Genomic DNA, 72089 nt, shown 5'->3' with positions numbered 1-72089 from the left:
AGTAGCAAACCAAATCTTCACAGGGAAGTCAACAACAAGAACCACACTCAGTAACACCTGATCCTCCAATCATCTCCACTCTGCCCTTCTGATGACATAGACTGGTTCCTGACTAAGACCTACCATTAGATAAAAGGGGAGAAACCCTTCAAAAGGAGGAATATGATTGTGAACCAGTGATTGGTAGTGTAGAGAGTGGCACAGACCCTAAAACCCTGCAGAAACCACCACCTCTACCACAGTCAGAGAAAGACCAACACAACTACGTAGCTCCACCTCACAAGGTAAGCCAAGTGGACATGATGGAACTGGGGCCAGTTGGTGCATCTGAAAATTCAAAACACAATTATGTGGGAAGAGCAGCTCAAAAACATAGCTTTTGGGGATGAGAGGGAACAATAATTTCAATTGTTAGAAGGAGGTGGTGGTGAAGTACAAGAGGATGTTAGCGTCTTCCAAAGTAGCCCTATGGCTGTTACTCATAGCGTCCAGTCATCACCAACAGCAACCTCAGAATGACACTAGGGACTGAGGGATACAGTCACCGCAAAGAGCCTAAGCAGCCCACCTGCTCCACTTAGGTTACTAGTGGAAGTATCACAAAGAAAACAGCCACAACAATCAGCTTTCAAAGCTATGTTCACCAAGGAGTTACATTTGGAGAAGTTTGGCTCAATGGTTAGAGCGGCAGACCCTGATGCAGAGGTCTGGCCTGGGACCAGGGTTCAATTCCCCGCCTCGGCGGGTCTTGGGCTCAAAAAATCCCACGGACCTGACAATTCTCGCCTCTGTGCCTATTCCAATCATGGAGTCCCACTCTGCAACTCTGGGCAATAGCTTGCTTAATCTCCACAACGGCCCCCACAATGCTAAGGATGCCTGGTCTCCACCTTGGGGGTGCCCAGGAGTGGACACCTCACAGGGAAAGCCAGGATGGGTTCCACAGCGGTATTCGTACAAGCGCCTTGAGACCCTTGCGGGTGAGTAGTGTGCTATACAAGTATCAATTTACATTCACACTCCCACTGAACTCATGAGAAAGTACATTTATATAATGGAAAGCTAGACAAAATGTTAGGGCTTGATCTCACACTCTTTTTCGTTCATTGATGGTGAGAGGTATCCTGAACCTTTGAAGCCCTCTGCCCTAAAAGTTTAGTTCCAAGGTGGACCTAATTTTCCACTTTTGCTGTGCCAGTGCTACACCATGAAATGCTGCAATTATTTGGGGAAGCTATAAAGTAGAGCACTAGTCAGTCCATCTACCTCATGATGGACATGTGGACCAGTTGCCAAGCAACAGATTACATATCCACATTTCACACTGGATTTCCTTCAATGGAGTAAAGCATTGGTGGTGCTTTAAGGGCCTGACAGTTGTGAGGTCTGCCTTGAAGAAATTGCATACACCTGCCAACATCTTTGATTAATTTAATACCAAAGACTATTAATGGCTTGAACCTAGAGGTCTCAGCACTGGATTCATTTCCACTGATAATAGCTATAATATTGTTGATGCCATAGCTGATGAAGGACACATTAAAAGACCTGTGTTTAGCACATTGCAGAAACCTAATTGTGCAGGATTTCTTAAAACAAAAGTTGTTAACAACATACCGGTTACCTACTGAAGAATTTGAATTCTTTTTAGTAATATGCTCTAAGCCTAGAGACAGTTAAGAACCATTCAGTGTGCTAAAAGATTACCTGTAAGAGCCCTCATAAGGGAGGTACCAATGTGTTGGGACTCCACCAACTACATGCTTCAGTGTCTGTTTTAGCAGTTCAGGTATTGGGGTGCACAAATGGGGGCTAGTGTGTTGCCTCATAGAAATGCTACTCCCTTCTGAGATTATGACACAGTACGATAGCAAGGAAGAGAGTACAATGAGCCAAGCAATTCAGTTGCACCTGCTGCAGGAACATTTGCAAAACTTGGAACAAAAATTTAGCAATCTCAATGAAAAAGCTACAAAAGGACATTGTCTTCCCAAGAGTAGATATGTGCCACAATATTGGATCCAGAGTGCAAAAAAGAGCTGATCCCATTCATTCCCTTTTCATCATGAGATTTCTCAATTTACAAGGCTTGGACTGTCAGGAAAGTGTGTGATATAGAAAGAGTACAATTGCAAATTTGAGGCCGTGGAGAACATGAACTACAGCTGTTAACCTCCGTAGAGAGGGATAATGTTGGCTCTAAACCTTCCTGAGGCATGTCGTCACAACTGCAGCAGCATTACACAACACCATTACCGGATACTCAGCCAATTGCAACAACAGCTTCACTTTAATATCTGCAATTGGTTGGTTTCAAATGGCAGGACTTAAACCAAATGCACAGGGAAGGCAACCCAGGCACAGCAAGTGGCAGCACCAATGACAATTAAATAGATGTTCCCAGGCTTTCTGAATGATCCAACTGAGATCTAGCCAGAGCTTAATGTATCTAGCATGTATGATAGCCAGTGTGCTTTCAGAGAATGTGTTCCATGCAGCTGACAGCTGTCATGGTCAGAACGAATGGTCTCTCTCCTCGATACACAGAGAAACTAACAAATAAATAAACATTTTATCCCAACAAATTATCAAACTCCAGAAGACACATCCATGTAGGAAGGCAATTGGTCTGACATCACTAGTGTGGCGAGTGGTCATCCTCAAAATTACCCCCTGAGTATGAGGGCAAACTTATTTATTATGGTTGGTTTTAAGTTTGAGAACTTTAAAAAAAAAAATCTTTTTACTGCATTTTTCAAGAGATAATACAACCAAGCAGGAATTGAGAAGCAGGTGGCCCACAATCTGTCAGACCTGCTGTGTTATTATGACAAATATGAAAATTCTCTTTCATCCAACACAAAAAACAAATTACAGAGGAGCAGCATACACAAAAAGAAATCTAGTAATAATTACAGTACAGCAATATCCCTGTATTCAATCATAATATCATTACCGTTTCTCACTCTTGGACATTTCTCTTAGTGGGAGACATTCAGCCTGCACCTATTTCCCGGTCTTGTTGATAGTTATATACTATCTATGTGTATGTGTACCCATCTCATGCGCTGTCTATGGAGAGGGCCTGTAAATAAAGTTTGAGTGGTTGCCAAATATCGCAGGGGCGTGACACGATTGGTAAAAGTGTGGCATTTATGTCACTAATAGTATCACAGTAAGTGAGGTGCGGAGCCATGCCCGCACTGACGGTGTCTGCGTTCTTCCCCAGTGTAATGAAACCTGTCACTTAGCTATCAATAAGGCAATTGCAGAGAACATTCTAATGCTTCTCTTGAGTGGTCTAACATATCCCAAAAGGGCCATCAACAGTTTGGGTGGTATAGTTTGAGCCACCATGATGGACAGATGCCAAAAATTATCTTCCCAGTATGCGTTTACAGGTGTACAGTACCATGCAAGGTGTGTAAAATCTGCCTCAGGAGTACCACATCTCATACACGCGCTCGAGACTGTGGGGTTCAGTTTTTTATAACAGTTTAGGAGTCACATAAACTCTATGAAGATATTTAAAATGTAAGAATTTATGTCTATAGTTACTGGAGATGTAACACGTCTGTGTACAACAGTAACGTCATATGTCATCGGTAATAGTGATATCTAAATCCTGCTCACAGGATGAGTAGGCTTTAGTGCCCACAGGTGGGAGAAGGCAGAGCGACAAGTGATAAATACGTGGTACTAAACGAGTACTATCAGGCAAGTTTATAACAAGCGTGAGTGGGGGAACGTTTTTTAGTGAGCATTTTCATGGTAGGGGGTATCCATGGGTTATCCGCTAGTGCTAAATGTGGAGAGTATAGGAACTTGTATTGGAAATATCTCTGCAATTTAGTACATGCCATGGCCACTGTTTGAATTTCTGTAGGGCATCGTGGAAAACCTTAAGGCAATACGTCGATAATGAGTGGGGATATATCTGCGATCTGTCAGGTTTGAGCTATTGAAGTCGGGCATCTGGGTGAACCCAGTAATACAAGTAATACATAAAGTGGATTTGGGCTACCAGGTAATATAGATAGAAGTAAGGGACCCCAAAACCCCCTGTTCAAATGGCATAGTCAATCAATGTGGCGCAGTTAACTTGTGGTTGTTTACCCCCCCAGATGAGTCATATCAGAAGCGACTGGAGTGTATTAAAAAAATGTCACCCATAGAGGAATGTGGATATTTAAAAAAAGATATAAAAACCATGGTAATACCACCATTTTAATGATAGCAATCCTATATAGCGGACGCTTCGTCCATTTATTGATTTGTGTCTCGAGTCGGTCAATCACAGGACCAAAATTTAAACGGATGACCTCGGGGGCACTGCAATGTAAATAGATGCCCAGGTCCTTAGGAGGATGAGTGCACCATCACAAGGGAAATTCAAGGTCCCCCGGAATAGTGGCAGGGGTCAATGGAAATATTTCGGACTTGGTCCAGTTGCTGATCAAGCCCGAATGCACTCCAAAGCGAACCACCTCTCTCAAAAAAGGGGGCAGATTAGCAGCAAGTTTGCGTACGAACAGCATCATGTCATCGGCGTAAAAGGATGCGATGAGCGGGCCTGTATGCAACTGCAATCCACGGTGTAAATGCCATTCCTGAATGTGATGATCAAGTTGGTCTATAGCTATTATAAATAGCAGAGGGGAAAGAGGGCACCCCTGCCTGGTGCCCCTTGTTAAAACAAACTGAGGTGTAATCATACCATTTATTTTCAGTCGTGCGACTGGATTAGAATATAGTAAACGAACAAGATTTAAAAAACCAATGGGGATACCAAATTTATACAGAAAGGACCACTCTAGGGATTCAAAGGCCTTCTCGGCATCCAGCATCACTGCTGCCACTGGTAAAGTAGGTTTAATTTGATTTATCATCTAGAAGACTGCACGAAGATTAAGCATCATAGACCTTCCTGGAATAAATCCGGCCTGAAGGGGGCACAGTGTGGTGTTGACTAGTGATTCCAGCTGTATTTTAGAGAGCAAGTATTTTAGAGAGGATTTTCTAGTCATGATTAAGTAGTGATAATGCCCTGTAAGACTGACATTTATGGGGGGACTTGTCTGGTTTTAGTAATAGTGTGGCAATAGCTTTGCGCATTGTTGGTGAGAGTGGTCCACTCTGCAGTGCCTCATCATATACCTCCAAGAGGCGGGAGGCAAGTTCGTGTTGATAGGCTTTATAAAAATCACCAGAGAGCTCTTCAGACCCCGGGGCAAGGCTGCTAGCTAGATCTTTCATTGCCTGTTTGATTTTGTCTGCTTCTATCGGGGAGACTAAAAAATCCCGCTGTCCCTTTTCAAGCCAAACAATAGCTATCTCTTGTAAATAATCATTAAGGGCCTCTCCAGCAGGTGGGCATCTCGTCTGGTATATTTTTGGTATAATAATCAAGAAAAGCTGTAGAGATGTCTGTTCCCCTTGTTAGTGAGTTCCCCGCATAAGGGTCTAGTTGGGTCACAAATGCCGATTGATACTGTGGTCTAAGGAGGTGTGCAAGTGTTCTGCCTGGTGTTTCCCCCTCCCCGTATACTCTGGCACTGGCGTATTTTCCCATATACTTGACTTCTCGGGCAGCAGCATCAGAGATTTCAACCATAAGATTGGTACGATCCCGAACTACTGTCAATGACGGTGTACTTTGCATGGCAATGTCAATATCTTTTAGTTTCTGCTCTATTTTTTTAATTTCGGCCCGAATAGAACTCAAAACACCGACATGTTTCAAAATGCAGACACCCCGGATAAAAGCCTTAAAGGCATCCCAAAGCACAAGCTGTGAATCTATGGTGCCCTCATTCAATTCAAAGGATTCTGTAATAGCGTGCCCCACTTCACTGCGAAATACTGAATCTAGTAGAGCATTTGCATGAAACCTCCATAAAGGACGCTGCTTGGGGACCGAAGAGAAAACCATTCCCAGCAATGGATAGTACAAGGCAAATATTCAATCTTCTGTACATCTAGGAGAAGCTGTGGCAGGAGATACCAATGGTCAATTTGTGACCAGGTGCCATGTGGGGCAGAGTAAAAGGAGTAGTTACGGGACCCAGGATATTTAATGCACCAGGGGTCCGTCAACAATACTGCCTGCAGTAGAGTGAGAAGATCTTTTGTAGCATGTGGTTTTGTGACACGCCCAGGTCCGGTAGTATCAGTGGTAGGGTCCAGTGTGAGGTTGAAATCTACTCCCATTAATATGGTGTCCGAGTTTAATCGGTCAATGTGCATAGCTATTGTGGAGAAAAAATCGGATGTGTCAACATTTGGAGTCATCATGTCAGTTAGAAGCACTGGCATACGCCAAGAGATCCGTGCACTAAGAGAAATCTGCCTTCGGGGTCTGTCACCACTGATTTGGTTTGGAAGGGAAGAGAGTGGTGTACTAAGATGCACACCCCACGTGAGTAGGTAATGCACCAGGAAAAGAACAGATTTGGTCCCCACGACGATGCAAACCCATAGGTAGGAAGCGGCGCGTAGTGTGTCTCTTGTAGGAAAGCAATCTGAATGGAGTGTCTCGCTAGATGGGCCAACACCTGTCTACTCTTTTTTGGGCACAAGAGCCCTCTTACAGTCCAAGATAAGCATCTAAGGCGCAATCCAGTAGTGTTTAACTCTCTTGAACCCATTTAACCACTAATAATCTGGTGAATGCTCACTGGTAAGATTAGACCGCAACTTGTCATGCTGTACAGAATAATGTGCTCCAGAAAAATTAAACGACTGATAAAAAACAAATTAGAACAAACAACCCATTTCAACCCCCCACCCCCATCGGATACACAAATATGTGGCACACCGGTGAATCCCAAGTAGATAACAATGAACATAGGGAAAGGACGGGTGTAGGAAAAATTGCAGGACATTTTCCTGAGGGGAATAGCAACGCTCCAACAGAGCCATCACGTGTCCGGATAGTCACTGCTGGAGATATGTCCACTCAGCCCGGTTTCATGATTTGAGTCTAGGTCCGTGCTACTAAATAAAGAGGTGGAATGGCGATCTCAGTCTTGTCGCTTATAAGTCAACTGACAATCTCAGCACAATTAAGACAATCAGTACACTTTTGGTTTGTCAGTGTAGACAATGGGTGATATTCTCAAGAACGGGCGATAATTATCGCCAACCTTGGTTAATGCAATTTTACATAACGCCGTCTATCACGGGAAACTAACGCCGTGTTAATGGTGTATTCTCAACACGCCGGCAACAGCCGATAGTTCCCCGATAACACGTCAGATGTCCGCGTTAAATTTACCGGGACGCCGAGAAAAAAGGATACCTGAACCTGAAAAAAGTGGCGATAGGCCCAACAGCGATACAAATATCAGCGATAATCAGCACCAGGTTTGCTATTCCCATGTCAGGTGGGAAAAATCACCATAAAAGCTTTAAAAAAAACAACAACTGAAAAGCACCATGGAGGAAGCTGGAGCAACTACAGAGGCCAACCAGAACCCCACAAACTCTGTGTACACATGTGATCTGTACATGGAACATATGTCCAGGGGATACCTTGGTGTGTTCCACACAAGGTATTCCTGCTGGCTTCTTGGATGGTGTGCATCTCCCATGTTGCTGAGGTGTTCACTGTGCCCCCATCCCCCTTACGTCCATGTTGCTCATGTTGTGGGACTTCAGTCACAAGGTGCATCTCTGCATCAGGGTGGTTCATATTTGACCTCAAATGACACCCGCAATTTTATATTTGACCCCAAATGAATGTCATATTTGACCCCAAATGACACCCTGTTGTCTTTTGATGAACACCAATGACAGCCTTCATGTCATGTTTTTGTACACATGTGATACGCTGATGAGTGGGATTACATACTACATTTGACACCCTGAAATGGCATTTCGAATACGTGACACCCTAAACAGCCTCTCTGTACAGAGGTGACATACCCACCATCTATTTGCTATTTGTAAGATTGGTAGCACTTAATGTTGCACTTACACTTGTCAGAGTGATGGCTAATGTAGAGGACTGACATACACACTGGTAATGTGTGTTGCAATGAATTTACTTGCACATGCTGTTCGTGTGGTCATTTTCTACTGTTCCATGATTGCTTACGACAGTCCCAATGTGACATGCTCATGCGAAGAAATTGTTAATGATTGTGTTCCTTCGGGCTATTCCGGCTGCAGCTGCAGTGGGATGTGGTCTACCTGCCTCATCTTCCTCATCATCGTCTGGTGCATCTGGCACATGGATACATGGCCATTGGTGCATACACATATGTTGTGCAATACACAACATGCAATGATCATCTTGCAAACTATTTCTGGGTTGTACAGGAGTCTTCCACCTGTTTTGTCCAGGCACTTGAAACGCGACTTTAACATGCCAAATGTGAGCTCAATGATGCCCCTGGTGCATTTGTGGGCCATATTGTACTGCCTCTGGGCTGGGGTGTTAGGGGATCGGAGGGGTGTCATCATAGATGGGCAGAGTGCATATCCTTGATCACCTGTGAGAGGTAAGAGAGATTAGTCTAAATTGGTGGTTCTGCATGCTGTATTGGCAGACTTACAAGTTTTGTGGTGTGTGATTTGTGCGACTGTGGGATTCATGTTTGCCATTTATTGCTTCTGGAAAATGTGTGGGATCAATATGTATTACATAGCCTCACAGCTGCTCCTCCCTCCCCAGAGCCTATTTACTTTGTTTTGTCTTCTACCCAGACACTCAGCCTGCAAGGGCAGTGTGTGTGTGTTAGGGTACAGGGCTTCTAAGGGTGGCACAATGAGTGCTGCAGCCCTTAGAGGCCTTCCCTGGTCACAAGGCCCTGGGCTCTTTGTTTTGTCTTGTATTTGGCGTGTGACGTAGCCAGCTCGTCGCCGGTGTAGAGTTGTCCGTTGAAGGTTGTCAGCCACGTGTGTGTAGGCCTATGGTCAGGATATGGTGGACACAGAGACACACGCAGTAATTACTTTGGTGGCCATCCCGGAAGTGAACCCTGCCCAGAGCCCCGGGCTATTTATTCACATTCCTACGCTGGACTGACGTATGGCGGCCCAGTCCACTACGCTTACGCTTACAGAGGGGGCAACAAAGCTACAGGTCCACGGTCTTCCCCACTGCCTGAGGTTACATGGTTGCGTCCACTGTACACAACACTACAAACACCAGCAGTATATGTCCACATGGACATGTCTGTGCTCTGCATATTTAAGACTGTCCAGCACATCACCGCCACACTTGGCATTGTGTACATTCTTATTCATGGGTCACTTGCCTCCTTCGCACATTCTTGGTTCCCACCTGTCCCCACATTCTGCAATTGTGTCGCAGAGGGGCTATGCCTTTGTGGATGGTTTGTCTACATGGCTGGCCCCTGTTACCACAGTTACTAGTCTTGTCGTGTCTGGTAGGTGGGCATGTTGGTTGGCATGTTGTATGCGATTGTGTTACATGTGCATTCCCACAGTTGTGAGTTGTTTGATTGTGGAGTTGAGGTGTGTGGTGTGTTCCTTTGGTACTTACCAACAAGCAGTGCATTTCCATAGGTGCCATCCTGAAAGCACTGGTTGATGATGGACTGTCGGAAGATGTAGGAATCATGCACACTGCCTGGGAAGTTGTCGACGACATTAGTGAACAGTCCCCGGTGGTCCACTATTGCCTGCACATTGATGGAATGCTTGTGCTTTCTGTTGCGGTAATTGTGTGAGGTGTGGCAGGGGACACAAGTAGGACATGTGTGCAATCAATTGCCCCCAACACGTGTGGGAAGCCAGCTATGGCATAGAAGCCTTGCTTAGTCTCCAGCTGTTCCTGCGCAGTGTGGGGGGAGGTTAAGGTGCTGGAGTATCAAGCTGATGATGGCATCCAAGACAGATGTGAGGATCTTTGATAGGGCTGGCTGTGAGACTCCTCCGACTCTGGCAGTTGTTGGTTGGAAGGTACCAGAGGCCAACAAGTGCAGCACAGCCAGCAGCTTTGTCTGCAGATGGATGTTGGTTGTCCGCTGTGTTGGTACTGTTAGCCTGTGGGCAATGTGGGTCAGGATGCGGAGGATGGTTGTTCTTTTGAGCCTGTAGTGGGCTATGACATTCTCTGGCGTTAAGTTTCTGAGGCTGGTGCGTTTTTGGAAGGTCCGCTGTCTTGTTCTGTGCTGCCTCGGCAGCAGTACGGGGGGTGGTCCTGGGGCTGGGGGTGATCCGGGGGGTGGTGGCGGGGAATGTTGTGATCCTCTTGGGTCTTCAAGCTGCATAATTAGTAGCTCCATGGCATCTGTTGGTCTTCAGATGTGGCTCTGGGCTGGGCTCCCTTTCTACTGCAGGTTTTCATCCTACTTACGACCAGAAAAAGCAGGTCTTAAGTCCCTGCTGCTAACGTGCCTTATTGCTTGTTTTTGGACCGCATTGCCGATCTGGCTGGTCATTGAGAATATTGCGAAGTGGTGTTATCGTGAGTTTTTGGATGGGAACGCCTACTCTGCATATGATTAGCGTTAGTGGTCGCTGTCAGCCTTGGCGATGTTTTTAGCGGCAGCTAATGCAGGTAAACTGACGATTTCGGCTGTTAGCGCAGGCTTGAGAATAGGGCAATAAATCTATCACCACTTTCATGGTGGAAAAGTGCCGCTAAATCGGAGATGAGTCTTTGAGAATATGCCCCAATGAACCATCCATGTGGGACCTCGACGGATTCCGATGAACATCAAGCGTCAGGATTGAGTCGTCCATCTCTTTCTTGTTGCTGCATTGTCTGCCGATGGTTTTTCCAAAATGTTGCCGCTGCATCCGGCGTGTCAAAAATATGTGATTTATTCCCAACCTGCACAATTGCTTTCTGGAATGAGCGTTTCCCGTTGGTATACTTGCAGCGAGGTTCTTGTACTAAGGGCATACACTCAGGAAATAGTGAAATGTTTGAGCCCTGATAGGTGAGCGAACCATGCTCTCTGGACAGACAGAGCACAGCGTCACGGTCATTGTAATTGAGTAGTTTAGCGCTAATTATCCTAGGGGCAGAGGGGAACCCAGAGATCGATGTGGTCACTCAACAGCGAACGTGTCAGTGAAGGATTCCCTCCCAAACAAGTCCACTAGCACAGACTCAATAAATCTGGACATGGGGCCTGTGTTGGTCGATTCTGCAGTACCAGCTATGCGCAGGTTATTTCTGCGCGAGCGCGCTTCTAAATTTTCTGCTTTTGTTGCGAGTTGTTTAAGCAGGCCTTCTGTCATATCCTATCTTTTCTGGATAGAGGGGTGAATGTCCTCCAGCTCAGAGATCTGGTGTATTGCTTTGTCAATCCGGGTGTCCTGTGCCTCTAAGCGACCATTGATATCATCGAGGCGACTGGTGAGAGTGTCCAAGCGGGCGTCTATGGATTAAAAACCCGCTCTAAATTCGGCCATGATGGCCGCTGCAACCTCAATTTGCTTCTGTTCTGGTTCAGTGATGCCTTCAGTCTCCTCGCGTCTGGGGTTTTTCCCACCCTCAAATTTTGATTGCCGCTGCTTGGGGTCAGTGTGGCCCATTGTGTAGTCTCGGTTTGGGAGAGAGGCTCTTAGGGAATACTGTCTGCTTTAGGATCACCAATATACGCAATGTACAGCACCAAGCTTCAGGATGCAGTCTATAGGCCCAAACCACTACAGCACTGCAGGTAAGTACAGAGTGTATGCAGAGATCATGGCTACTCGTGGCAAATTTATTTAGCGCGATGTAGAGCATAAGTCAGCATTCAGAAAGCAGGCAGACACACAGTGAAACATCTGACCGCAATTGAAACCAGCATTAATGCGTGGTTATGTTTAAGGCAATTTCAGGTTCTGGGACATTTTTTATGAAAGTTAATATATGCAACACATGTGCTTACAAGGTACAGCCATCAGCAAACATCCGTGCTCTGCGGGGCGATTAATGACTGATCCGCCATGTTTCAGCACAACCCCCCATGTTGTGTCCCTTACCGCCATTGGTCTCAGTAGATAAATGCAGCCTCTGCTACCATGATACTGAATCACGTCCCCGCTATATACGGGGCTGTAGTGCCGATGTCCATAGCGAGGCAGCAAGAGTCATGCTGCAGCCAGTGCTGCCGTTGAAGGGGTCACCGTAAGCTTGGATCTGCCCAGCGCGTCAGTGCGCTCTGAGCCCCGCCCTCAGGCTCACCCGAGTCCCCTGTCGACTCAGGACCTCCGAGGGCCAGGTCAGGCTCGGATACCCCATGCCTTGATCTCCGCACCACGGGCACATCCAGAAGACGTTTTTGGGGCAATTGATCACTCACATCCCCAGCGCATCCTGAATTACGCGGATGACAGCCTCATTTCATATATACGCCGGGGGTGGAAATTTCTCTGTGACTACTCCAGAGTTTTCGAGTCAGGCGGCCATCTTAGTCGCCGGCTTGGCCACGCCCCCTAAAGTTTAAGAACTTTTTATGATCAACTTTTCAGTGATCAAATAAAAAGAATAATGTCTGATGAGGACTATTTGAATTTGGTAACTGAACTGTCATCTTTCTTCAACAACACATGAGATGAGATGATGGCAATAATGAATATTGTGTTTGTCTATCTCTCACTTTTCCCTAATTCCCCATGCCCATCCATTTAGGAAATCCCTAACCTTCTTCTCCCACACAGTTTGATCTGTTGTCCTGTTCATTTTCACTATCAATAGACCTCAGACTTTGAAGGGGAGATGTGGTTAAAGCTACACCAGTTGTTACATGAGGTTACCTAAAGTTGCAAATTGGCTCATGCCACCCCTCCTATGCGGCCGAAAAAGGGACATCACAATGAAGAGATTAAATTACAACAATGTTTGACAAATTAAGAAGGCCCTTTGTTTTCGCATTAAAGTAAGGGCCAACTGGGGGAGGGAGCAGACATCATGTTTTCTTCTTAGGTAAGAAAAGAAGTGATAATGACAGGAAGGAAGGAATGAAGTTTTGGCTTTGTGTTAATGTGAGAAAGTGCCATCTTTCTTGCATGGTATGCCCCCACTTTTAGCTGAATTGCTGAATGTACTTTGACTGAGTGTGCCCTGGACTCCTGCCAATCAGGTGCCAAGGGCCTATGTTCCTTCCCTAAAACCTAAAACCCAAATTGGCAAACCCTGGCCACATGTCAGCCCCTGGTAAATGGTACCCTAGGTAGGTAAACAAAGAGTCGACATGGCACACATCCCTGTGTGCCATGCCCACCACCTACACTGCCCTGGCATACATCAGCCACCCCTCTAGCTGAGTGCCCTATGCCAGTGGTGTGGGCACAGGAGCATGAGCCCTGTGCCCCTACAGTACCCAGGTCCATTCCTGGGCACTGTAAGTGCAGTGCTGCCATTTAAGAGTACATGGTGCTGAGATCTCGTCAAACACGAACTACACAGCACCATAATGGCAAAACTGAAGGCTGAGAAGTTTGGTATCAAACTTCTCAGCACATTAAACCTGCACTGATGCCAGTGTGGGATTCAATGTAACAAGCACCCCAGAGGGCATCTTAGAGATGCCCCCTGAAACCTAACCTACAATCCACGTCTGGTCTGGGAGGCTGCCTAGGCTGCCACACTGCAAACATGTTGCTGGACCCCTGGGAAGGAGAGCCCTGCTCTCCTGGGCCTGCAACAATGCACATCCTGGGCGAGTTGCTTGATCTCCTCCCCCAGGATGGGCAGGAGGAAGCTTCAAAGGCATGCTGCCTCTGGGAGCTTCCCCAGGCCACTGGCAGCCCCCACTCTGGTGGAAAGCCTGGCCGGAAACCCCAAATAAGGACAGGGGATGTGCCAGCCTGCCAACCCCACCCCTCAGGTGGGGGAGGCAAGGTGAATCACATCTCCGGGCTCTCGCCATCTTGAAGATGGGAAGCCCTGCCCAATCAGGATTAGGCTACTGCACCCCTCCCACAGGAGAGAGGCAGGATAGTGGGTGTACCCACTCCAGGACAGGGACCCACTGGTCCCTGCCCTTCACCTACGTGTAACGCCCCTAAATCTAGTATTTAGGGGCACCCTGAACCTTCCTTCCCCAGATTCCAGATTCCAAAAAACAAAGAAGAGCAAGAAAAAAGAAGACACCAACTGCTTTGATCCCAGCCCTACCGGCCTGTCGACCCTCGAACCAGCTCCTCCTCCAAACCGGCATCTCTTCTGGCCAGCAACCTCACAAACCCCGGAGAACCTGGCTACCTTTTGGCTCTAAGCACCTGGGACTCCCATGAGTAGAGGCTCTACTCAAAATCTGCTTCTAATCCCTGGCATCAGCCTGGAACCGCGAACCCTTCACACTCTGCACCCGCCAAGCCTGGCCTGTGACGGAGTGAACAAAGACCACGAGGACGACCCCCCGGCGACTGTAACCCTCGACACTCCTGACGACGCCTGCAGCCTCAGAACCAGGTGCCCCCCAACTGCGATCAACAGAGGGTAAGATTTCCGACACCAAAAGGTACCCCTGCACCCGGTGCCCTGCGGCCCCGTGTGCCCAACTCTGGGGTACCTACCTATCCTCCAACTACCCAACTTACCTCTCAAAGTGGTGGTCGCACCTGAAGAATCTTCGTCCCCGAGCTTGCAGTCTTTTTCTAAACCGGAGCTTTCCCATTGAAATCAATTGAGAGCCCGAAGGCTCAAGAGCACCCTGCACCCAGCTGCCCGAGTGGCCCTGGCAGTGTAACCTTTGCACCTATCTACTTCCCCTTTTGCCCTGAGCAAGTGACCAGGAGCCCAGCTCCCACAGCCGCGTGGCCTGCTAGTCAGCAGCCATCAACTAAGGCCCCCCTGTCTCCCGTAGGATAACATTGGGCCTGACTCACTCTGCACCCGGCTGCCCCTGTGCCGCGGAGGGTGTAACAACAGCACCTACCTGACACTGGGAGACCCCTGAGTCTGTGCCCAAAACCTTAACTTTGCCAGGCGAGTACTTACCTGAAAGCCGAGAACTGAATTTTCTCTATAGGGTAACATTGACTGGCTTTTCCTGAAATTTCTTTTGTGTGGACTTTTCAAAACTTAAAATAAAATCATCCGAGTAACGAAAATGAAAATACTCACCTGCTATTAGGTGAGCTCCCAGTGCTGGATCTTGGTGCCCAGCACTGACCCTGAAAAATATTCACAACCGTACTTACCAGTAACCCAATTTTCTTCCATCGGAAACCATTGACAGTTTTTCTGAGAAATTTCGTCTGTGTCGATTTCTGCAAACTTTAAATATTCTTTAAAAATCGTATAAATTGTGAAAACGTAATTACTTACCTGTTTTGGATAAAGGTCCCAGTACTGAGTCTAGGCACTCAGTACTGGATTACAAAATTAACGAGAACATACTATACCTGCAACTTGAATTTTCTTCCATAGGGAATCATTGACTGTTTTCTATGAAATATTTTCTGTCAACTTCTAAAATAGCAAAATATTGTCTGAAAACCACAACAGTAACTAAGTCAACTTTTATCACTTGTTTCTAAGTACTGACCCAGGACTGAATCTAGAATCCAGTCCTGGAATTCCCAAAGTAATCCTAAAAGTAATCTATTGCAAATAACTTGAAACTACCATTGAACTCAATGCATTATTGTGTTTAAAATTGTGTTGCCTATTGCAACCACTTGTAACTTTCTACAAAAGCCAATTGCATATTGCAAAAGTATTTTTATAAAGCATCACATTCTGAGAAAGTATATTTTAATACCTATTGTTGGTTCTAAAATAAAACAAGCATATATATTTTATATATAAACCATTGGCCTAGAGTTCAGTTATTGAGTGTGTGAGTGCTGACTGAGTGTGTGCAACAAATGCTTTACACTGTCCTCTGATACTGCCTTACTGCTCGACCAAGCTACCACTTTAGACAGTAAGGTTATATCTAACTTTAACCTCTGCCAAACCTCTGGGGACTGTGGACTCTGTGCACCCTGTACCTATTTGGGAACAATAGATACAGAGCCACTTTCTCACATTGGAGGATCAGTGGTGGGATACAAACTTGGACTACTTGGTTACCATCTGATCACACAACAACTCTTAAAATTGCCTTAAGAATTTTGATTGGTCTTTTCCAAAATACTAAAAGTCTTGCTAGGGCCTTGCTTAAGTCCTGTTAGAATTTTAGAAAAATAAAAGTCACTATAGTCAGGGTAGACGATTAGAACTGTCCGGATAGAATGACTCAAACAAACCCAGCTATTAGTGAAAATAATAACATGGACCTGGTGGAGGAGCTCGACCTCACACCTTACTTACACTTATCTTTCAAGGAATTGAGGTCCCTATGCAAACTTAAAAATATACCAATGGGCCTGCATCCAACCAAACTAGGGCTCCAGGAGTTCTTGGCTAAGTATGCTAAGGACCACGCATCTGAACATGGTGATGGCCAGTCAGATGAGGAAAGGGAAGAAGAGGAGGTGGATAATAACCCCCCCACACTTTTCCCTAGGGAGGAGAGGGCCCCCATACCCTTCAATACAAGAATTACAATCTGGGGACCTAGAGATCACACAGGTGACTCTGGTACCAGAGAGATCACTGGGGGACCCACCAGTGAAGAGGACAGCCTTTTAGAAAGGCTGGCCAAAAGATTAGAGCTAGAGTCCAGGCTCTTGGCTTTAGAAAAAGAAAGGAGAGAGATGGGTTTAGCACCCATCGATGGTGGCAGCAATAATAAAAACAAGGATAGGGAGGAAACTTCTGATCCTAAAATCCCCAAAGGGATTGTCCCTAAATTTGAGGAAGGTGATGACATCACCAAATGGTTCACAGCCTTTGAGAGGGCTTGTGAAATAAGAAGAGTAAAACAATCTCTCTGGGGGGCACTCCTGTGGGAACTGTTCTCTGGTAACTGCAGAGACAGGCTTATGACCCTCTCTGGGCCAGAGGCAGGATCCTATGACCTAATGAGGAAGACTCTGATTGAGGGATTTGGATTCACCACTGAGGAGTATAGAATTAGATTCAGGGGGGCTCACAAAACCCAGACCCAGTCCTGGATTTACTTTGCAGACTTCTCAGTAAAGACACTGAATGGTTGGTTAGCTGGACATGGTGTGCAGGATTTTACTGGATTGTACAATTTATTCATGAAGGAACATATATTGAGTAACTGCACAAATGAAAAGTTGCATCAACATTTGGTAGACCTAGGTCAAATTTCTCCCCAATAATTGGAAAAGAAGGCAGACCACTGGGTCAAGACTATGGTGACAAGGACAGCCACTGTGGGTGACCGAAAGAAAGTGGTCACAAAGCCTCCCCAGGGGAAAGGTGGTGAGAATCCCCAAGATAAAAAGTCTAAGTCTTCCAAAGGGCCCAAAATCCTGTTCAGGGGGATGGGACCCAAACTACTCCCTATGTGCCTCAACCCTATGGGGGAAAGAACTTTGATCCCTTAAAGGCCTGGTGTAATAACTATAAGAGGTCAGGACACCTAAATGTAGATAAGTCTTGCCCCCACAACAAAGCCCCTAAGGCACCCAGTACAGCTACTCCTGGGGCAGCAAGCGTACAAATGGGATCAGAAGTGTACCCTGAGCAAATCTGGGAACACACTGAAGCAAGTCTAGTCTCACTGGGGGAAGTGGAGTTTGCCACTGTAGCTGTGTGGCCACCCAACTTAAAGAAATATTTGCAGTACCCCTGGATGAATGGAACTAGGGTAGAAGCTCTAAGGGATACAGGTGCCAGTGTCACTATGGTGAGAGACACACTGGTTTCCCCATAGCAGTATTTGAATAGGAAGTCTTACCCAGTCACCAATGCTGATAGTGTCACCACTAGTCATCTCATGGCCATGGTGACATTAGGCTGAGGGGGGGGGGGGGGGTTACTGGCCTGAAACAGGCAGTGGTCTCTCCAAAGTTGCCAGCTGCCTGCCTGCTTGAGAATGACCTGAAAACCTCATCCTGGGCTGAGGTTGAGCTAAAGGCCCATGCAGCCATGCTTGACATCCCTGAATTGGTGTGTTTGCAAACCAGAGCACAGAGCAAGAGGAAGGGTGAAGAAGTAGGTTGGGAGCCTGACATAATGGCCCAACCAACCAAGAGAAAAGGTAAGAAGACTGGGGAACCAGCTTCTGTACAGCAAAACATTCAGGACCCCTCTCCACAGGGAGAGGATTTGGATACCCCTGAGGGAACTGAGCCCATGGAGCTTGACCATTACCAGGTTGAACTCTTGGGCCCAGGGGCACCCTCTAGGGAAGAGCTGTGCCAGGGTCAGCGAGACTGTCCCACTCTTGAAAGACTGAGGCAGCAAGCTGTTTCAGAAGCAAAGGGAGATGTCAGTGGTACCCTCAGAGCTTATTGGGAAGAGGGATTACTGTATGCTGAGGCAAGAAACCCAACTCCTGGAGCCACCAGGAGGGTGGTAGTGCCACAGAAGTACAGGGAGTTCCTCCTAACTTTTGCTAATGACATCCCCCTAGCTGGACATCTGGGGCAATCCAAAACTTGGGACAGGCTAGTGAGTCTAAAAATCACAACAGTAACTAAGTCGACTTTTATCATTTGTTTCTAAGTACTGACCCAGGACTGAATCTAGGATCCAGTCCTAGAATCCCAAAAGTAATCCTAAAAGTAATCTATTGCAAATAACTTTAAACTACCATTGAACTCAATACATTATTGTGTTTAAAATTGTGTTGCCAATTGCAACCACTTGTAACTTTCTACAAAAGCCAATTGCATATTGCAAAAGTATTTATATAAAGCATCTCATTCTGAGAAAGTATATTTTAATACCTATTGTTGGTTCTAAAATGAAACAAGCATATATTTTTTATATATAAACCATTTGCCTAGAGTTCACTTATTGAGTGTGTGAGACCATTTGCTGACTGAGTGTGTGCAACAAATGCTTTACCCTGTCCTCTGATACTGCCTTACTGCTCGACCAAGCTACCACTTTAGAGAGTAAGGTTATATCTAACTTAACCTCTGCCAAACCTCTGGGGACTGTGGACTCTGTACACCCTGTACCTATTTGGGAACAGTATATACAGAGCCACTTTCTCACATTTAATAAACACTATTTATGGTCAACAGTTACAGAGGGTTGGTCAAGGGTAGTAAACATGCAACTATTACTAACAGAAGGATAGGTGCTGGTGAGCCTGAACAAGACCTTAAATGTTTGGGGTTGGTCACTCTGCTTTCCTGATTAAATACATAACCCCACAGCAGATATTTATAAAAGTTATGTAAAATATTTGGTGTGCAGTAGTGTATCTTATGCCTTCTAATGTAAATAAATGTAACTGGACCAGTGTACATGTAACTGATTGACAATTCACAACACTTCTTTTGGCTAGGCATACTGAGGCATTTTGAAAAGAACAATAGTATCAATCAGCAATGGGAGACTTTATTTCATAAAAAGCACACGATAATCCCTTCCATCTCTATCCTTTGTTTCATTTCCATGCAGGACTTTCAGCAAACATTCAAAAGGCTGCACTACTTATATGTATTGTATATCACTATAATGGGAAAGAGAGATACAAGGATAAATAGACTCCACACTAGTAACAGGTACCTTGCTTCAATGAATAAAAAAGGATGAGGTTTAATGTGATGGCTGGGAGGGTCTCTGAAAAGGTAAACTGAATTTGATATGTAATCTTTGGGCGATTATACTGAATCAGGAATTGTTACTCTAATCGATTACCCTTTTGTTAAGTTAAATCTCTATGTGCTTCAGAGACCTCACAGTTGACCTAGAATCGATTAAGGCTCAAATTTGTTTAATTTTCCTGTTCTACAGGTTGATTTCTTTTCAGATAAAATAAACCTGCAAGTACCTTGGCTACAGTCAGAGGGACTAATGCCTATCTACTTGGATGGGAAACAAGAGGACTTAAAGAGGGTTTCTCCAGTGAACTAGAAAGAGGTGGATTGATCAGTAAATTACAGACTAGTGCTTCAAGAGGCAAACTCTAATTATGTGGTCTGGTTATGTCACATGATGGCACTACTAAATATTCAAATTGCTTGCGTGATCAGCCAGGTATATGCAGCCACTTGTCTGGTTGTATGGTATGCATACAATTTTGCTTCATAATCAATGGACTTTCTGATGCACTATGCTTAGCCGGACTCTTCAGTATTGTTTCTTTTTACATTTCAAAGCCTAAGGTGCTGCTTCTCTGTGTTTTAGTCCTGCAGATAAGACAGACAGTGCCGGAAGAATCCAGATGCACCTTTAATTTGTATCTTAGTAATAAGTACTATTTTTATTTGAATTTTGTGCATCTTCCCTAGTTTGCATTTTTCATGCCTAGGCAGTGGCTAGCTTGGGAGCCTGGTGTCAGGTGCCCCACAAGACTTACCTTTGCTTGTGAAGCAATTCCGCAGAGACGACAAGAGCGCCCGTCCGTGTACCAACCTGACCCCCCTTGGACAGGGAACTCAACAGGGATGAGATGGACACAAGGATGGGAGCCGATTAAGGACGTAGGGCGGTGGTAGTGGAATGGAGCGTGCAGGGTATCCCGGGGCAGCTGGAAAACAAACAATAACAGGATTGGTAAACTAACCCCAGGCTATTCCAGAATATCCCTAAAACACACACAACTGTTCTCCTGCCGGGACTCACCAGTGCTTCTGTCTCCAGAATCCAGCGAGACTCTCCTACTCAAAGTCATGAGAACAAACGGGCAGAAGGCAACACAGTGATTCAGCAGAAGCCCTAACTGCAACCAAATAATAGCGCTCCTGCGCGGCTCCCCCAAAATAAACAAGTAATGCGCTCCTGCGCGGTTTTCCCAAAATAAACAAGTCATGCGCTTCTGCGCGATTTCCCAAAACAAACAAGTAATGCGCTCCTGCGCGGTTTCCCAAAATAAACAAACAATGCGCTCCTGCGCGGTTTCTCAAAACAGACAAGTAATGCGCTCCTGCGCGGTTTCCCAAATAGCAAGTACTGCGCTCCTGCGCCACTCTCCAAATAAACAAGTCAAGAGCTCCTGCGCTGCTGACTAAAAAGAAATGCGAGTAAGGCGCACCTGCGCTGCTCACCCAAAGAACAAGTTCAACAACGCTGCTGCGCTGCTTCTTTACTGATCGAATGCAACAGCTGTAGCACTCCAGCAATGGTGCCAGAACGAGAGCGCTCCTGCGCGAGAACCCCCAACACCACAAGTACCTTCGTATTGGCAGCGGCCAGAAACGCTCCTCCGTCGCTGAAGCCTCGGAACAAGAATTCAAAGCACAGAGCCGGCGGGAAACGCGGTGATAAGGCGTTTCCCCCGGAAGTGCTTCCAGGACCCGCCTGTGGCAGGAGAAGAACTAGACTGGGGCTCAGCTTCCAGCCGGAAGTGAGGATCCCGGCAATGTTGTGCGTGCTTCGTGGGATGTCGGGAAACGGCAATCGCCGAGAACCCGACAGAACCCCCTCCCAAAAGAAATCCCCCCACCGAACCCCCCGGACCTCAGAAGGGGCAAGCAGGGCGAGGGCACAGGGGGTGACTGAGATGAAAAGCACGGACCAGAACGGGAGCATGGCGCACATGGGACAAGGGCTCCCAAGACCGCTCGTCCGGACCATAACCCTTCCAGTCCACCAGATAGAAAAGCTTACCTCGCACCCGGCGAGACCCCAAGATGGCCCTGACCTCATATTCAACATGGCCCGCCACCACCACAGGAGAATGAGGAGAGGGGATTGGGTTGTCAGAGCGGACCGCCCGCAGAAGGGAAACATGGAATACAGGGTGGATCCGCATGTGTGATGGGAGCGAGAGCCTCATGGCCACAGGGTTAACCACCTTTTCGATGGCAAAGGGACCCACAAAACGGGGCAACAGTTTCTTGGGACCATGCACATTGAGGTGCCGAATCGAAAGCCACACTCTGTCGCCCACTCTGTATTCAGGCTCCTTCTGTCTGTGAGCGTCCGCATGCGCCTTGTAGGCGTCCTTCGCCTTGGCCAACTCAAAGCGCGCCTGCTGCCATAGTCTATGTAGAGTCTCATGATAGGCGCGCACTGTAGGCAACTGGCTGTCCCGGGGGACTTCCCAAGCAGAGGTGCGAAGGTGACGGCCATGGAGACAAAAGAAGGGGGACATGCCAATGGCCGAATGCTTGCTGTTGTTGTACGCATATTCTGCTAACCATAGTACCGCAGACCATTCCTTCTCCACCATCAGCAACAGACATCGGAGATACTGCTCCATAGTGTGGTTCGTTCTCTCGGCCTGACCATCGGTCTGGGGATGGTACGCTGAGGATAAACGCACGTCCATCTCGAGGAGTCTGCATACTTCTTTCCAGAAACGGGATACGAATTGCGAACCTCTGTCCGTTATGACCACTGATGGAATGCCATGGAGGCGAACCACCTCGTGCATGAAAACCAGGGCCAGGTCCTTCGCCGTGGGTACTTTCAACAAGGGTACGAAGTGCGCCATTTTGGAGAGGTGGTCGACTATGGTGAGAACCGTGGTGTGTCCAGTCTTGGTGATGGGAAGGTCAACCACGAAGTCCATGGAGACGGTGTGCCAGGGAAACGGTGGCACCGGAATGGGACGCAGCAGACCAACCGACGGCTCAGAGCTGTTCTTGCCTAACAGACAGATGGTACAGTTCGTTACATGCGTTCTTGTGTCGGACACCAGTGTTGGCCACCAAAATTGTCTTTGTATTAGTTCGAGTGTCTTGTGATAGCCAGGATGACCGGAAAGGACATGATCATGGCACATACGGACTGCTTTTTGTTGACTTGGTACCCCAGGTAAGCACAACCGTTCCCCTTTGAACAGCAATCCGTCCACACAAGTCACCTCTTCGCTGTCTTTGGCCAGGCCTATCGGATCAGACCGCTTCACGTCTCTCTTTACTTGAGCTAGGAAGTCTGTAGATGCTATAACGCCCTGGAAATGTTTTTCGGATATGATGGGAACCGGCTCGGGGTTTTCGGCAGGCTCGTCATGGTCGTCCAGCCGTGAGAGGGCATCGGCCTTGGCGTTGTCCTTTCCAGGTCGGAACGTGATCACGAAGTTATATTCGTTAAAGAATAAGGTCCATCGCAACTGTCGGGCTGTGAGGGCACGGGCTGAACGCAGGAACTGGAGGTTCCGATGGTCGGTGTAGATGGTCACTATGTGTTTGGCGTCCTTCAAGAAATGGCGCCATTCCTCGAACGCCGTTTTGATGGCTAGCAGCTCCCGGTTAGACACAGTGTAGTTGCGTTCCGCTGGTTGTAATTTTTTGGAATAAAAAGCCACCGGATGTAGTTGTCCTGTGTCGGTGCTTCGTTGGGACAACACGCCCCCTATAGCGTCCTTCGAGGCGCCTGCTTCCTCGATGAAAGGTTGCTCAGTGTCAGGATGCACCAGCACGGGGGCTATGGTGAAACGTCTTTTTAGTTCTTGGAAGGCCCTCTCAGCGTTCTGCTCCCACCCGAATGGCACACCTTTTCGCAACAAGCGTGTTATGGGAGCCACCAGTGCGGAGAAGCCGGTGATGAACCTGCGGTAGTAGTTGGCAAAGCCTAGGAACCGCTGAACCCCTTTTACGGATTCCGGAGAAGGCCAAGACAAGATGGCTTCTACCTTTTTGTTGTCCATGTGGATACCTTCAGGTGTTATGATGTGCCCCAGGAACTCCACAGAGGTGACATGAAAGACGCTCTTCTCCAGTTTGACGTACAAACGATGTCTTCCTAGCTGTTGGAGGACAGAACGCACATGCTGCACGTGTTCAGCGATGTTACGGGAATAAATAAGGATATCGTCTATATAGACGATACAGAAGACATCTATAAAGTCCCTCAACACCTCGTCGATGAAGTACTGGAAAGCTGCGGGGGCGTTACAGAGTCCGAAAGGCATAACCTGGTATTCGAAGAGACCGAACTTCGTCCGGAAAGCGGTCTTCCATTCGTCCCCCTTCCGGACTCTGACTAGATGGTAGGCACCCCGCAGGTCGAGTTTGGTGTAAACTGAGGCGTCTTTTACTTGATCCAGTAGATTGGTGATCAACGGCAGGGGGTACCGGTTTTTCACCGTGATGGCGTTCATCGCCCGAAAGTCTATGCAGGTCCTCAGATCACCTTCCTTCTTCGACACGAAGAAAAGAGGAGAGGAAACCGGAGACCTTGAATGGCGAATAAACCCGTTATCCAGGTACTCATCCAAATAGGATCGAAGGTGGATGTTCTCCTTTTCTGTGAGAGAATAAATTCTGCTGCATGGCAACATGGAGCCAGGGATCAAATCTATGCGGCAGTCAAACGACCGGTGTGGTGGTAGGGTGTTGGCTCCTTTTTTATCGAACACCTCTGCCAGATCCTGATATTCCTCTGGTATGGTTGTGTGGGAAACCGACCCCATGCCATCAACGGGTAGTGATCTCGCCTGTACCGAGCGAGCCCCCAGACGATTGTCCCTCGTATAACAGGTTTCACAGCAGTATTCCGAATCCAGGTGGATTATTCTGGCCGCCCAATCGATTCGGGGATTGTGCTTCACCAACCACGGCAACCCCAATATAACCTTGAATTGCGGAGCGTCAATGACATCAAAACTGATGGACTCAGCATGGTGGTTGGCAAGAAGCATGGACATCTTTTCGGTTTGATGTCGGATTGGGCCAGAGGTCAAGTCCGTTCCATCAACAGCCTTGACTGCTTCGGGTTGTTCTTTTGCCACGGTTTGTATACCCAAGGCACTCGAATAACCGGTGTCAATGAAGCTGCCTGTCGCACCGGAATCCAGCATGGCGGTTACCAACCAGGTTCTGCCCGCCTGATTCTGTAAGGATACTTCGATGCCTACATGATGACTGCCATCGAATACTGCGGGGATCGCTGAAGTGTGATACGAAGAACCCAGAGGACGGATCCCCTTGTCTACTGGGTTGTCTCGTTTCCCATCTGATCGCCTTTTGTGATGGGCAACGCAAACGGCCGTCTGCCCCTTGATTTAGAGGGTTTCACTGGACACTCCCTGACGAAGTGTCCGCTTTTCCCACAATACAGACATTGGTTCTGCTTCCTTCTCTTTTCTCGCTCGTGAGCGGTCAACGGCCCTCGTATGCCCCCGATCTGCATGGGTTCCGACACTTCACCCTGGGGGGAAGCTTCGTCCTTTGTTTTCTCAACGCTTTTTTCTCCAAAGGATAAGAAACGGTTTTCACTGCCCTTCCCTTTCTCGGTCTTTCTTTCCTGTAGACGGAAATTCATCTTCACCACCAAGTCGATGAAAGGACCTATTTCCTCAGGCGGGTTGGGTAACTGTGCGATGAGATCCTTCAGGTCATCACGTAATCCTCGATAGAAGACTGACACCTTCTTGTCCTCTGGCCAATTAGCCTCGATGACCAGCCGGCTGAAACGGGTGATGTAATGCAGGAGATCTTGGCTGCCTTGTTTTAAGTTAAGCAACTCGTTATCTGCGGCCTGCACGAAGGTGTGGCGAGCGAACATCCGCCGCATGGCTTCTGTGAACGTCGGCAAGTGGTGGAGCATGGGATCGTCGTTTTCTACAAAAGAAATGGACCACTGAGCGGCGTCACCTCCCATGTATGATAATATGTAGGCGACCTTGGAGGCATCATCAGGAAAAGCCGTATTTCTGGCCATGAAATGTAGGTGACATTGATGGAGGAATATCCCATACTTAGTACTATCGCCGTAGAAGCGTTCCGGTGGTGCCAGTTGTACCTGATGAGGTGTTACGACTTGAATGGCAGAGCTCTGATTAGGAGCTGCGGGGGCCCCCCCAAAGGTGAAGGTAGGTGGCCTCAACAGCCCTTCTTGTATGACTCTGGAACTAGGGGTAGTACCCCAAGGACTGGTAACCCCGGATGCCATGTGACTCTGGATGGACGTTACATCATGGCGTAGACTGAGGTTCTCGGCTTGCATGGCAGCCAACATGACTGCTATGTCCTGCAAGGTGACTTCCGGGTCGCCCATGTCGTCTGGGTGGAATAGTAAACGTGGGCTTTGAATTCTGTCAGGTGCCCCACAAGACTTACCTTTGCTTGTGAAGCAATTCCGCAGAGACGACAAGAGCGCCCGTCCGTATACCAACCTGACCCCCCTTGGACAGGGAACTCAACAGGGATGAGATGGACACAAGGATGGGAGCCGATTAAGGACGTAGGGCGGTGGTAGTGTAATGGAGCGTGCAGGGTATCCCGGGGCAGCTGGAAAACAAACAATAACAGGATTGGTAAACTAACCCCAGGCTATTCCAGAATATCCCTAAAACACACACAACTGTTCTCCTGCCGGGACTCACCAGTGCTTCTGTCTCCAGAATCCAGCGAGACTCTCCTACTCAAAGTCATGAGAACAAACGGGCAGAAGGCAACACAGTGATTCAGCAGAAGCCCTAACTGCAACCAAATAATAGCGCTCCTGCGCGGCTCCCCCAAAATAAACAAGTAACGCGCTCCTGCGCGGTTTTTCCAAAATAAACAAGTCATGCGCTTCTGCGCGATTTCCCAAAACAAACAAGTAATGCGCTCCTGCGCGGTTTCCCAAAATAAACAAACAATGCGCTCCTGCGCGGTTTCTCAAAACAGACAAGTAATGCGCTCCTGCGCGGTTTCCCAAATAGCAAGTACTGCGCTCCTGCGCCACTCTCCAAATAAACAAGTCAAGAGCTCCTGCGCTGCTGACTAAAAAGAAATGCGAGTAAGGCGCACCTGCGCTGCTCACCCAAAGAATAAGTTCAACAACGCTGCTGCGCTGCTTCTTTACTGATCGAATGCAACAGCTGTAGCACTCCAGCAATGGTGCCAGAACGAGAGCGCTCCTGCGCGAGAACCCCCAACACCACAAGTACCTTCGTATTGGCAGCGGCCAGAAACGCTCCTCCGTCGCTGAAGCCTCGGAACAAGAATTCAAAGCACAAAGCCGGCGGGAAACGCGGTGATAAGGCGTTTCCCCCGGAAGTGCTTCCAGGACCCGCCTGTGGCAGGAGAAGAACTAGACCGGGGCTCAGCTTCCAGCCGGAAGTGAGGATCCCGGCAATGTTGTGCGTGCTTCGTGGGATGTCGGGAAACGGCAATCGCCGAGAACCCGACAGAACCCCCTCCCAAAAGAAATCCCCCCACCGAACCCCCCGGACCTCAGAAGGGGCAAGCAGGGCGAGGGCACAGGGGGTGACTGAGATGAAAAGCACGGACCAGAACGGGAGCATGGCGCACATGGGACAAGGGCTCCCAAGACCGCTCGTCCGGACCATAACCCTTCCAGTCCACCAGATAGAAAAGCTTACCTCGCACCCGGCGAGACCCCAAGATGGCCCTGACCTCATATTCAACATGGCCCGCCACCACCACAGGAGAAGGAGGAGAGGGGATTGGGTTGTCAGAGCGGACCGCCCGCAGAAGGGAAACATGGAATACAGGGTGGATCCGCATGTGTGATGGGAGCGAGAGCCTCATGGCCACAGGGTTAACCACCTTTTCGATGGCAAAGGGACCCACAAAACGGGGCAACAGTTTCTTGGGACCATGCACATTGAGGTGCCGAATCGAAAGCCACACTCTGTCGCCCACTCTGTATTCAGGCTCCTTCTGTCTGTGAGCGTCCGCATGCGCCTTGTAGGCGTCCTTCGCCTTGGCCAACTCAAAGCGCGCCTGCTGCCATAGTCTATGTAGAGTCTCATGATAGGCGCGCACTGTAGGCAACTGGCTGTCCCGGGGGACTTCCCAAGCAGAGGTGCGAGGGTGACGGCCATGGAGACAAAAGAAGGGGGACATGCCAATGGCCGAATGCTTGCTGTTGTTGTACGCATATTCTGCTAACCATAGTACCGCAGACCATTCCTTCTCCACCATCAGCAACAGACATCGGAGATACTGCTCCATAGTGTGGTTCGTTCTCTCGGCCTGACCATCGGTCTGGGGATGGTACGCTGAGGATAAACGCACGTCCATCTCGAGGAGTCTGCATACTTCTTTCCAGAAACGGGATATGAATTGCGAACCTCTGTCCGTTATGACCACTGATGGAATGCCATGGAGGCGAACCACCTCGTGCATGAAAACCAGGGCCAGGTCCTTCGCCGTGGGTACTTTCAACAAGGGTACGAAGTGCGCCATTTTGGAGAGGTGGTCGACTATGGTGAGAACCGTGGTGTGTCCAGTCTTGGTGATGGGAAGGTCAACCACGAAGTCCATGGAGACGGTGTGCCAGGGAAACGGTGGCACCGGAATGGGACGCAGCAGACCAACCGACGGCTCAGAGCTGTTCTTGCCTAACAGACAGATGGTACAGTTCGTTACATGCGTTCTTGTGTCGGACACCAGTGTTGGCCACCAAAATTGTCTTTGTATTAGTTCGAGTGTCTTGTGATAGCCAGGATGACCGGAAAGGACATGATCATGGCACATACGGACTGCTTTTTGTTGACTTGGTACCCCAGGTAAGCACAACCGTTCCCCTTTGAACAGCAATCCGTCCACACAAGTCACCTCTTCGCTGTCTTTGGCCAGGCCTATCGGATCAGACCGCTTCACGTCTCTCTTTACTTGAGCTAGGAAGTCTGTAGATGCTATAACGCCCTGGAAATGTTTTTCGGATATGATGGGAACCGGCTCGGGGTTTTCGGCAGGCTCGTCATGGTCGTCCAGCCGTGAGAGGGCATCGGCCTTGGCGTTGTCCTTTCCAGGTCGGAACGTGATCACGAAGTTATATTCGTTAAAGAATAAGGTCCATCGCAACTGTCGGGCTGTGAGGGCACGGGCTGAACGCAGGAACTGGAGGTTCCGATGGTCGGTGTAGATGGTCACTATGTGTTTGGCGTCCTTCAAGAAATGGCGCCATTCCTCGAACGCCGTTTTGATGGCTAGCAGCTCCCGGTCAGACACAGTGTAGTTGCGTTCCGCTGGTTGTAATTTTTTGGAATAAAAAGCCACCGGATGTAGTTGTCCTGTGTCGGTGCTTCGTTGGGACAACACGCCCCCTATAGCGTCCTTCGAGGCGTCTGCTTCCACGATGAAAGGTTGCTCAGTGTCAGGATGCACCAGCACGGGGGCTATGGTGAAACGTCTTTTTAGTTCTTGGAAGGCCCTCTCAGCGTTCTGCTCCCACCCGAATGGCACACCTTTTCGCAACAAGCGTGTTATGGGAGCCACCAGTGCGGAGAAGCCGGTGATGAACCTGCGGTAGTAGTTGGCAAAGCCTAGGAACCGCTGAACCCCTTTTACGGATTCCGGAGAAGGCCAAGACAAGATGGCTTCTACCTTTTTGTTGTCCATGTGGATACCTTCAGGTGTTATGATGTGCCCCAGGAACTCCACAGAGGTGACATGAAAGACGCTCTTCTCCAGTTTGACGTACAAACGATGTCTTCCTAGCTGTTGGAGGACAGAACGCACATGCTGCACGTGTTCAGCGATGTTACGGGAATAAATCAGGATATCGTCTATATAGACGATACAGAAGACATCTATAAAGTCCCTCAACACCTCGTCGATGAAGTACTGGAAAGCTGCGGGGGCGTTACAGAGTCCGAAAGGCATAACCTGGTATTCGAAGAGACCGAACTTCGTCCGGAAAGCGGTCTTCCATTCGTCCCCCTTCCGGACTCTGACTAGATGGTAGGCACCCCGCAGGTCGAGTTTGGTGTAAACTGAGGCGTCTTTTACTTGATCCAGTAGATTGGTGATCAACGGCAGGGGGTACCGGTTTTTCACCGTGATGGCGTTCATCGCCCGAAAGTCTATGCAGGTCCTCAGATCACCTTCCTTCTTCGACACGAAGAAAAGAGGAGAGGAAACCGGAGACCTGGAATGGCGAATAAACCCGTTATCCAGGTACTCATCCAAATAGGATCGAAGGTGGATGTTCTCCTTTTCTGTGAGAGAATAAATTCTGCTGCATGGCAACGTGGAGCCAGGGATCAAATCTATGCGGCAGTCAAACGACCGGTGTGGTGGTAGGGTGTTGGCTCCTTTTTTATCGAACACCTCTGCCAGATCCTGATATTCCTCTGGTATGGTTGTGTGGGAAACCGACCCCATGCCATCAACGGGTAGTGATCTCGCCTGTACCGAGCGAGCCCCCAGACGATTGTCCCTCGTATAACAGGTTTCACAGCAGTATTCCGAATCCAGGTGGATTATTCTGGCCGCCCAATCGATTCGGGGATTGTGCTTCACCAACCACGGCAACCCCAATATAACCTTGAATTGCGGAGCGTCAATGACATCAAAACTGATGGACTCAGCATGGTGGTTGGCAAGAAGCATGGACATCTTTTCGGTTTGATGTCGGATTGGGCCAGAATTCAAGTCCGTTCCATCAACAGCCTTGACTGCTTCGGGTTGTTCTTTTGCCACGGTTTGTATACCCAAGGCACTCGAATAACCGGTGTCAATGAAGCTGCCTGTCGCACCGGAATCCAGCATGGCGGTTACCAACCAGGTTCTGCCCGCCTGATTCTGTAAGGATACTTCGATGCCTACATGATGACTGCCATCGAATACTGCGGGGATCGCTGAAGTGTGATACGAAGAACCCAGAGGACGGATCCCCTTGTCTACTGGGTTGTCTCGTTTCCCATCTGATCGCCTTTTGTGATGGGCAACGCAAACGGCCACCTGCCCCTTGATTTAGAGGGTTTCACTGGACACTCCCTGACGAAGTGTCCGCTTTTCCCACAATACAGACATTGGTTCTGCTTCCTTCTCTTTTCTCGCTCGTGAGCGGTCAACGGCCCTCGTATGCCCCCGATCTGCATGGGTTCCGACGCTTCACCCTGGGGGGAAGCTTCGTCCTTTGTTTTCTCAACGCTTTTTTCTCCAAAGGATAAGAAACGGTTTTCACTGCCCTTCCCTTTCTCGGTCTTTCTTTCCTGTAGACGGAAATTCATCTTCACCACCAAGTCGATGAAAGGACCTATTTCCTCAGGCGGGTTGGGTAACTGTGCGATGAGATCCTTCAGGTCATCACGTAATCCTCGATAGAAGACTGACACCTTCTTGTCCTCTGGCCAATTAGCCTCGATGACCAGCCGGCTGAAACGGGTGATGTAATGCAGGAGATCTTGGCTGCCTTGTTTTAAGTTAAGCAACTCGTTATCTGCGGCCTGCACGAAGGTGTGGCGAGCGAACATCCGCCGCATGGCTTCTGTGAACGTCGGCAAGTGGTGGAGCATGGGATCGTCGTTTTCTACAAAAGAAATGGACCACTGAGCGGCGTCACCTCCCATGTATGATAATATGTAGGCGACCTTGGAGGCATCATCAGGAAAAGCCGTATTTCTGGCCATAAAATGTAGGTGACATTGATGGAGGAATATCCCATACTTAGTACTATCGCCGTAGAAGCGTTCCGGTGGTGCCAGTTGTACCTGATGAGGTGTTACGACTTGAATGGCGGAGCTCTGATTAGGAGCTGCGGGGGCCCCCCCAAAGGTGAAGGTAGGTGGCCTCAACAGCCCTTCTTGTATGACTCTGGAACTAGGGGTAGTACCCCAAGGACTGGTAACCCCGGATGCCATGTGACTCTGGATGGACGTTACATCATGGCGTAGACTGAGGTTCTCGGCTTGCATGGCAGCCAACATGACTGCTATGTCCTGCAAGGTGACTTCCGGGTCGCCCATGTCGTCTGGGTGGAATAGTAAACGTGGGCTTTGAATTCTGTCAGGTGCCCCACAAGACTTACCTTTGCTTGTGAAGCAATTCCGCAGAGACGACAAGAGCGCCCGTCCGTGTACCAACCTGACCCCCCTTGGACAGGGAACTCAACAGGGATGAGATGGACACAAGGATGGGAGCCGATTAAGGACGTAGGGCGGTGGTAGTGGAATGGAGCGTGCAGGGTATCCCGGGGCAGCTGGAAAACAAACAATAACAGGATTGGTAAACTAACCCCAGGCTATTCCAGAATATCCCTAAAACACACACAACTGTTCTCCTGCCGGGACTCACCAGTGCTTCTGTCTCCAGAATCCAGCGAGACTCTCCTACTCAAAGTCATGAGAACAAACGGGCAGAAGGCAACACAGTGATTCAGCAGAAGCCCTAACTGCAACCAAATAATAGCGCTCCTGCGCGGCTCCCCCAAAATAAACAAGTAATGCGCTCCTGCGCGGTTTTCCCAAAATAAACAAGTCATGCGCTTCTGCGCGATTTCCCAAAACAAACAAGTAATGCGCTCCTGCGCGGTTTCCCAAAATAAACAAACAATGCGCTCCTGCGCGGTTTCTCAAAACAGACAAGTAATGCGCTCCTGCGCGGTTTCCCAAATAGCAAGTACTGCGCTCCTGCGCCACTCTCCAAATAAACAAGTCAAGAGCTCCTGCGCTGCTGACTAAAAAGAAATGCGAGTAAGGCGCTCCTGCGCTGCTCACCCAAAGAACAAGTTCAACAACGCTGCTGCGCTGCTTCTTTACTGATCGAATGCAACCGCTGTAGCACTCCAGCAATGGTGCCAGAACGAGAGCGCTTCTGCGCGAGAACCCCCAACACCACAAGTACCTTCGTATTGGCAGCGGCCAGAAACGCTCCTCCGTCGCTGAAGCCTCGGAACAAGAATTCAAAGCACAGAGCCGGCGGGAAACGCGGTGATAAGGCGTTTCCCCCGGAAGTGCTTCCAGGACCCGCCTGTGGCAGGAGAAGAACTAGACCGGGGCTCAGCTTCCAGCCGGAAGTGAGGATCCCGGCAATGTTGTGCGTGCTTCGTGGGATGTCGGGAAACGGCAATCGCCGAGAACCCGACACCTGGGGACAAAAAGACTATTAGAATATGGTAACTGAATGGTCATCTTTTTTCCACAACACGTGATGTGATGAATGTTGTGCTTGTCTATTTCTCACATTTCCCTAATTCTCACTAGCCAACCATTCATGAAATCCCTAACTTTCTATCCGCACATTTTCCGAATTGTTGTGCAGTCAATTTCCATCCATCAACATATTTCACGCTGTGCAGGGTGGATGTAGTTAAAGCTACACCAGTTGTTACGTGAAAGGTTGCCAACAAATTGGCCCACACCACCCATTCTACCAGGCAACTAAGGGACATCATAGCAAAGAGGTTAAATTACATCAATGATTTGTAAATTAAGAAAGCTCTTTTTGATTGCATTAAAGTAAGGTGAATTGGGGGAGGTAGCAGACATCACATTTTCTTCTCAGGCAAGCATAGAAGTTCTATGGACAAGAAAGAGGGAATTATGTTTTGGCTTGGTGTTGGCAGACACAATTTGTGGTCAACAGATTCAGAGGATGGGGCAATGACAGTAAGCACACAACTATTACAGAGAGAAGGATAGGTGCTGCTAAGCCATTTAAGGTTGGTCATGGTCAGCTTTCCAACACTGATTGAAAAGGGTAGACAAGAGGGGGTTAGGTAACCTACCTAATGTGCCAAGGGAGCTCAGGTAGGGAGTAAGGCGAGCCAAAGGAGTTGGACACAGTTAGGCAACCGCTTTGTGATGGACCAAGTGTGGGGCACAGCCTTGGTCATTACTTCATTGGTGGTGCTTCCTGTTTAATTAACTGTGATACTACCCAAACAAGAAAGGCTTCGTAGTAAATTCTATATAAAAAGATACATATTTAAGAACAGAAATAAACCTATTTATTAACAAAAATATTCTAAATTCACACCCTCACATCCCGCAATGGGACAATACCCCTCCATATTTATTTATTTGGATGGTTTTGTATAGCGCGAACAAGACCCTTGCCGGTATCAGTGCGCTTTACAGGGCAAATATAGGTGACAGAAACACGCATACAAATCATATAAGTAAGACTGATACAAAAGTAGTGGCTATTACAGATTGGCAAATATATACACAAATATATAAATAGTTCAAGTGAATTTGTCCAAGAGAATCGATTTCACTTCTTGTTTGAACGAAGCTGTGGAAGGGTTCTGTCTCATTTCTGGGGGCAAGGCATTCCAAATCTTGAGTGCCATTCCTGAGAAGGTCCAGTTGTATGTTTTCTTCTTAGTAAATCGTTGTGGTTTCAGTAGAAGATTATAGGAGCTCCTGGTGGTTCTGGTACCACCTGATAGCACCATTTTCTCAGCTAGGTATCTCGGGGTTTTGTGATGTATTGTCTTATCTGCATGGAGGCGATTTTCAAATGAATTCTGGCCTCAAAAGGTAGCCAATTGAGGGCACGACAATCAGGGTAGATGTGACAGTTTCTTTTGGAGCCTGTGATGAGTCTAGCAGCGGTGTTGATTGAGGCTCTTAGAGGGGCCGTAAAGATCTGGGAAGGCTGCAGAGAGCGACACTCCCATACTCCACCCTAAGAATTACTAGATTTTTAACTGCCTGTTTGACGTCATTTGCAGGCAGGAAGGGTTTCAGTTTTCTCACGGTGTTCATCTGAAAATGTGCTCCTTTTGTCGCGGCGCTGATGTGTTTCTGCATATTTAGTTTATTGTCCAGAGTTATTCCCAGCGATTTTGCTGAATCAATAATGAGAGGTTGACCATTATGTGCTGTTAGATGCTTCATCCACTCATGGATGATGGTTGATTGGCTGGGGGGAGCGATTAGGAGGAATTCGGTTTTGAGGGTGTTTAGTTTCAAATGGTTTTTGGCCAATCAGGTCTGCATATTTAGGAGCGTTGAATTGAGAGATTTGATGTCCTCGGGTGAATGGATCTTTATGTATAGTTGTGTGTCATCTGCGATAGTGGACATTCGAGGAGCTGAGCGGTTTGGTGGGTGGTTCTATAAACAGGTTGAAAGGTTTATGGGAGAGGGATGATCCCTGTAGTACTCCTAAGGTGACTGGGGTGGGCTTGGATAAGGATTGATTGACCTTGAATCTTTGTGACCTGTTTTGAAGGAAGGAGGTGAACCAGTTTAGGACCGATCCCAATAGTCCCATTCTGTGTTTCAGGAGGTCTAGTAAGTTGACGTGTTTGACGGTGGCAAAGGCCAAGGATAAGTCAAACAGAATTAGTGAAAAGGCTTTGATTTTGTCCAGGATTTTTAATGCATCATTTATTACGTGGGCCATGGCTGATTCGGTACTGTGCCCTGCACGGAAACCTGATTGGAATTGATCGAGCAGGTTGAAATTGTATATGTGGTTGCTAAGCTGCGTGTGAACACATTTTTCTAGCAATAAAGCCAAGGTAGGGATGTTGGATATTGGGCGATGGTTATTTAGGTCTGTCGGGTCCGCCTATGGCTTCTTTAAGATGGGGGATACCTGACCTGCTTTAAGGATGTCTGGGATTGTTTGTTGAAGGAGAGATGAGTTTATAATCCTAGTCCATAGAGGCACTAGCAATTGAAGGAGGTCTTTTAAGTAGTTAGCTGGAGAGGGTCAGTGAAGTGGTTTGAGGGATTCAGGGCCGTGAGCATTTTTAGGATAGCTTCTTCGCTGTAGGTGTTGAAGGAGGCCCACGATGCATTGTTTATAAGGTCAAACTTTGCAGAACAACTAAGAGGGGTCCCAATTGAGGTCAGTGAGGAGATCATGTGAGGGTCGGTGTGTGATAATAGATTGTTAAGCAGGTATGTCTTTATGTTTTCTGTCTTTGTCAAGAAAAAGGCCACAAATTCCTCATAATTAGATAGTGTGTCTGGATTAATTTGGGGGGAGTGGGAGAAACCCTAAGATTGAGATTTGATTAATACGAATAGCCTTTTGGGACAATTCTTGGCTTGGTTTAATTGCTTACTGAAGAAGTCTGCTTTTGATCATCTAATCTTTCTAGTAGTAGTAGTAGTAACTTTATTCGATATATAAAATATCATAAAAGTATAAAACATCATAAAAACAGTAATTACAATAAAAACCCACTACTACAGCAAATTTCCCATATATACAAGGAAAAATGTGACAATGTCTAAAACAACATAATTCATTACCCCCAGATGAAGTGATGTTGTGCAAAGGGTGCACCATAGGGAAGGGAGAAATGTGACGATAAGCGTCTTAACATGAGGACTAGGAGCTAGGGCGGAGATAAAAAATGCTGAGGTTCCACTCGGAGACTAATGCTTCTTGAGGAGCCTCTGCCTGATCCTCCAAGCCACCCCCCAAGAACTTAGCAGTCCCATAGATGACACTGGGGACTGTCGTCTCATAGGTTAAGATACGCAAGGCCACCTTATACGACCTGCAGCCCAGATTGGCACATACGGGTTTCAGCCATCTAGATCTAACATGGCTATAGGCCCGACAGGCAAAGAGAAAGTGAGCGATGAATTCCGTGGGGGAGGCACAACCTGGGCAACCCTTGCCAACCCCTGATTCGCCTCTCCACTCTGTCTGGAACTCATGTAGTGGTAGTGTGCTATACCTTAATTTGAGGTAAAGTGACCTATCACTAGGGGACTCGATCATGTCCAGAAAGACCTCCAAGCTGGGCACGGGTTTAATACCTAAAAATTTTTCGCTGAGGATACCTCTCTGAGACCTCAAAGTAACAGCGTTAACCCAGTCCCAGTAAAAAATGTTAACGGTGGCTTTGGGAGGAGGTTCCTGGTTCTCCCAGGACTCACCTAAACCTATCTCTACCACCAATTTTTGTAAATTAGATACCCACGGGATCTTATAGCATGCTCCAGATTGTAATATGTCATTCAGGGCGGAAGCATACTGGCTTAGATCCGGGGACCTTCTGAGCCTTACCCAGTACAATAGGGCGCGCAACCTTGCCATGTCACTTATGGGATGTCTACCAAGGCCACTGCGGAGAGGAACTAGTGGAGTGGACAAGGGAAGTGAAACTATGTCTCTATAGAACTTGTTTTCAGATTTAGACAGTTCTGTGACATTTTCAAATCCCCATAGTTCCGCCCCGTAGAGAGATGCTGATAAGACCTTCCCCTGGTAGACCTCAGTTGCTGCAGCTATTGGCCGGCTGTATGACAGCCTCTGCTGTCTAGCTATAGCTCCCGCAGCTCGTTTGTGACTCAGGAGCATTTTAGATAAGTGTGGGGCCCATTTCAGCTTGTTGTTGACCCGCACCCCAAGATAATCAAAGGCTGTCACGAGCTCCAAATAGGAATTATCCACCCTGATGTTATTCCTAAAACTTTTGGAAGGGGACATGGCCATTAGCTTGGTCTTAGACGTATTAATCTTAAGGCCCCTAATATTGCAAAAGTTGGTAAAACGAGTCAAAAGTTTTTGGAGGCCCATAGGGCTCTTGGAGATCAGCAGCGTATCATCTGCAAACAGCAGGGAGGGTGATTTTTCCCCGCTCAGTGTTGGCACGTCGACCCCGTCAATCCTCAAATAGTCTGCCACCCCATTTATGAAGAGAGAGAACAGGGTCGGCGCAAGAACACAGCCCTGGCGGACCCCTCTCCTTACTGCTATTCTCTCGGTCAACTGTCCCTGGTGCCCCCACCTGACTCTAGCAAAATTGCCTTCGTGGAGCCGTTTGAGAAGATCCAAAATTAGAGGAGGAATGCCCAGATCAGCCAAAACTTGCCACAGCTTTAGCCGAGGAACCAGGTCAAAAGCTGTTTTGAGGTCGATAAAAGCCAGGTAGAGGCTACCCTTTTCATTAGTAACGGATTTCCAGTATATGGTACAGAATCTGAAAACCTGGTCGATGGTTCCAACCCCTTGCCTGAAGCCGGCCTGGAAATGAGACAGAATACCCTCTTCTTCAATCCAGGCCTTGATCCTGGTTAGGAGGACCCTGCCTACCACTTTTTGAATCACATCAATTAAACTAATTGGTCTGTAGTTGGCAGGGTCCTCTCTATCGCCTTTTTTGAAAATGGCCACCACCTCTGCCCCTTTCCAGGAATCTGGTACAGGGTGTCCCATTGTGATGTTGTTCAGGGTTTGAAGGATAAACTCGGCCCAGAGTTCTCTATCATAGAGAAGAAGGTCTCCGGGGAGACCGTCTGGTCCGGCTGCCTTACCCGGTGCTATCATTTTTATTGCAGAGTGAATCTCGCTAAGGCTAAACTGTCCCCCTCCCCTCCCGGGGGAGCGAGAGGCTCGAGGGCTGGGCCCGCTACCATCGGAGAAGAATCTTCACCGAGAGAGTATAGGCCAGAAAAATGGTCAAACCACTGGCGCCCAGTTATGTGGTTTGGGATTGGATAGCCCCACCCCTAGCTCTGATCTTTATAAGATCCCAAAACAAAGTTGAGTCTTTCCGTCGTGCTGCACATTTCAGGTCCTGCCAGCGGTCTTCTTCCCATAAACGCCGGGCTTTTTTTATGGTACTATAATAAGATTTTCGAGCACAGGCAATAGAGGGCTGATCCTTTGATTTTAGAGCCCTAGTAAGTTCCTGTCTCCTTTCCCTGCAATCACGCGAAAACCACAAGTTTTCCGTATTTAGTCGGGATGGCTTACGGTCCCCATTAGCATTTAATTCAAAGAACTTCACCACCTTTTCAACGGTCTTGAGATATATCTAATTGAAACCCCTGATTAGCAAGGCGTTGGGGGGACTGGCCAAGGCACCCTCCAATAAGCCTGTACTTTCTGCCACAATGATTTTGATCCTGCCCAGATCTACCTCTCGTTTAGCAACTCTAGACCATTAGAGCCGTCTATTGCAGTTGGACAGGACGACCTCTGTGGACCAGAGTATCTGGGCTCCAATGGGCTCGATAGATGTGGTAGACATATCGTGCTTAAGTTGCATGGTTAGCGGGTTGTGGTCGCTCTGCTGCCTAGAGATAACTTCCATATCAATGAGTTCCAGCCACAGCTCGACGTCCAGCAAGATGTAGTCTATGCGCGATGGAACCCTGGTTCTGGTGAATGTAGGTGCTCCCCTGGTATCGGAGCGGGATCAGCCATTTGTCGCCCTTAGGTTGAACTCTAAGGTCAAGGCAGTAATCTGGACAGCCCTTTTTGACCACTTTTTAAGTGGCGGGAGTCCAAGTTGGGGGATGCCTTGCTTTGAGTCCGCTCCTTCCGTGCCCAGGATGTCATCATCGCTAAGGGGCTCAAAGGTGCAGTTAAAATCACCAGCTACTAGTCCCGCGGAGGTGGGAAGAGCTGATAGCTCGGACTCGAGGACTGATAACGTAGGGCTCGCTTGCGCACATGACAACCCTCTAGCATAGATGTTAAAAATTTCTTAGGAGGAATGGGGTTCAGACCCAACAACAGATAGATGGAGGATGTCATGAGACACACTTACATTGCTCTTAACTACCCAGTTCAGATCGATGTTTACCCAAATTAAGAGGCCCCCTGATGGGCATCCTCTAGGGGAACTAATTGCCGGAACAAAATAGGTAGTTAACCCAGATCTATGGAAGGGTTCCAAAGACCAGGTTTCCTGGAGAAGGATGACATCGAATTTATTGATAAAATCGTTCCACACAGGATCGGCGAGATTCCTTTTTAAGCTGGCAATGTTCCATGATAGGAACTGGATAACTCTCGGGGGTTGCAAAATGGATGGGGGAACTACAACTCCTCCCCTGCTTATTGGGCGCCCCCTATCAAGGCCCCCCCTGAAGTTGCACCTGATATTACAGAATCAACTAAGCTATCCCCTGGAGGGTCTAAATGGAGGGCAGGAAACGGACCTATGCCCTCAAAAGAGGGGCTTTCAGGGGTTAATGAAGGAACATTTACGTGGGGACTCATAATTCAATCCACCTGTCTAAGGCCTGAGTCCGCCTGCTCACTAAATTGGGACCAGACCAAGGAGCTACGGATTTGGATGGAGGAGTGTGTGGGTGGTGACGTCCTATATTCCAGCAAAATTAGGTTTTCTGCTAGGGTTAAATCTCTAAGCTCGATCTCTACACAGTCCAGTGGCGAATCCACTCTAGAGAGCCGACGCACTCTCAATATATCATCTCTGATAATTGATCTGCAGCCTCTGGTGTGCCTCAGCCAATGAATAACTTTATTGTGAAGTGACTCACTTCTTTTGAATCCACCTCGATTATTCATTTTCGGAACCTGTGTCATATAAACAAAGGGCTTTGCAGGGGAGTGATGGAACCTAGGACCCCCGACCACAGAACATGGAGGGGGACCATACTCACCCCTACTAAAGGGAGGGGTAGCGTGGGTACCTGTCCTGGCCTGGAAGTGAGTGTTTATCAGCCTGTTGGAAGCCAGGTTTCGTGTGACATCGGCAAAGGACCTAGAGGTGGGAGATGACTTATTATTACCCTCCCCTAGAACCCTGCCTTGGGGTGCAGCTAGAGAGTCAATTGGCTGGGGACAGGAGGGAGGGACCAGGTCTCTCAGCTTCTGGGTAAACGTGGACCCAGAAGATGGTACTAGGACAGGGAAGGCCGGAGGCGTGCCTCGATCTACAGCGAGGCTCGCCACCCTGTTATTAAGAGCTGCAACCAGCTCTTCCAACCTAATAATTCTAGCCTGCAGTTCTTCCAAGGAGCCAGCTGAAGACCTGGCAAGGCTTGAATGAGTAGGTAACGCCCTGTCAGATGATAGGCTGGTTTTATCAGGATTTGAATTGAGTACAGAAAACCTATTAGAACATAAAACAGGGTTATGAGGGGGCTCGTAAGTATGTGAATCTGGGACAGTAACATGCTCAATTGACGTAGTCTCTGCTACGGTGGCTCGGGGGTCGTCAGCAGTCTTTGACAGGGGAGTGGCTAAGCCATGCGCATTAGTTCTTTGTTGTGAGTTAGAGAACATCGCTGGGATCATTTTTTTAGCATTTTTAAAAACGGGCTTGGCCACTTTAGACCCCCCTTCTGTAGTGGCGTCAGAACTCCCGCTCCCAAGCGACTCCTCACATTCATTATCAATTTCCTCAATTCTAGACAATACACAATTCATAGCAGCATGGGTTGTATTTTTAGCTTTATTCCCTCTTTTACTACTGGCCACCAACCCTCCCTCTGTGCTTTTTCTCTTACCCATCGTGGTGGGCCCAAGCAGTTGTGCAATAGCAAAGGGCAAGTGCCAATGCAGACAATAAACCCAGCCACAGTCCAGAAATGAAGAAGGCGTCACGGTGTGCACAGACTATGAGTCCACAGAGGGTTAATATAGCCTTAAGTCTATTCACAGTACCTTCAATACTTTCATCAGTGGGAGCAGTTCAGGATTTCAAACCTCAGGGGGGTGGCCCTGCCCAGCCTCTACTAGCCCCTAACGGCCACAAACGGCCTGCCCTTTGCCCGGGCTTAGCCCGGCGCTCGCCCGCGTGCGTCCCGCGTGGCAGGGTGCGCGAGATGTTAAAATATGGTCGCCGGTGGCAGAGGGCAGGACCTCCGCTGCTGGTGCTGCCCCTCAGGCTCCTGGGGCTTGAAGTTCGGTGCTCCTGGTGTCCGCTAGCCCACAAACACTGGCGCTGCGTCTCCCGTGAAGTGGGAGGCACGAGGTGCACAAGTACAGTCCCCGGTGACAGGGGGCGGGAACTCCGCTGCTGGTGCTGCCCCTCAGGCTCCTGGGGCTTGAAGTTCGGTGTTCCTGGCATCCGCTAGCCCACAAACACTGGCGCTGTGTCTCCTGCGAAGCGGGAGGTGCGAGGTGCACAAGTACGGTCCCCGGTGACAGGGGGCAGGACCTCCGCTGTTGGTGCTGCCCCTCAGGCTCCTGGGGCTTGAAGTTCGGTGTTCCTGGCGTCCGCTAGCCCACAAACACTGGTGCTGCGTCTCCCGCGAAGTGGGAGGCGCGAGGTGCGCAAGTACGGTCCCCGGTGACAGGGGGTGGGACCTCCGCTGCTGGTGCTGCCCCTCAGGCTCCTGGGGCTTGAAGTTTGGTGTTCCTGGCGTCCGCTAGCCCACAAACACTGGTGCTGCGTCTCCCGCGAAGCAGGAGGCGCGAGGTGCACAAGTACAGTCCCCGGTGACAGGGGGCGGGACCTCCGCTGCTGGTGCTGCCCCTCAGGCTCCTGGGGCTTGAAGTTCGGTGTTCCTGGCATCCGCTAGCCCACAAACACTGGTGCTGCATCTCCCGCAAAGCGGGAGGCGCGAGGTGCACAAGTATGGTCCCTGGTGACAGGGGGCGGGACCTCTGCTGCTGGTGCTGCCCCTCAGGCTCCTGGGGCTTGAAGTTCGGTGTTCCTGGCGTCCGCTAGCCCACAAACACTGGCGCTGCGTTTCCCGCGAAGCGGGAGGAGCGAGGTACACAATCACGGTCCCCGGTGACAGGGGGCGGGACCTCCGCTGCTGGTGCTTCCCCTCAGGCTCCTGGGGCTTGAAGTTCGGTGTTCCTGGCGTCCGCTAGCCCACAAACACTGGCGCTGCGTCTCCCCTAATCTTTCTATAATAGGAGTTTCTCATGCATCTTACTAACTTGAGGTGGTCAGAGGAAGGTACCGATCTCCATTGTCGTTCAATTACTCTTAGGGATCTTTTGACTTCATTTAGCCTACCATCATACCAGGGTTTTGAGTCTTTGGTGGCGACTCTTTACAGTTGTAAGGGAGCTAGATAATTTAACACCGTGTTCATGGAGTGGAAGTAATGATTAGTTAACTCTTGTACCCCGTCTAAACCTTCCGGTGGAAGCAAGATGTTGGGACTACAGGTTGCGAGAAAAACGGGACTGAGGTTTTTTAGGTTTCTCTTCCAGATTTTCGTTCTCGTGGTATGGACAGAGAGTAGTTTAACTGATTAATTGATGTAGAAAGTGATGATGTGATAGTCAGATCAGTCACAGGGAAGGACTGATTCGAGCTGGGTGGAATACGCTTTGGAAATGACTAGATCGAGGGTTGAGCCTTTTTTGTGGATAGCGCTGTCACAGATTTGGGACAGGTTAAGGTCAGATAGGAAAGCTTTGAGGCTATTTACCTCTGGGTCGTCACCGTTATTCCAGTGGAGGTTAAAGTCCCCCAGGAATATTTGTATGTTTTATTGTCCAACATTCATAGCAAGAATGTGCATGAGGTGTCCGATGAAGGGGAGGTTATCCCCTGGTGGGTGGTAAAATGAATGTAGTGAACATATTGTTTTGTTCTTGTTAGTAATGTCTAAACATAAGTATCCAAAGGAAGAAAGAGACGGGGAGTTGGAGCGTTTCACAGAGAGGCTGTTCCGATGTATGTATGCAATACCACCACCTGGCCTATCAATTCTATCTAGTTTTGTGATGTGATAGTTTGAGGCTACTAGTAAGTCTAGTTGTTGTTGATTCATTTAGCCGTGTTTTGGTTAAAATTAAAAGGTCAGGTTCATTATTTAGTATGAGGTCAGCGATATCTGCAGCATATCTTGCAGCCGACCTACAGTTTAGCAGAATACATTTTAGCTAGGCTTTGGTAGGAGTAGTGATGGTTTCATATAGGATGGGTGCTCGCATAAAGTTGTTTTCAACTATACCTTGAGAAATGTCTAGTAGTTCTAGAGGCATGGGAAGGGATAGATTGGATTAAACCCTAAAAGCCCCACATCTAGCACCCCATCCCCAACTGTTTCTCCCAACCTCTCCTCCCACAACAGGGCCACTCCCTCTCCCTAAACCTTTAAACATCCCACAACTAACTCATCCAAAATTGTTCATCCTACCCTTACCTCCAGCATCGGTCCTACCCCATCCCTAAGGAAACTGTACCACAATAGACTCCAGCCTCCATAAAGTGCCATGCTGGGTGTTGTCAAGTCTCAGGTTGCCTCTTTTACGTTCTCCAGGCCTCACAGCATTATCTGCAGGAGGACCTCTGTGGTTGGGAAAGGAGTCTGTGGCAATGGCATGGCCGGGATATCTTCGACTGGTGACACAAAGAAGAGGTTATAGTTTGCTCCTCTTCCTCCTACTCCTCTAGGATCACCAACCGACAATAGTCTCCAGCAGTGGCTTCCATCTTTTACAGGCACAGCCAAAATGCTATCTCCCGCTGGAACTCTGGAGCATGGCATCTAGCAAAATTAGCTAAATATTAGAAGGAAAAAAGAACAGAACATTTATTGTAGTTCTCACTGCAACCACTTGTTTATATGATCAGCCTGTAACACAACGTTGCAGGACCTCTAGGACCACTGGACATTTTTGTATGTGTCTCTTTTTCAAAGAGCCTTTTTCCCCACACATTATTCTCATATTAGAGTATGTGGTATAAGTTACCCCATGGCCACTGACATAATCTAAAATTACGTTTTTGCTAAAATGGGGAAAACAAATGTAATTCATGGGTTTCGCCTGTTCACTTTAACTCAGGTGTTTTAGTAAAAATTACTGAGCAGCAAAATATAGATATATATTGCCATTGGAAAATATGGCAAAAGACATACAATAGATGGATGAAATGCAGAACAAAATAAAACATTTCCCCTCAGTCAAGAGACCTGGGTTAAATCCATGGTTCTTTTGCTCACCATGCCACCCCAGTTTAGGCCTGGCCATGTGCAAATCCGTCTTGACCCTGTGCCTCATGGGAACAGTCCAGCCTGAGCTGCCAAGCCAGGTCCTTCCTGGACTGGAAACAAGCACAATCATCCCAGGACCCGTTTTGGGGTTTCACCCCACATCAGCAAGGATAGCTTGAATCCAGTGGCACAGTGAGCCCGGGACCCACGTCTGGGCATACCCATCGCACTTATGGCGAGAAAGCAAAAGACACACAATTGATGGATAGAATGAAGAACAAATCAAAACATTCACCCCCAGTCAAGAGACCTTTTTTAAATCCATGGTTCTTTTTCTCAACATCCCACCCCAGTTTAGACCTGGCCATATGCAAATCAGTCTTGACCCTGTGTCTCATGGGAACAGTGCAGCCCGAACTGTCAAGAAGCCAGGTAATCCCTGGACCAAAAACAAGCATCCTAGGACCTGTTTTGGGGCTTCACCCCTCATCAGCCAGGATAGCTTGAATCCAGTGGCACTGTTAGCCCGGGACCAACGTCTACGGATTCCTGGCGCACCTAGGGCTTGAAAGCAAAAGACACACAATTGATGGACGGAATGCAGAACAAATCAAAACATTCATCCCCAGTCAAGCGATCTGGGTTAAATCCATGGTTCTTTTGCACACCATGCCATCCCAGTTTAGACCTGGCCATATGCAAATCAGTCTTGACTCTGTGCCTCATGGGAACAGTCCAGCCCAAACTGCCAAGAAGCCAAAACAAGCATCCTCGGGCCGGTTTTGGAGTTTCACCCCTTATCAGCCAGGATGACTTGAATTCAGTGGCACAGTGAGCCCAGGACCCACATCTGGGCATACCCAGCGCACTTAGGGCGAGAAAACAAAAGACACACAATTGATAGATGGAATGCAGAACGAATCAACACATACACCCCCATTCAAGAGAGCTGGGTTAAATCCATCGTTCCTTTGCCCATTACACCACCCCAGTTAAGACCTGGCCATATGTAATTCAGTCTTGACCCTGTGCCTCATGGGAACAGTCTAGCCCAAACTGCCAAAAAGCCAAAAACAAGCATTCTAGAACCTGTTTGGGGGTTCCACCTCGCATCAGCCAGGATAGCTTGAATCCAGTGGCACAGTGAGCCTGAGACCCACATCTAGGCATACCCGGTGCACTTAGGGCAAGAAAGTAAAAGACACACAATTGATAGATGGAATGCAGAACAAGTCAAAACATACACCCCCATTCAAGAGAGCTCGCTTAAATCCATCGTTCTTTTGCCCACTACGTCACCCCAGTTAAGACCTGGTCATATGCAAATCAGTCTTGACCCAGTGCCTCATGGGAACAGTCCAGCCAAAACTGCCAAGAAGCCAAAAACAAGCATCATAGGACCGGTGTCGGGGTTTCACCCCTCATGATCCAGGAGAGCTTGTATTAAGTGGCACAGTGAGCCCGAGACCCACGTCTTGGCATACCCGGCGAACTTAGGGTGAGAAAGCAAAACACGCACAATTGATGGATAGAATGCATATCAAATCAAAACATTCATCTCAATCAAGGGATCTGAGTTAAATCCATTGTTCTTTTGCTCACCTTGCCACCCCGGTTTAGACCTGGCCATATGCAAATCAGTCATAACCCTGTGCCTCATGGGAACGGTCCAGCTCTAACTGCTATGCCAGGTCCTCCCTGGACCAGAAACAACCATCCTAGCACTGGTGTCAGGGTTTCCCCCCCATCAGCCAAGATAGCTTGAATCCTGTGGCACAGTGAGCCCTAAGTGTGCTGGGAGTGAATATTTTGATTTGTTCTGCATTACGTCCATCAATTGTGTGTCTATGGAAAATATGGTGCATTACATTTACACTGCAAAATGTAATTGACTATATATATCTTATATTTTATTTTATTTATTTAGAGAGTTTTATATAGCGCTTGCCAGACGGAATGTCAAGTGACCAGAATAGAACATATTGATTCGTGATTTAATGGTGCCAATCTGGCATCTGGCAGAGCAGCATGTCTTCTGGGATAACTAATCACATGTCATATTAATTCAAATGGCTAGTCCGTACTCTCTCCGGTGTCCTACCATGAGTCTAGACTTTGACTCATACTGTACCCTCCACCCAAAATATATTAAGTAAGTAAGTATATTAAGTAAGTAAGTAATGTTTGGTAGGGTAAGAAGGTCTAATAAAGCTGAGTGCTTGGGCAAGGATTTGGTCAGGTTGGTTCCTTCCATGCGTAGTAGGTTTAGTTGACTCGTTCTATGCACTGCTTCTCACCATGTATATTATATTACTCATGACACGTTCAATGACTGCATTCCAAATGCCATTTGAAATTACATCATTGATAATAACACCATGAATTTGCGAACGCATGAGTTATATTTACTTTAGGTCATGAGTATAGTACTTGAGGTAACTATAACTGGTGAATTTCTGTGGTTTTGTAACAGACTTGACATTGTCACCTAACTAAAATGTCCATTTAACCTTTGTTTTTTCAGTGAATGTCAAAGAATATGTCATGGGTGAAGAAATATATAAGGTCCCAAGCACTGCGTGGTGGGGGTGCAAGAGATAGTTAGCTCCGATAACTTTAACTGGTAAATTTGTGTTTGGTGAGTATGTTCCCACATTCAAATATGCACACCTGTTGAGCAAGTCACAGTTGTAAGCATGGAGGATACTCTATTTCTATAACCTACTATGTACATTTATCATCATGAAGAAAGGTATGAGCAGAGACAGCAGTGTCTATCCACAGCCTAATACACATGTGTTATTCTGGGGAGGGGTCTGAGGTGACCCGGCAATCTCTCTTCATACACTAGTCTCCATACTTGTCATGGAAGACAGACTTCTCAGCATAGTGGTTATTTCTTCACCACTGCCTAGTTGTAAGAGCTCTCATTCAAGAGACATGTTTCAGCGAAGAGGCCAGTACCTCCCCTCACCCTACTATGTATCCACATAATCCAAGGAGCGGTCTAAGAATAGGGGTCTTTTCCACTGTACATCCCTGCTACAGGCACCTGTCATTCCAGAGAGAGATCTCGGCCATTCCTCCCCACACACCACTACACATACACGTCATCCAAGAGAGGGGTCTTAGCTGAGAGTTTTTAAGATAGAAAAAAGGTACACATACACAATTAATATTGATAATTAAATTATAGCGTAGATATGGAATGAGCCGCTTTTGTTAATATTCTTTTACAACTAAAAATGTTTTTGTTTTCTAATTTGTTTAAAACTTTTTTGTATTTTTAAATGTTATGATAGTGTAGAACAAAAATGTACAACTTTTGGGGGGGCAACAACATCTCCTTAAAAACAAATTGTAGAAAATTAGAGAAAATATAACTGCTAAAAAAGAAAATACTGCCTGGGGGGCATTTGTGATCTTGAACAAGCTTGTCCTGGACAGACCTGCCTGTCATTGATGAAAAAATGATCAGCTTCAAAAAGCAGCAAGAAAGTACTAAGTTAAGATAAGCAAAGGTTGTTATTGGTTTCATCACTCAGTATCTAGGCTGGCACAGTATCTCCAGTTTTAAATGAGGTAGAAGCCCCTGAAGAGTTGTCCAGTTCTGCAGCACAAGCTAACTCTGCACGTGAAAGCCTTTGTAGATGAATAGATCTGGTGCACCTCCACATGCCTGTAGTATTCATATTGTACCGTTGTGTTTCTACTTCCCCAGCTGACCTGGCCACATGTAAAAAAACTTGCAATACAAGGACTCTTTTGGCAGGCTGAGATGGCTGAGCTGGTGCCACAGAACCAGGCTGCTCATCAAAATCTGAGGAAGACATTTTTCTATGCCAAAACAATAAAGGTACAGAGAACAAAGCAACATGGTCTACTGGAAACAGACTCCAATTAGCAAATAAATCAAAAGGATAAAATCTAGATTTTCCCAAAAAAATCAACCATATCACCTAAACACAACTCTTCCTTGGGGTGTGTTTCCTCTCCTGAACTTCTGTCTAAACTCTTGAGAGCCTCTCAAAAGATGGTAAATTAAGTATTGCTTTACTAATCAATTGAGTTAAACAATTCATACTTTTGAAATGAATCAAACAATTCATAATTACTTTTCTTAACTTATTCAACACCTATAATCTCTTACTTTGTTCAGAATCATGTATGATTTGGCGAGTGCTTCCTGAGAGCCCAACAGTAAGCACAGCCCCATCTAAGTTCATGCAGGGGATTGTGTATCTGGCTCCCACAATCGTTTTGTGGGAGTCATAACTTTTAGAAAAACTAAAATAAATATTCAAACATACTTTAATAACTCTTTTATTATAGTTTGACATTGAACAGTAACAGAAAATATGAGAAAGAACTCTATACAAGAGATAAAATCAATTTTGAACTGTACGCGCCCGCAAGCATCCCGCAAGAATAATGAGATATCTTAAACATACATTTACTTAGTGAAAACTACTAATATTGTACAATATTGCAAAAACTGATTACTCTTTCTGAATTATAATTATGACTTTAATATAAAAATATAGACTTTCCATTAACTTGCTTGGAAGATATCTCAATTTGACAGTTACAAGCAATGAGGAAATGCACAATCTCATCTGAAATATTGTTACATTACTCTTTTTTAGACTCACACATAATTTTTTTTAACATTTTACAAACTGCAAAAGTTTCCTGTTATGTTACATTAAAACAATTAGCTAAAATCCACAGAAATAAATCAAAGGTCAAAGTAACATTTTAGTTTGGCATGATAAAAAAATATATTTTTTTTTAAACCTATATTTCACAGAAAAAACAAAGGTTAAAACAATGTTATACTAGGCTATAATAAAAAGATTTAAAACCAAAAAATCTTAGAAATTGACTGAAGAAACCAAAGGTTAAAATAACATTATAGTTAGGTGTGATAAAAAGATTTAGTTTTGTTTATATAAAAAACTTGGAAATTCCCTGAAAAATACAAAGATGAAAGTAACGTTATAGTTAGGTGAATTTCTCAGTGACATCATTAACATTTTGAAGTACAAAAACTACAGAAATTCAGATGTTATGGTTAGCAGCACAAACTACAACTTGCACCCCTGCCATGCACTACTTATGACCTCACATATGACATCCCTCCTGACATATTCCTATGACATCATTTATTACATCAGTGCATGATGGGGGAAGAGTTTTAGTTAGCATTGCTATGGTACATAATTGCCATATGTAAATTCAACCCCTGTGGCCAACCTGCCACTTAAAGCCAACCCCATGCTGGCCTGTGACCAGGCCCTGTGTCCAACCCTCAAAGGCAGCCAACCCCATTCTGGACATGGCCTTCGGCTGTGGGACACCATCCCACAGGGCCGTATTTTTTAAAAGGGGAGGGCGGCTGCGTTGCACCCCTTCCTGAGTCTCATTTGACCCTGGGGGCTATCCCCAAGGCCTTTTTGTTAATTAAGGTGGAAGGCAAAAGTTGGTCTAGAAGGCACAGCCATATCCTGGCTCTCATCCTTCTTGTCACAACGATCTTATCAGATCTGGGAGAAAGACGCCCGCTCCTCCGAAATGCCCCTCCAATGTGGTGTGCCTCAGGGCTCCTCCCTTAGCCCTACATTATTTAACATATATATGTCCACATTGGAGGAAGTCATCACCCCTTTCGGAGTGAGTGTCATCAACTATGCTGATGACACACAATTAGTGGTGTCTTTGTCCCACCCTCAACATCAGAAAGCCGATCTTCTTAACTGCCTCACTCAGGTCCATCACTGGATGAACACATCAGCGCTAAAATTAAACGGGGCAAAAACCGAGGTCCTTGTACTCGGCCCAAAAGGATCCTTACTTCCTTTGGACATGTGGCCAACATGTCTAGGTCCCCCCCCAGACCCAAAGACAGAGGTGAAAAGTCTGGGTGTCTGGATCGACTCGGAACTCTCCTTCGCCCCACAAGCAAAAAAGGTCGTAGGGACCTGTTTCGGTCTACTAAAATCCCTGAGGAAGGTCCTGCCCCTTCTTCCTCCGAAATCGCAAAAACTTTTAGTCCAGGGTCTTATTATATCAAGACTGGACTATAGTAATGCGATCTATTTGGGTGCACCGGAAGCAACATTGACTAAATTGCAGAGGATCCAGAATACCGCTGCTCGGATCATTACCAACACCCCGGCCAGATCATCGGCCAAGCCTGCCCTCAAATTCCTGCATTGGCTCCCCATAAGGGAGAGAATTAAATTCAAAGCCCTGTGCTTGGTGCACAAAACCCTGAACAACCAAGGCCCTCCAATTCTCTGAAACTTCATTACCCCTTATAGAGCCACAAGATCCCTTCGTTCTAATGCAGAAAACCTTATCAATGCCCCAAGGTTTAGGAAAGCACGGTCAGGAGGAAGATGGTTCTCGGTCCATGCGGCCCGTCTTTGGAACTCCCTCCCGCGAGATCTTCGTTTGGAACCCCAATACCTCCGTTTTAGGAAACGATTAAAGACACATCTTTTCCCTTAGACCTTATGCCCTGCCCGTAACTCAGTCCTCAGTCATGTCTCTAAGGTTCCTCAGCGCTGGGATACTTCCGGGTGACTACGCGCTTTATAAAAATAAATAATAATAATAATAATAATAAGGGGGACACATGGCCCCCCTCCCCAAGGCTTAGGGGCTTTTTTAGTTAAAGGGGAGGGGGCAGCATGCGATTTTTATGGGGAGGGGGCAGGCAGCCCCCTCCCCGGGCCTACTTCAGCCCAGGGGGGCCGGTGAAGTAAAAGGTAGATCGAAGTCCCCCACCGCCCTCAGCCGGCTCCCACATATAGCGGGAGCTGGCATTGTTCCCACCCACAGGGAGCAGCTTCCAATGCTGCTACTTGTAGGCAGGGGCAATCTCTTCAACTGTTTTCCTGCCCAATGAAAAGTCTGCTCCCAGTGGGTGGAAGTATTTTTTAAGCTCCCGCACGCTGGGAAATAACTTCGGGTTTGCTCCCACTTGGTGGGAGATTTAAAAATGCTCCAGCCAGGTGAGAGCAAACACAGGTTTCCTTGCCCAAACAACTGGACACAGCATCTGACCCGCTCAGAGGGATGGGATCCCCGGGCCAATAATGGCTAAGGGAGGGAAGCAGTGTGGCCCTCTCCCTTAAAGGAAACACTCCCCGGGGGTGGGCTTCAGTAGGACGTAAACCAGCTGTCTAAAGGGAGCCCAGCCCAGAGCCATATCTGAAGATTAACAAATGCCATGGAGCTATGAATCATGCAGCTTCCAGACCTAATAGGGCCACAACACCCACCGCCACCACCTCCAGGACCACCCCCTGGTCCACCCCCGACTACCACTGAGGTAGTGCAGAACAAGACCGCGGACCTTCCGAAAACGCACCAGCCTCAGAGACTTAACACCAGAGGATGTCATTGCCCACTACAGGCTCAAAAATGACAACCATCCTCCGCATCCTGACCCACATTGCCCACAGGCTGACGGTACCAACACAGCGGGCAACCAACATCCCTCCGCAGACAAAGTTGCTGGTTGTGCTGCACTTGTAGGCCTCTGGTACCTTCCAACCAACATCTGCCGAAGTCGGAGGAGTCTCACAGCTAGCCCTATCAAAGTTCCTCACAACTGTCTTGGATGCCATCATCAGCTTGATACCCCAGCACCTTCACTTTGCCCACACTGCGCAGGAACAGCAGGAGACCAAGCAAGACTTCTACGCCATAGCTGGCTTCCCACATATCTTGGGGGCAATTGACTGCAAACATGTCCTACTTGTGCACCCTGCTGATACTGCACAGAATTACCATAACAGAAAGCACATGCATTCCATCAATGTGCAGGCTATAGTGGACCACCAGGGACTGTTCACCAATGTCGTCGCCAACTTCCCGGCAGTGTGCATGATTCCTACATCTTCCGACAGTCCATCATCAACCAGCGCTTTCAGGATGGCACCTATAGAAATGCACTGCTCGTTGGTAAGTACCAATGGAACACACTACACACCTCAACTCCACAATCATACCGCTCACACTGTGGGAATGCACATGTAACAAAATCACATACAGCATGCCAACCAACATGCCCACCTACCAGACACTACAACACAAGTAACTGTGCTACCAGGGGCCAGACATGTAGACAAACCATCCACAAAGGCATAGCCCCTCTGCCACACAATTGCAGAATGTGAGGAGAGGTGGAAACCAAGGATTGTGCGAAGGAGACAATGGACCCATGAATGAGAATGTACACAATGCCAAGTGTGGTGGTGATGTGTTGGACCGTCTTGAGTATGCAGAGCACAGACATGTCCATGTGGGCATATACTGCTGGTGTTTGTAGTGTTGTGGACACTGGACGCAACCATGTTACCTCAGGCAGTGGGGAAGATCTTGGACATGTGGCTATGTCTCCCCCCCCTGTAAGCATAAGCATGGTGGGCTGGGCCAGCGTACTCACGTCCAGCGTAGGAGTGTGAATAAATAGCCCGGGCCTCTGGGAGTGGTTCACTTCCTGGTGGCCACCAAAGTAACTACGGCGTGTGTCTCTGTGTCTGCCCTATCCTGACCATAGGCCTACACACACGTGGCCGACCACCTTCAACGGCCAACATTACAGTGGTGTTTTCAAGCTTGTGGACATGCGCAGACAGGCATGACAATGGTGTGCTGTAGGAGTTCAAGTGATGCAACCGCGCAGCGCACACAAGTAAATAGGCTCTGGGGGAGGTAGTAGCAGCTGTGACGCTACGTAATACACATTGATCCCGCACATTTGCCAGAAGCAATACATGGCAAACATGATCCCAAAGTTGCACAAATCACACACCACAAAACTTGTAAGTCTGCCAACAGAGCATGCATTACCACCAATTTACACTAATCTCACTTAGCTCTCACAGGTGATCTAGGATATGCACTCTGCCCGCCTGACGTGGGAATAGCAAGCCTGGAGCTGCTTATCGCTGATATTTTTTATCGCTGTTGGGCCCATCGCCACTTTTTTCATGTTCGGGTTTCTTTTTTTATTGACGTTCCGGTAATTTTAACGCGGACATTTGCCGCGTTATCGGGAAACTATCGCCTGTTGCCGGCGTGTTGAGAATACGCCTTTAACCAGCGTTAGTTACCCGCGATAGACAGTGTTATGTAAAATTGTGGTAACTTCGGTTGGCGATAGTTATCGTCCTTTTTTTGAGAATATCCCACCTAAGGTCATCATCAACATGTCAGACACCCATCCCACATCAAAAATCCTTTTAAAAAAATCGGCACTGTCTTTTATACATGATGGTTAGCTTGCAACGAACGATCTAAAATAAAAGTCTATGGGGCAGATTTATGAGCCCCTTGCGCCACTTTTGCGTCACTTTTAACATGGGAAAAGTGACGCAAAAGTGGCGCAAGGAGCTCATAAATCTGCCGCTATGTACTTAGATGTGGTTTCAAATAAACTACCCTATCCGCTATCATCGGTCTATCAGGTCAGATTCTTTCTGAATAGAGGAGGTCCTCAAATCTATCATTTCAGAAATGGGGGAAATGGTTATGTTTTGTCAGAAGTGCAGATAACATTTGCTTTCATAAATCACATACTCTTTCTTCCTTCAGGGACTGTGGGATACTCTTGACGCCTATCTTTAAAAACATAAACTGCGATAGAGCTACCATTACTATTTTTTGTACTATCTGCTTGGCATACAGGCCTAGCCACCTGTATATACCGAATGTTCAACTATAAAACTATAGGAGGTAGGCCCGTTCATTCCCTCCTCTTTCGCTTCTACTTTATCCTCTATCAATCTTTTTTCCCTCCCTTTTCGGCCTAAATCATTTTCTTTTTTATTTCAATAGAACCGGGGTGAATAACTTTCTTTCTTATACTGCTCCTTTTCTGTTTATTAAGTCGAATATGGTTTTCATTACAATATCACCTTTGCAGATTCTATTCATGCTTCATAGCCTTCAATATGAATCATACGTTTTTATCTCTAGGGCGATATGACACATACTTAGGGGCATATTATCAAGGACGGTGTTAAAAATTATCGCCGGTTTAGCGGCAGAAAACTGCTGCCTAAGCGGCGATAATGGGCTTGATAATATGCCCTTGAGAATTCCTATAGAAGCCCATATTCTGGTGTGAACATGGGCTTCTATGGGAATTCTCAAGGGCATATTATCAAGCCCATTATCGCTGCTTTAGCGGCAGTTTTCTGCCGCTAAACCGGCGATAATTTTAACGTCGTCCTTAATAATATGCCCCCAAATTTGTTGAACAGCTCATGACCCACATTAAAATATAGTTTTCACGATGTTGTCAATGTGATTGCTATATTCCTCGCGTATTAAAATGCTACAAAAACTTTTGAACTAAAAAAAACGGACACCAGTGAGGTGGGTACAGGATACATGTAGGGGTTTACCTGGCATGTGGTCCTTATCTTTAGTGGGCATCCCCTGTTGGATTCGCCGTCATTCAGTGTGTGTCACCATAGATCATTCCACCTGTCATCAAATTAATTAGCAGCAACGAAGGGATTGATCTTTTTTATACGAAAATGCACTGACTGAACAGTGATTTGTTAAGAGTTATTTAGAGTTTGCTGCATGCCTAAGGACCACATCATTAGCCCAAGGACTACATAATTCCTGAGTAAGCCTTGGACTACTTTACCGCATTACCATGAGTGAGTTAAGTGCTTCAAAGGGAAGCTTGGTTAGCAGAAAACAGAAGATTTTGGCCTTACTTACTGTAATAACTAGCTTGCTTGCACTTCTATTTCTAAATGATGCAGCTTTGATGATGCTGCCTCTAATGAAAGTCTCATTGCTTTTCGTAAGTATGTGTGTACATAGTTTTATAGAGGATCACTTCTGGCCTCTGACTATGAACTTGAATTTTAAGTTTCTAGACTTACTGTAGTTATGTGCCTATTTAACATGGTGAAGTGCCTACCTAAAAGGCGGTTGAAACTCAAGGTGTTTCATTCACCTCCCCACTACACTAATTTAATAGCTTTCATTTTGCAAATATAAGTTCCAATCTGCTGTTGATGTAACATGAGTAGGTTTAACAATGTGTGTATACATATAGTCATAAATAAATATTTTGTTGGCATTAACTCATTTAGGTAATTATGATATCAAATGCTAAATACCAATTACTCTCTTTCTACCTGTTCACTAAATGATCCAGCTCTTAGCTTGCAGTCAGCCGTGGAGTCAATCTCATTGAATTCCTTTTTAGATCTATAAAACTATGCTTTCTCGAGCCCCACGAAACTGTCATCTCTAGAGAGTTTTTTGGACATATTTACAAGAAAGTGATGGAGCGTCGCATTAGCCTCCCTGGCTTAAAACCACCCTGTGCCACTTCTGAAATGCAGGGCTGCACTGTATTTACAAGAATACAGTGCTGCCTTGTGTTTTCCCCTGCGCTGGCGCTAATTTAACTGCCTAGCGCCAACGCAGGCAGATTTGCACCATAGTGCAAGGGTGCCTGGATTGAGGAAATCATTGTTTATGTGCAGGAAGGTGTCCCTTCCTGCACATAAACAATCTGAATGGCGTTTTAAATCTTCTATGCGTACTGTTTAATGCAGCATATATAGAAGTTGGAAAACGTCATTTGTTTAACGTTTGTTTATGTTCAGGAAGGGACACCCTCCTGCACATAAACAATGGTGTTTTGCTGTTTCTATGTGTACTTCACAACGCAACACACATGAAAACAGTGAAAAAGAAGAGAAATAAAAATTTCTTCTCGTTGCTCCAGGGCAGGACCAGGTTTTCCCTGGTCTTAATTTTGGCACTGCCCCACATTTACGCCATCCTTGTAAATATAGGGCAGCGTCAAAATCAATGGGTGTTAGAGTGGAACGCCCACCACAACACCCATTGCCTGCCCCTTTCACGCTAAGTATAAAGTGAATGGGTGCCTTATTCACAAGATGGCGTTAAGCCACGTTAAGTGGCTTAACATTGCCTTGTGAATAAGGTGCAGCCCCTATCGCCACCACAACATCGACTGAAGGGACGTTGTGGTGGCGATAGCGGCTTCTAAATATACCACGGAGTCTGATGGATGATTCTTGACGTTGCAGTCTTATTCACTTGTTTTTCTCTAATTGATGTGACTTTCAGCTTATTGAAATCTAAAAACTCTGATTCATTTGCCTATCAGGGTCACAATTAGCATCAGTTTCCCCATCTCACTAGAGTGTCACTCATGATTTAGTAGTTATTGTCTACTTTTCTCTGTCTAAAAGTAAAAGATGCAAGTGCTGCTGTTGTCATGTTTTTGTTTGTTCACAAGGATTTGCCATCTCCTCTCATATAAGTAAAAAAACTAAAATGTTCATATTGCAATATTGTGTTCATATATTTCCTAATAATAGAAGAAGAGGAGGTGTGAGTGAAATACAAAAAAATATTAAAAGGCAAATATAACATTTTTGCATTCGTTTAGGTTATATTTATTGGAAATATATCGTGGTTCAAACAAAAAAATCTCCTATAAGGTGTCATCAAAAACCCTTTTTTATCATATGGTGTAACTAGGTTCTCTAGCAGCACAAAAAGAGCACCACTTGTGATTTATTGGTTAAGGTAACTGACTCTCTGAAGGTTAAGAATTCAATTTCTGGTATTTTCTTTGTCCGAAATGCACCTAAAGGTTTATTCAATCACATAATATTTCTAGGATCTATTAAAAAAATTCATTTTCTTCTTATTGCAAAGGTGTCACCCCATTTTTGGTAACGTCTTTGAATTTCATTTTCAGTTCGAATCTCACATCTATGCTTTTACCCAGCTCACTAGAGTGTGGTTTGTTGTTAACAATCATGAATTTAAGTAGGAAGGTAGTGGTTCAAGTTCTCCTTGCCCTTTGTCTGCTAAATTTAAGGTCAAAGGTTTTGGTATCGCAGTAGCATGTTGCTAATAGAAGAGTATTAATCAGAAGAAAAGTTTGATATTTAGGTGGACATTTTTTAAATTATAGTATAAAGCAGTTTAGTAGCCAATGTTGCTGCACCACTTTGCTCTAGGAGGAAAGAGCAGAACATTATCATCTCTCTGGTGTTGACACTCTTTCAGACTGTCTAGCACCACACACACACACCTTTTCACCAAAGTGAGTGTGTGTGTGTGTGTGTGTGTGTGCGTGCGTGCGCGCGCGCGCGCGCGTGTGTGTGTTTGTGTGTGTGTGTGTGTGTGTGTGTGTGTGTGTGTGTGTGCGCGTGTGTGACGTCTAGCACTGAAGACATCTCTGAAAGCTTCTCTGGCTCTGGGTTGTGTTCTTCCTGACAAGAGAATAGTGAAAGAGGAAACAAATTAGAAGTATTGACTGCTGTAAGCACATGCAAAAATGAACAGTCAATTACATCTACTGGTGCAGTAACTGCACCCGTATCCCATTCCACCTCCTCCCTCTCTTCATCCAAACAATATTTCCATGTCCTATAAATATATTACTCCTCCAACATTAATTCCTACATGTTCTCTATCACAGGAAAGGCATCTGCAATGAAACAAAACATGCACCTATGGATCATTAGTGGAGGGATAGAGAGTCTTTCTACATACTACCATCTATCAGTCACAGCATTGTACCTCCATTGTGCCAGCCATCCATGGTAGCTCTCTCTCTCTCACCTGGAGAAAATACTTATTTGAACCCCAACACCTGACACCTCTCTTATTACTCTCTAGAACATCCTTGTCCATTCCCAATTTCTGGTTTGTTTTCACCTGACAATCTCACAATTTGAGAGCATTGATTAAGCTTACAAACCAACATGGAATAATGTCCTCAGTTAAGTTTAACTTCAATTGTTAAAAAAGCCCATGGTTATCAGCTGAAATGGTGATTGGTGGTTCAAGGCCAGGAGTCAGTCTCATTCTCATACATCTAATGGGTCTGCAAAGGATAAGCAAATACAATAATCAACTATTTCAGCTTTGTGAATGTCTTTGGAGACATGGTCAAGGTGGAAAGAATGGGAAGTGAAGGATTCCCTTTGTTCCCTCACAGTCATGAAGAACAACAGATGTGGCACAGAATAGCAATTAATAACTGGGTTTAGCAATATTTATTCTATACAATTACATTAATCAATAATAACTAATCCAATCTGTGCCAAATTACATTCAGGAAGCAGTGTCGGCTGTACCTCTACAGTGTGTGATCCTGGTTCTGAGGTGCATGGTGCACCATATATGGCCTCAGTGGTTTTTCCTCTTACAGAGAATGTACCCCTTTATCTGTCCAGCAATAACTTCATCCAATTTCCTTTAATCCAGCTGATCTTTATATTCTTCTTACTGCAAAGTGTATTACAGACTTGAAATGACAAAAGAACTAATGTTACAAAACCCAAATATCACGAAAATATGCCTGTTATAGGTTAGTCGATTAACTATAACTGGCACACCATTCATGCCATGATTATGAAATGACATATCACCTTGGGGACTGCTGTAGTCATTAATATTTTGAGCAATATTGAGGCATATTATCAAGGATGGCGTTAAAATTATCGCCGCTTTAGCGCCAGGAAACTGCCACTAAAAGCGGCGAAAATGGGTTTGATAATTTGCCGCAGAGAATTCCAATAGAAGCCCATGTTCAGACTTAAGTTAGGATTTTGTCTTAGGTTTGTCTTAAGTCTGTCTTAAGTCTGACTTAAGTCTGTCTTAAGACTGTCTTAAGTCTGTCTTATGACAAAATCCTAACTTCTGTGAATACCAAAAGTAGTAAGTTTAGGATTTTTTCTTAACTTAGTTCTGTGAATCGGCCCCTACGACTTTTGTTATTCACAAAGGGCATTTACGAGTAGTAAATGCTCTTTGCGAATACCGAAAGTCATAAAGTTAGACTTTTGTCTCACTTTACCTTTGTGAATCGGGCCCTTAGTTTTCTTATGGTATGTTAATTTAAGACCAGTTCAGGAATCCCTGGAATCATAGGGCCCGAGTCACAGAACTAACTTAAGACAAAATCCTAAACTTACTACTTTTGGTATTCACAGAAGTTAGGATTTTGTCTTAAGTTTGTCTTAAGACAAACTTAAGACCGACTTAAGACAGACTTAAGACAGACTTAAGACAAACTTAAGACAGATTTAAGACAGACTTAAGTTAGGATTTTGTCTTAAGTTTGTCTTAAGTCTGTCTTAAGTCTGTCTTAAGTTTGTCTTAAGTTTGTCTTAAGTTTGTCTTAAGTCTGTCTTAAGTCTGTCTTAAGTCTGTCTTAAGTTTGTCTTAAGACAAACTTAGGACAAAATCCTAGGGGCCCGATTCACAGAACAAACTTAAGACTAAATCCTAAACTAACTACCATTTTGGTATTCACAGAATGCACCTACTACTACTGGTATTCAGTGAACTTACTACTTTTGCTATTCACAAAATGAACTTAGGACTTTTGCTATTCACAGAATCCATTTACGACCACTAAACTTACGTCCGCACTCGGGCCGGAATTTCCGGGTCCGGAGCGGACTTTACGGGTCCGGAGCGGACTTTCCGGGTCCGGAGCGGAATACCTGCATGCGGAGCGGGAAGTCCGCTTTATGGCCGGAAAATCCGGTCAAGGGCCGGAAAGTCCGCATGCGGGCCGGAAAGTCCGCTCACGGACCGGAACTTCCGATTTGGGCAAGACTACATTAACTGTGGCCATTGATCATTTGAGCCAAGGGTAAACACCTGTCCAAGTCCCTACCATCCCCCATCGTGCATCAGCTGACACACTCCAGCCAATCCTAGGTCGGCAGCAGGTATAACTGCAGAGCAGACACACACACAAACCCTTACAACATGTCACTGAATGTGTTTGTTGCACTGCCCCTTGCCATGTGGCAAAACCACTTGAGGAGGAGGAGGAGGAGAGCAGAGAGGATCTTCAGGCAGAGGATCAACCTATTTGGACTTTCCAGCCAAGATGTAAGGGCCAGGTACCGTTTCCCTCCAGAAGTCATCTTGGATATGGTATGTGAGTGGGAGCAGGAACTTGACTCTGTGACCTGCTGCTCCCATGCAATCCCAGCATATCTCAAGATCCTCTCTGCGCTCCATTTCTTTGCCACTGGCTCTTTCCAAAGGGTCTCCACTGACCATGTGGGCATATCCCAGGTGAGCCAGTCGCGGTGCCTGCATCAGGTACTGAGATGCATCACTGCAAGATCCCACAACCACATACACATGCCACGTACACTGGCCCTGAGACAAAGGGCAGCACGAGATTTCTATCTCATTGCACAATTCCCATGTGTGCTGGGTGCAATTGATTGTACCCATGTTGCCCTTCAGCCACCCCGCCACATTGCACACATCTTCTGCAACAGACACCGATGGCATTCCATCAACGTGCAAGCTGTCTGTGATGCCAGGGGGAGGTTCATCAATGTGCATGCGGTGTTCCCAGGCAGTACCCATGACAGCTTCATATTCCGCATGTCACCGCTTGCCCGGCGGATGGCTGCAGGAGAATTTGACAACATGTGGCTACTGGGTAAGTACCAAGCGTTAGAAATGAGGGAAAAGTGTTTTGCAAATGTATGAATGCCCCCCAACATAAACCATTGTACAATAAGAATCATAAAGCTACATACATGGCCCAACAGATACTGCATGTAATACAGTACAGATCATGTCCTGTGCAAGTCAAAGAGGGAAATGTAACCAACTGCCCTTTCCCCTCTCCTCAGGTGATGCTGGGTATGCACTCACCCCACATCTCCTCACCCCTTACAGGCGTGCAAACACTGTACCACAGCGTAGGTACAATCGGGCACACATACGGACTCGAGCCATCATAGAGCGCACTTTTGGTCTGTTGAAGTCACGATTCAGATGTCTCGACCGTACAGGGGGGGTGCTGCAGTACTCCCCAGAAGTCGTGTGCAAGATCATATTAGCCTGTTGTGTCTTGCACAACATTGCCTTAACGCATGGCTTACACATACCGCTGGAACCTCGGCTAGCTCTGAATCTGGGAAACTGGGCCATGGCACATAACCGAGGTCAGGGCATGCAAGTCCGTGAGCAGCTCATTGCCACATTTTTCACATGAGCAACCTGTAGTGGAATGGACTAAATGTGGATTGCTGTCTGTTGCCAATGATGAAACTTGGATATGCACGACTGTGTCAATAAATTCCTTCCTGAGACAACTTTGCAAGCCACACTAACTGCATGTTCATCACAGCTGGTGACAGTAGTCTAAAGGTTGAGCATGCTGCAGCTCATGTGCCCATGTCAGCGATCAGTGTAGTGGATGTCCCGAAAGAATCTATTGACGCTGATGGAAAATGATACATGTACTGAGAGACACAGCAGGACCTCATGAGGATGGGTCACTGAATCAGAAAATACCCTAACCATAGCATTGGTGGGCCTGTGCCATCAACCGATGTGACTCACCCCCAAAAGATGCGCCTACGACGTGAGTGATGTCATGGGTGAATCAGACACCATGGGGCAGATGAATACGCCCCGTGCACCACTTTTGCGCCCCCGTTGCGTCACTTAAGTGACGCAGCGGCGGCACCGACACAGCGCCATGCTGCTTGCTATTTACAACGTGACGCATCTAGGGAGATGCGTCACGTTGTCAAGCTTGCGCCACATGTGGGCGTACCCGCACAGGGGGGGGCCCTCTGGCACAGGAATTCCTCCGAAAAGTGGCTGGTTGAAATCCACAAGATTTCACTCTGACACATTTCAGGCCATGCTGCGTCAAAGCCCTGCGCCTGCTTGAAGCAGGCTTAAGGATTGACGCAGCATGTCAGGGATAGGGGCACCCCGAGCCGTGCTGGAGCTGTGTGGCGGTTGAGACGCAACTCCAGCAATGCGCCAACCTTACGCTGGCCAGATGCGTCATCTGCAGTGGTGCAAGGGAACACTTGCGGGACGCATCTCCCATGGCGCATCCCTGCTGATCTGCAGGGATGTGTCAGGGAACATAAATCTGCCCCATGTGTCTGTGATATATCCACACTTCTCCACCCCAATGTTACATAACACATCACACAACTCTGCTACTGAGCACCCAATATGAACTACATGTACCATGATACAAAGCATGAGATAGTGAAACAGGGGTTTCATGTTGTGTCAGCCCCCCCGCCCATTAGTGCAGAAATGTCTTTAAATGGTCTCTTCCCCCTCTTGTTACATTTTAATAATGCACACATGCACTGTCTTTTCTTTTTTATCCACAACAGAACAGCAGGATGGCAGTAGATTACATTCATGATTGGGGATGGATATGGATGAATACAAAATGGCTGCCAACTATTTCCTGTGATGTATTTCCTGCCTCCCACTCCCTTTCAAACATATCCTGTATTAAAAAATCAGTTCCGGGTCATTTTCGGAGTTTACGGCACAAAAGCGGAAGTCCCGATCACGGAGCGTACGGCGCGTGCGTGGACCCTCCGCTCCGGAATCGGAAACTGCGCTCGCGGGCCGTAAACTCCGAAAATGACCCGGAACACATTATTTCAGTCAGGAAATGTTTTACAGGAAGTTGGAGGCAGGAAATACATCACAGGAAATAGTTGGCAGCCATTTTGTGTTCATTCTGAGTCATCCTTACTCACAGATCAGATCCTCTGATAGCCTGCTGCTCCCATCATACTTATTATCCCCATAATGGCTGAGGGTTATGAAGAGAAGGCACCTCCTTTCACTGAAAGTGAGTTAGACATCTTGGCTGAGGGGGTGCTGGGCAAATATCCTCAGCTATATGGGGACCCTGAACACCAGCTGAGCAATGCAGCCCGGGCCAGGCTGTGGGCCAACATCGGGGAGCGCTGCAGTGCAGTGGGAGTCCACACCAGGAGTGCGAGGGCCTGCCGCAAGCGCTGGGAGGACCTGAAACGGTGGTCCCGGCACAAGGCTGAGGAGATGGTGGGCCAGTCCTCCCAGCACCATGTGCATCGTCCTCGCCTATCCCCACTGTACAGGAGGGTCCTGCGAGCAGCTTGGCCGAGCCTCCATGCTCAGCTGGAGGAGCATGAGCAGCAGGGACATGGTAAGTGCATCATAAGCCAAATGTGTCTGGGAGTATGATGTGAGTGAAACAGTGCTGTACCATTGTGTGTCCGATGCTTCCATTCACTGATTCTGTGTCCATGCAGCAGTCACCAAGCATAAAAAGGCACACTGTGGCATATGGACTGTACAGGGCAGAGTGCATTTTGGGAGTTGTAGTTTCGTCATGACAACTGGCTAAATGGATCTTATAGGTAGGGGTATACCCAACTATTACACCATCCATTATCTGGCTAAAGTGAACACAATATATGAAGAAACGTGGTATGGAGGAAAAGATATAACTATATTTGTGAACAAGGACACATTTCATGATCCTTTCACATGTGATTGAATTCACTTCTCATTTTCTTTGTATTTGTGCTGAGCATATACAAAAACATATATTTACAAAACATAACCTCTGCACATATGACACAAGTACGCTACTGTCCTAAACATTAATTTTCTATTGTGGCTCCCCCCTTCAATAGTGTGGACAACCCCAGAGGGCATATACATTGCATGAGAAGTATCAATGTCCCCATAAATTCTAAGGCAATGCAATGCTAAGGCTACGCGAGTTTGTTCAGGAGAGCACTATCTGCAGCATACGCTGCAGCTAGTGCTCTCCTGAACAAACTCGCGTAGCGAGAGTTAGCACCGATAGATGCGGAAGAGCTATCAAGGAGAGGCTAGAGAAGCAAGCGTGTAATCACGACGGAAGAAATCTTGGCTTTAGAACACAAACAGGGGGCCCAGCTGACTTTTCAATAAAGAGATGGAATAGGGTGTGGATCCCCTGCGTCCCACTCCGGGCTATTGTACAGTACTTACGCTTGGTATGCTGAGTAGAGGGACCAGCCTAAGATTGCTGCGGTTATCCTTGTCCTGAAGAGGCCAAAAGGAATTGATTGACTGAACCGCGCCCGCGTCGACATTTTGGTTTTACAGAGGGACCCAGAAGAATTTGATTGTGTTGGGATTCAACCTTGCATTGCCTTAGAATTTATGGGGACATTGATACTTCTCATGCAATGTATATGCCCTCTGGGGTTGTCCACACTATTGAAGGGGGGAGCCACAATTGAAAATTAATGTTTAGGACTGTAGCGTAGTTTTGTTATATGTACAGAGGTTTGGTTTGGTAACTATATGTTTTTGTATATGCTCAGCACAAATACAAAGAAAATGAGAAGTGAATTTAATCACATGTGTATGGATAATTGGAAGTGTCCTTGTTCGAATATATTTGTATATCCTTTCCTCCATACCACGTATCTTTAGAAACTGGCTAAATGAGCCATAATGGAGCATTAATACTGAAATCTGCTCCTCCCGCACCACTACAATTGGCACTAGGAAATCATGTGTGCATTGGATGAGCAATGGTACAGACACTGTCCAGTGTGAGCATGGCAGGCCAAAGGGCATTGGATGCTATGACTTGCATTGCATTTGTAGAGTTTGGGTTCAAATTGTGACAAATCTTCACGTGCCATGGAGTCAAGACAGACTTTGACATCCTTGCATCACTCCTAAGCGCTTCTAAATTTGCTAGGGGTGTCCACTGACAGACGTCTCACCCTCAGTGGGCTTTTTGACATTTCACATGTACAGGTAGCTGTCACAACAATCCCCCACTGTTCAGCGATGTACTGCATTACCATATCAGTAAACAAAGACAATATGTGCCACTGGATAGTCAGATCATGTGTGAGGACAGCCCAAGGCTAGACTCACAATGTAGCTACACAAATAGCCCAGAGCCTCAGTGGATGTGTGACCCCCATTCCCCACTTGTCTTGTCCCATACAATGACACAAAGCAGCTGACACTTGTCCAGACCTTAAATAGCTGCGACTCCCTAGGAATGGCCAAAATTCTGAAAAATCTGGACTCTTCATGTTCTCCATTGGTGGACTGCTTTTGGAACCTGCACATGTAGCAGTGGCAGAACACACAGATCACCAGAATGCCAGGTTGAGGGTTGGGCAATACAGATGTGTAAGCCACAAACATCCACGTGAGATGGCCATGTCAGACTAAATCCAGTAAATGACAGTAAACATACACGTAATGTCAGCTCATAGACGGTGACAACTATAGAGTGTGATCAGAGATAAATAAGTCTGAGCTTGGCTCCTCTATGTATGTGTCTCGTCCTGCATGACACGACCATGACATTATGATTTTGCTTACATTTCTGCAGGAACAGCTGGCGAAACGGAAGGGCAGCAGGACCAGGTACGGAGCAAGAGGCCACCAGTGCGGCGGCGGCTACACCCTCTTTCCACCAGCGAGGATGAGGAGGATGAGGAGGGACCCTCAACATCAAGAGACAAGGGGATTGCGCCCACCCGGACTGACAAGGGACACCCTGATGCTGGTGCTACATCCCGGGTGGAGGCTGAAGACATTGAAGGGGGGGTTAACCCGACACCTCGGACCATGATGTGTTGGGAAGCTACTCTCCCCATGACACTTCACCTGTGGGCCCTGAAGAGGTGTCCTTGGGGCAGGCCAACACACAACCTGGGCCTGCCATCAGCCCCTCCCTACCTCTAGAGTCCCCCATGACATCAGGGGCTCCAGCTGAATCCCCTGCAACAAGTCCCCCTCATCGTCGCCGCCAGCCCCACAACATCATTGGCTCCGGACCTCAGGCACCACATCCCTCCTGTCCCCCCCAGGCCCCTCCCGGTGTTGTTCCTCCTGTGGCTGTGCCAGTGGACTTGATGTTGATGCGTGAGGGTCAGCCAGACATGTCCGCTCGCATCCAGCTACAAGTGTGTATGGAGGTACGCATGATGCGAGAGGACATGCTCCGATGTATGGCCACCCTCGCCACCAGCATCAATTCACTGACCACAGCCATGTCGTCTGTTGTCTCCCCAATCCCTTCCCATACCACCGTCAATGTCTCCCCCTGTCCGTTGCCCCACAATGTTTCCCCCCATACTCCTCGTGTGTCACGAACACATGTGGTGCCTGTTACTGCACCTGCCAGACTTGTGCCTGCGTCAGACTCAGAGGATCTGGACATTGTGGTTCTAGAGGATGACCAGAAGGACACCTGACTTTTGACGGAGAAATTGACGTGAACAATTATTTCAGTTTCCCCTTGTAAATAGACTGTTTTCCCTGACGCTCCCTGACGTGTTATATTTTTGTTGCCCCACCCCAATCCAGGTTCCATTCTCCCTCTGCATCAAGACCATCATTTGTTTTCCTTCCTCCCTTCCAAACGGACGGTTGTTCTGTTGAATCCTAAATATATTTGAGGAATCCTACTTACTTCTACTTGTTTGACTTCATTTAGAATGTCGGGTTCTGAATCAGGACACATATTTGGTGAGTCATCTGCTATGCACATAATGGCTTGTTGCAATGAAGGGTTACACTTGTAACTGTGTCACACACACACATACCTTCTCACATCTTGAGGCCACCTACATCGTTACACAGGACATGAGACACAACAGAGTTCTTTATTTTGAGGTCTTTATTGGTGAACACACAATCACGTGGTTACATAGTCCTGGGTTCCTGTCACCGGGGATCGAGCTTGCGACGTCGCAATTTGGGGGGGGAGGACCGCTCGGAGTGCTCAGCTCTGGCTCGCCGCCTACGTGGAGGTGGGTACTGTCCAAGGGACTGTCCAGGGTCATCTACATGTGCTGGTGCAGGTGGTGTGTGCACACTTGATGGTTGTGCCTGGACAAGGGCCGGTTGTGCAAGTGGTGGGAGTGCCTGTACAGGGTGTGATGGTGGTTGTGCAGGTGGTGGGAGTGCCTGTACAGGGGGTGGTGGTGGTTGTGCAGGTGGTGGGAGTGCCTGTACAGGGGGTGGTTTTGGTTGTGCAGGTGGTGGGAGTGCCTGTACAGGGGTTGTTGGTGGTTGTGCAGGTGGTGGGAGTGCCTGTACAGGGGGTGGTTTTGGTTGTGCAGGTGGTGGGAGTGCCTGTACAGGGGTTGTTGGTGGTTGTGCAGGTGGGGGCAGTGCCTGTACAGGGGTTGATGGTGGTTGTGCTGGTGGCGGGAGTGCCTGTACAGGGGTTGGTGGTGGTTGTGCAGGTGGTGGGAGTGCCTGTACAGGGGTTGGTGTTGGGAGTGCCAGTTCAGGCCGCTGGTGTGGATGTCTCCCTTTGCTCTGTTGGTGTGCAGTTGGTACAGGTGTGGGGATGTGCTGTCCTGTGGGCAGATATGATGGCTCCCCTCCCTGCGTTGACCGTGAAGGGAAAGGTTGGCTCACTCTCAATATGCCCTCCATCATCTTCATGGCCAAGGCATGGTGTCTTGCACTCTCTTCCCTTTAGATTGATAGCATGTCTCGCATATTTCTGGACATGTCCTGCCAAGTCCTATCCATCCTATCCAACACTTGGCTCAGCCTCTCCACCGCCTGAGGGAAGTGGACCATGTCCTGCAGGGAGTCCGACATGTCAGACAGGGTATCCCCTATGGCACTAATGTCCTGCCTCACATCGCTCTGCTGTTGGTAGAAGTCCTGCTCCCACTGGCCATGACAGCCAGGTGCAGGCCCTCTCTGCAGCTGTCTGCCATGGATGGGATGAGCAGGTCCTACAGCAGGGGGGGGGGGTGGCAGGTGGGAGCCTGTGGGCAGGTGAAAGGTGCCCAGGGGATTCCGGCAGCACAACAGGGCTGGTACTACCCCCAGATGGTGGAGAGGATGGCAGGGATACACTGTCTAGGGAAGAGTGGGTAGGGGAACCACCATGTTGGTCCTGGATGTGAGGGAGTGATGTCTGTGTTGTGATGCGTGGGTGCTGTGGCTGGTTTGCTCGAGTCTGGGGACAGGCCATGGTATGCTTGGGAGGAGGCTGACGGACATTGCTTGGCAGAGGAGTTGATGCCCTGACCAATTTAGCCAATCTGGCACGATAGCACGCATTGGCATCTTCATCGTCATCAGACATGTAGTCCTCATCATCCACCAAGTAGACGTCCTCAGGAAATTCATCCTCCTCCTCCTGAGCAGTGCTTGCAGCCGACATCACAGCTTGGAGGATCAGGGGATTCTCCCCTCTGATTCCCCGTCGGCCCGCACTGGTCATAGGCCTGTCATCCTCGTCATCAGCATCCCCTGGAACAGAGGTTGCTACCGTATATGGGATTGACCTGGTATAACATGTGGTGCAACACAAAGGTTTGTATTAACTGTACTCTGCATAAACAGATGAGGATCATGTGGCCAGTGTAGGGTACCACCACAAATGACAGCTCACACCATAGCACTGAGGTGTGACACAGATACAGGCAAACTCACCAGCTCCAGCCATAACTCTCTGTCCCTTGGTGTTCCCCCCTAGTGTCACCTGCTGGACCTGTCTCCTCACGGCTTTTGTAGGCCTAGCTGTCCCTGAACCAGCAGCTGTAGAGAGAAGTGACAACATTCTCAATTATCTGCATCACCAATTGCCAGACAGGCACATGACACTCCTGATTTGTATTTCACTTTGTACACAACAACTGCTGATTACATGCAGAGGGGAATTAGGATCTCTGTCATGGCTTTGGAGTTGAAGCCAGTGACACACCTCATGCCAGAATTACCTGAAGGACAGGTGCGCGATGGTTTCAACGCTGCAGCCAGGCTGTCATTCAGTCCCCGGGATGGTGCACGCTGCTGTGGTGTAATCCGGTCAGCAGCTGTGATAAGACATACAGGTCTATATTTTGCAACCACAGATGGTAGCTCTGAGCCAACATGTCATTCTCAATGACCATTTGTGGGTAATCCAGGACTATGTGCAGCATGTTTAGCTCCTGAACTTTACATTTGGGCACCTGCTCACATGCAGCAGTTGCCAGCCGTTTCCTCCACACAGCAGTGACATCAATAAGATGACACATCAACAGACACCTCATGCTAGAATTACCTGAAGGACGGGTGCGCGAGGGTTGAACTGCTGCAGCCAGGATGTCATTCAGTCCCCGGGATGGTGCACGCTGCTGTGGTGTCATCCGGTCATCAGCTGTGATAAGACATACAGGTCTATATTTTGCAACCACAGATGGTAGCTCTGAGCCAACATGTCATTCTCAATGACCATTTGTGGGTAATCCAGAACTATGTGCAGCATGTTTAGCTCCTGAACTTTACATTTGGGCACCTGCTCACATGCAGCAGTTGCCAGCCGTTTCCTCCACACAGCAGTGACATCAATAAGATGACACATCAACAGACACACATGTATGAGAAGATTACTGATAGGAAGGGATAAATGACCCGAATTAGTCCCCATTACACTGCTTTCACCTTTGCCATTCAGACTTAAAATTTCCAGAGTCTCATGTTGTTTGTTGTCAAGTCAGAAAGGGTTTCATGTGTGAGATTTGCAATAGTCAGGGACATGATGTTGCTCAAATGTGCTTCCCCACGCATGAAGTCACACATATTTGTATGAGAGAACACAGATGTCTTATGTCCATCCTTTGAGTGTCCTCTCTTTGCGTACTCTATTTCCAAGATCATGGTCCTACTTACCTGACGACGATTGGTGTCTTGTACAGCAGACATCCAAACCTCATATGTCAAACACTCACCTATACATGTGAATACAGTAGGAGAGGAGGCAAGCAGAATGTAACATTTGGTTTATACTCACACATTGCGGATAGGCTGAGAGGCTTTGATGCCTTCTGCCTGCACTGGATTAGCGTGTTGCTCTTCAGCCTAGTCTTTTAGCAGGTGTAACTGCATGAAGATTCACATTAGCAGCCCCTACATTCATCTCAAAGGTACACTACTGGCATCAGTGTTGGCCTCAGCCATGCTATTTTCATCATGGTGTTTCCTATCATTGAATTGCAAGCCGGTTGTGTTTTGGTCACTTCATATGACTCATGGTACTATTGAATGTCCATTCTGCACTCACTTGGCATACATTTTGTGTCATCATTTCATTAGCCATCAGGGTCTGATCTTGCATGGGTTCAAATGCCATATGTGAGCATATTGTGATGCAGAACAACAGTGTTGTAATACACATACAACATACGGCGGGCGTGAAAGGCACATTTCATGAGCAGTCAGCCTGATATATTCTTGGGTTCCCCTCCCTTGGCCCAGCACCTGAACAGTGTGTGGGCCCTGAACAGATGTCACAGCCAACCTTGTAGCAGAAGTCAGTGTGTGTCTTTGATTCTGGGAGGACCTCGTTGTACCTACAATGATAAGTGTGTTTTGCTACGTTACATTCCTGCAGCCACATGTGATGCACTATATTTCTGGCACAAAGGATGAGCACAAGCAGTTGTGGGCACCAGCGTCGCTGAAGTGTGTTATACGTAATTTCATGATTGCTCCCACATGACTTCGAATGGGCCCACTACCTGGATGCAACCAATATCACAATGACATGTCTACGGATCCTGATGTGAGGTCCACTATCGTGTTTTGTTGATGGGCAACACAAAAGCCAGACAATGTAAGTGGTACATGACCAGCTGTGTGGACTGGGAATTTGATCTATATTAGAAACATTCAAAGTTGGACAGTGTATGCATTGTCAGTACTAATTACCCTGGGATCTCACTTGTTCATCATTGCCATATTTCAGTCAAATACTTTGATTGATTACGTCTACAGACACCATTACAACATAGTGGGGGCACCCTTTTGAGTAGTTGTGGCACTCGATAACAGGATTGGATTCCCAGATCTGGGGCTGTTGCTGAAAAATTTGTCATGTTCCGCAATTACGAAGGTTTGATGAGCCAAGACATGTAATATATTGTCTTCAGCTGTTCACAATTATAATTAGCTAAAGGTGGATGTCCATTGACTACTCCAATAGTAATGCAGCTATTTGTTCATCTCTGGTTGACTTTCATGTGTGGGCACTATATGTTCCTCGGTCACTCCTGACAATGTATGCATTTTGACCATCTCCTGGCCACTTTGACTTACCAGTCGGTGAGGGTGTACGGTGGCGATTCCTCCCAGTCGATGCAGGGACCTCTGCTGCGGCAGTTGTCTGTGCTCTGGCTGAATGTGTCAATGGGTGAGAAGAGAGAAAACTAAACATCTGGAATATGTGCTTGTGGAACATTTCTGTGATTTCCCCATTTCTTCTGCATGCTAACAGTGTTATGCAGTACTGCCGCTGACTGGGCAGGTAGGAGCAGTGGTGCATTGGGGTCGTAATGGCGTGGCAGGGTGGGAAATGTACAACAGAATAGGTGTCTGACTTTTGGATCTGATGATTCTCTCACCTTCTGCTTTGTGCTTTAAGCTTGCACGGGGTGATGTACTTCTTTGATATTTAGTGGCATGTTTCCACGCCCCTTGTAATACATTTACACCGCAGTTGGGTCACTTCTGTGACACAGCGGTGGGGTAATACAGGTGACACATTTAGACTTATTCACAATGTTATGCATCTATGGGGATGCCTCACGGTGTGCTGTCCTGCGCAACATTAAACATGCATCAGCTGTGATGTAGGCAGGGTGTGTGTTTATTTGGTTATGCCTCGAACAAGTGATGCATTGTAATCAACGGCATTTCACGTAGTCACTTTTCATAGGGTGGTGCCATGCAAACTTAAACCAGCTTGAGGCACATGTAATGAGTGGCCCTGAACGTTAGGTGTAGGCGGTCCATGGACATTGTTGGAGTTGCGTCACACTTGAGACACTACTCCAGCAGAGCACCCCCCTAATGCCATCAGTTGCGACACCCATCTGTCTATCCCAGCACCACAGTGCACCGCATTGTTAATGTGACGCATCCGCGGTTGCACAAGAGTTGGATTGCGTGTGGCATTGTTAGTGGCGCATCTCTGCTGATATTTGTCAATTGCTACTTAGCGGGCTGGTGTATTACTGCAACTGGACAGTGCCCATGTTTTCTGAAGTG

This window comes from Triturus cristatus, chromosome 2_2, assembly GCF_964204655.1.
Source record: "Triturus cristatus chromosome 2_2, aTriCri1.1, whole genome shotgun sequence".
NCBI lineage: Eukaryota > Metazoa > Chordata > Amphibia > Caudata > Salamandridae > Triturus > Triturus cristatus.
This window is presented reverse-complemented; position numbering follows the sequence as displayed.